The sequence below is a fragment of the Primulina tabacum genome, chromosome 4, assembly GCF_025594145.1.
Source record: "Primulina tabacum isolate GXHZ01 chromosome 4, ASM2559414v2, whole genome shotgun sequence".
Lineage (NCBI taxonomy): Eukaryota > Viridiplantae > Streptophyta > Magnoliopsida > Lamiales > Gesneriaceae > Primulina > Primulina tabacum.
The window spans coordinates 25115265-25187353 of record NC_134553.1 but is presented as its reverse complement, the minus strand read 5'-3'; the positions used below and the strand labels follow the sequence as shown (position 1 = coordinate 25187353).

Sequence of the window (72089 nt, the reverse complement as noted above, 5' to 3'; positions counted from 1 at the left end):
TTCTGACATCCTTCACTCCATACAAACTTAGCATTCTTCTTAGTCAGTGAAGTGAGTGGCATTGCAATCGAGGAAAACTCTTGAATAAATTTCCTGTAGTAGCCTACCAAGCCTAGAAAACTACAGATCTCTGACATATTCTTCTGCTCAACCCATTCCTTAAGTGCTACCACCTTAGCTAGATACACCTCAATGCCACTGCAAGATATTATATATCCCAAAAATGCTACTTTCTCCAACCAGAATTCACACTTGCTGAATTTTGCAAACAACTTGCGACTCAACAAGACCTGCAAAATTTTACCCAAATTCTGACTGTGCTCCTCATGGCTCTTCGAGTAGATAAAAATGTCGTCAATGAACACTAAGACGAACTGATCTAGGTCGGGCTGAAATAATCGATTCATGAGGTCCATAAAAATCACAGAAGCATTCGTCAGTCCAAATGGCATTACTAAGAACTCGTAGTGTCGATATCTTGTTCTGAAGGCTATCTTATGAACATCTGCATCTTTTACCTTCAGCTGATGATACCCTGATCGTACGTCTATCTTAGAGAACACTGTAGCTCCCTGCAACTGATCGAACAAATTCTCGATCCTTGGTAGTGAATACTTATTCTTGATTGTTACCTTGTTCCGTTCTTTGTAATCGATACACAACCTCATGCTCTAATCTTTATTTTTTACAAAGAGCACTGGTACGCCCCATGGTGAGAAACTAGGGCGGATGAATTCTTTATCTAAGAGCTCCTGGATCTGTTGTTTGAGCTCTAACATCTCAGCTGTAGCTAAACGGTACGGTGCCTTAGAGATTGGCACAGTGCCTGGAAAAAGGTCAATGGCAAACTCCACCTCTCCCTGGTGGAAGGCCTATGACGTCATCGGAAAAAACGTCAGTAAAATCTCTGACTACTAGTACATCAGATATCAACGAAGTGGGTACGTCAGGTGGGGAAATAATACTGGCCAAGAAAGCCTGACAGCCCTTATGAATAAGTCATTGTGCCTGCATGTAAGAGATCATGCGAGGGAAACTACTTCATCTATCCGGCTCAAAGAGAAATTGCTCCATGCTCAACGGTCTTACCAACACTGATTTTTCTGAATTTCAATAAGAACTATGTTCATCGTTAGTCAGTCCATTCCCAAGATAATGTCAAACTCTGGCATCGACAACACAATCAGATCGACATACACTAGGTGGCCCTGCAGTTCAAGATCAATATCTCTTACCACGCTAGTAGCTGATAACTCTTCCCCTGATGGGACTGTCACTGAGTAGTTTACGTCGAGTCCAATGGACTTGACATCCAAATGATTAGCGAACGTCTCTGAGATAAAAGAGTGAGTGGCCCTGGAATCTATCAAGGCCTTCGTGGCGACTCTCTTTATGAAGATATTTCCTGAGAGACGCTAGCACAACACACAAAACTTATATGCCAAAATACTAATTTGAACCTCATGCATAATTTAAAATCTATTCCAAGTCACCAAAAATACAGGACAACACACTAATAATCCCAAATCAAATTCGAAAAGTTCATAGCAAAAATAATACGGTGCTGAATTAAACAGGTTACCAGTCAGAATGGTTGTGTCTGGGTTTACCTCCTCAGCCTGCATGGCGAACACTCTCCCTTGGGTCGGCTGCCTCCACTGTGAGCAGTCCCTCAGCATATGATAACTGGATCCACACTAGAAGCATTTACCCGAGCCATATAAACACGGTCCCGCATGGTGGCGGTTGCACTTAGGACACATTGGGTACTCACCAGGCCTCTGAGAGGCCATCTTCTGTGGAATAAGACCCTTGCCTTACGGCGGTCCCTGAAACGACCTCTTCTCCTGCTGTCCCTGGACAGGCCTCTTAAAATGCTGTCGTTGCTGCTGTTGCTGCTGAGGTTCCTGATAGGGCCTCTTGCCCTGCCTGTCGTTCTCAATGTCTCTCTGATCCTGCTCTGCCACCAAGCCTCTCGACATGGCAGCAACATAGGTGATAGGACCAGCAACTCTAATATCATGGCGCAAGATCGGCCGCAACTCATAAATAAAATGCCTCAACTTCTCCCGGAAATCATTCGCAATTAGGGGCACAAAGTGACACCCCCTCTCAAATTTCCCGACAGAACATCTGCATCTTTTACCTTCAGCTGATGATACCCTGATCGTACGTCTATCTTAGAGAACACTGTAGCTCCCTGCAACTGATCGAACAAATTCTCGATCCTTGGTAGTGAATACTTATTCTTGATTGTTACCTTGTTCCGTTCTTTGTAATCGATACACAACCTCATGCTCTAATCTTTCTTTTTTACAAAGAGCACTGGTACGCCCCATGGTGAGAAACTAGGGCGGATGAATTCTTTATCTAGGAGCTCCTGGATCTGTTGTTTGAGCTCTAACATCTCAGCTGTAGCTAAACGGTACGGTGCCTTAGAGATTGGCACAGTGCCTGGCAAAAGGTCAATGGCAAACTCCACCTCTCCCTGGTGGAAGGCCTATGACGTCATCGGAAAAAACGTCAGTAAAATCTCTGACTACTAGTACATCAGATATCAACGGAGTGGGTACGTCAGGTGGGGAAATAATACTGGCCAAGAAAGCCTGACAGCCCTTATGAATAAGTCCTTGTGTCTGCATGTAAGAGATCATGCGAGGGAAACTACTTCATCTATCCGGCTCAAAGAGAAATTGCTCCATGCTCAACGGTCTTACCAACACTGATTTTTCTGAAATTCAATAAGAACTCTGTTCATCGTTAGTCAGTCCATTCCCATGATAATGTCAAACTCTGGCATCGACAACACAATCAGATCGACATACACTAGGTGGCCCTGCAGTTCAAGATCAATATCTCTTACCACGCTAGTAGCTGATAACTCTTCCCCTGATGGGACTGTCACTGAGTAGTTTACGTCGAGTCCAATGGACTGGACATCCAAATGATTAGCGAACGTCTCTGAGATAAAAGAGTGAGTGGCCCTGGAATCTATCAAGGCCTTCGTGGCGACTCTCTTTATGAAGATATTTCCTGAGAGACGCTAGCACAACACACAAAACTTATATGCCAAAATACTAATTTGAACCTCATGCATAATTTAAAATCTATTCCAAGTCACCAAAAATACAGGACAACACACTAATAATCCCAAATCAAATTCGAAAAGTTCATAGCAAAAATAATACGGTGCTGAATTAAACAGGTTACCAGTCAGAATGGTTGTGTCTGGGTTTACCTCCTCAGCCTGCATGGCGAACACTCTCCCTTGGGTCGGCTGCCTCCACTGTGAGCAGTCCCTCAGCATATGATCACTGGATCCACACTAGAAGCATTTACCCGAGCCATATAAACACGGTCCCGCATGGTGGCGGTTGCACTTAGGACACATTGGGTACTCACCAGGCCTCTGAGAGGCCTTCTTCTGTGGAATAAGACCCTTGCCTTACGGCGGTCCCTAAAACGACCTCTTCTCCTGCTGTCCCTGGAAAGGCCTCTTAAAATGCTGTCGTTGCTGCTGTTGCTGCTGAGGTTCCTGATAGGGCCTCTTGCCCTGCCTGTCGTTCTCAATGTCTCTCTGATCCTGCTCTGCCACCAAGCCTCTCGACATGGCAGCAACATAGGTGATAGGACCAGCAACTCTAATATCACGGCGCAAGATCGGCCGCAACCCATAAATAAAATGCCTCAACTTCTCCCGGAAATCATTCGCAATTAGGGGCACAAAGTGACACCCCCTCTCAAATTTCCCGACAAACTCTGCCACGCTGTTGTCTCCCTGTCACAACGTCATGAAATCCCTGCTCAGGCGGGAGCGTACTTCTTCATGAAGTACTTGGAATAGAAAACTTCTTTTAAACCATCCCACGTCAGGGTCTGGAAATTCACTGACACAGACGCGCTCTCCCACCACAGCCTAGCGTCTCCTATCAAAAGAAAAGTGGCACACCTGACCCTGTCTGCTTCCTGCTGCTCCATGAAAGATAAGATCACCTCGATGGACTTAATACACCCCTCAGCTATAATCGGGTCAGTAGTCCCCGAGAACTCCTTCGGATCCATCCTCCTGAACCTCTCATATACCGTCTCTTGTTTGGGCCTCGCCCCTGTATCCACTGTAGCATTGTTCCCCGCAAACTGTTCAAAGAACTGAGTCATCCCTGTAAGTATCTGAGCCTGCATATCTGGCGGTGGACGAGGAGGAGTGGCCCTCTCCCCATCCTGAGGCTCTCTATCCTCATCGCATGCTCCACACACAATCCTATGACTGGGAAGCATATTGTTCCAAAATTTACCCAACACGTAAACTCAACATGCATGAACATAATATCAAAATCATAAGATTCACGTAATTCCAACTTAAACATTCACATGCCGAAATCATAACTTGATGCTTACTACATGAAAGAATTTAAAACTTTTAAACTTACAGACTTGAAGTTTGACTTTATGAGCTTCTCGCAACCGGCAGTAGGAATAACCCTTTACAAAATCACCGTTCTGATATCAAATATGACGTACCGTACTTTTAAACTGCTTAAATTTTCGGAAAAATAAAAATTTTTTTAAATAATAGTAATCCTTCAAATTGCGATAAAGATAAACTGGTCGTCCAAAATATTTGAAATAAAAGCGATTACAAATATAGTTTGCAAAATAACTGGTTTAAAAAATGTAAAGCAATCTTGTGAAAATCAGAGTATTTGAATCAACATGCATAAATTTCTTAAAAACGTAGGCGGTCCTCGGGTAGCCTCCGCGCAGTCCGAGCCGGCTCATTGGTCCCCACCCCTCGTCTCCTCAAACTCGTCCTCACCTGCATCGATCAAGTCTAGTGAGTCTAAAGACTCAGCATGTATAAACTGGAAATAACAAGTAATACATAATAAAATCACATGCATTTTAAAGTAGAGCATATATACTTGAGCTTGAACGTACTTACATAAACATAGACGTGTCATCAAATCGTAAAACTTTTTATAATCATACTTGCATAAAACATACTTGGACATACATAACATCATCATTGTGCGTAGATATATGTTTCAAAGCAAGTGACTCATACATAAATGTGCCTGATCTGACAAAAACCACAGTACTGGGCTGGCAAGGATGTCCACTACCACGTACATGAGATCCCCATTCATGCTTTACCAGGTGGATTGATCCATGGTCATGCTTTACCGCTTTCCAATCCTGATCTAAACCCGGTCATGCTTTACCAGGGTGGAGAGGTCCCTGGCCACGTTCATCGGCTTCCAAACCCGTTAATAATTTGGTCACAAGACATTTAGCATACCTCAAAAACATAAAATATTTTCTTTTGCATGTCGAACATACTTACATGGCGTTGAGAGATTCGTTGGGCATCACTTGGGGGCCACTGCTGCACATACTAACACAATTTCATGCACTTAATTTCCATAACTTAGACGTAATAGTCGAGCTCAACACCGAAATGACAATTTACTTATGACGTTCTAAATCACTCGGGACTTGACCTCGTTTAATCATCGTACTAAACCATGACATCGAACCCCGAAACAATCACTATATGAAGTGTGAACATTTCCCCAAACATGGAAGACATGGACCTAAAATAGTGGTTTAAAAGTAATGGACAAGCGCCTAGGCGCTGGACAATGCCGCGCTGTGGCACTGCCTAGCGCCTAGGCGCTAGGAACTAGCGTCGTGGCGCTGGCAAGGCCGCAGGTCTAACGCTGCGACTCAACAAGGGCAGTTCTGCGCCGTGGCGCTCCCTGATGAGCGATGCGGCGCTAACCCTTCGCACAACCAACATAATGAACACATTTGATGCAATTTCAAAGCAACGCTAAAACGACTTGAACCGATGCAACGAGATTAATCCTAGGGCTATATGGCAATGATTTAAAGTCACACAAACTCCCCAAAAAAAATGACGCACAACATACAATGCAACAAAACCATAAACCCGAATATTTGACAACAAAACGCTTCCTACGATTTCTAATGCAACCAGGTGCCTAACGACACGAAACGAAGCACCAAAAATCGTCCAAACATCATACCCAATATGCGTAAACGGTTCCCAAAGATCACCCGACGGTTCCCAACGAAGCCTGCAACAAACAATTCTCATGAAAACGTCAAGAACACATTTTCATAAAATCACAGTTTGGGCAGTCCCACGAAAACAATCATAACTAACTCGTTTCTTGTCTAAAAATTACGAATTTACTATCAAATCGAAGGTATCAAAAATTCTATGTTTTGCATGTTGAAATTTTTTCCAAAAAATCAACCGAAAATGTACAGTACATGAAATGACAGAAACATCTGGTTTTGAGATGTATAAACTTTCAAGAATCATTTAAAAACATAATCGCTCATACTTTACACAACATACATGAATTTTTGCACATCATAAACATCAAAAGATATGCTATGACGATATCGATGCAGCAACAAAATAAAATAAATGCATTTGAGGAATATACTCACGAAACGACGATACCGAAGCGTAAAGATGCGAGGGTTGATCCAAGACGAATTGCAACGCGATATTTCTGCTAAAATCAACGTTTTTCTCCTGAAAGAAATCGAAGCGAGGGTGGCTGCTGGGGAAAAGCTTGGAACCCTAGCTAATCTTCTTAAAAAAAGTAAACAATGTGTGTGTGTGTAAAAAAAACCGATGGATGTGTGTGTGTTTAAGTGTTAACGTATGTGTGTGTTATAATAAGGGGTAATTATTTGCTTAATTAACAATTAAAAATGTTAATTAAAATGTTAACCCACACTAGCTTTACAAAAAATCCCCTAATTAAAATAAAATACACAATTGATAAACTTTAAAAGTTTACAAATCTTAAAAATCACCTAATAATTAAATTATGTTTTAAAATACTTAAAACTAGGGCTGGCAAAAAACCCGAAATTCCCGACCCTACCTGATTCCCATCCCATTCCCTTCCCGCAAATTTCCCAACCCGATTATGTCCCGACCCCCAGGTTCGGGATTTTTCCCGTCCCGATTTATTTCGGGAGAAGGGTAGGGTATATAATCTCCTCCCGACGGGATTCCCGTCCCGTCCCGACCCGAAAATATTATTAAATTTTATATTATTTTTAATTATTAATATAATTATAATTAACATTGTAACACCCCAATTAAAAACTAAGTATTCGTAAAATAAAATTTAGTGATATATTTATGTTAAATAATATAAGTCTAATTTTTAGACAATAATTTAAAAACAAATAAATCATGAATATGATTTGGTATTATCTTATAACTAATTATGAGTCCTTTTATAAGTATCATTAACAATTAAGTTAAATGAATATTTAATTTTGGGTTTGGGCTTGAATATCATCCCAAAATATATTTAAATTGAATAATAAACCATATAATTCACATTAATCTTTCACGCTGCACGCATCAGCGCCGTTGCAAGGCATAGAGAAAAAAACCCAAGAATCTTCCATCCCTATTTCGTAGTCACATGATCGTCCAGTTTTGATTTATCAATTAAGGTTAGTTATATTTTATGCTTGTACTGTTAGGTTGCAATTTTATTCAATAAAATATCATAATTTGAGGATCTGATGAGCAAATTAGACGAGTGTGATTTGGATTCGGTATAAGACATAGTCAATTGATGATTTTAGATAACTTCATACATGTTAGATGTCGGTTTAGCAAAATAGTAAATTTGTTATTTGTCTTACTATGCATAGGTTTTAATATAATAATTCAAAAGATTGGTTACAGTAGGAATAATGGCTTAATTTGATGAGTAATTTTTGTTTTGAATGGAAAATCCTTCTTTGACTTGCATAAGGAATCGGTGGAATTGTATAAATTTATTTAATAAACCATTAATAGTATTCTTCTGGAAAAGTTAATTCAAATATTTCTTGGAACTCTAATATTTAACGTTATGTCTAAATATATTGTGCTTTTATTATATTAATTAGTTGATATAATGGGCACTCTTTTAGTATTAATAAACCATTAATAGTATTCTTCTTTTACTATTATTTGGTAATTATATTTCTTATTATTGGAATATAATGTACTATGATTACTAATATTTGTCATTTGTTATTAATTAGGTGCACATGGATGAATCAAGTGGAAGTGGCATTGTTCCTTCCAGCGCTCAACCTCAAACACTATCTCCATCCAAAACACCAATCATTAATGAGGAAGTAATAGATATTGGAGCCAAAAGAAAAAAAGTAGCGAATGTGTAGTCACACGCTAAGAAAATTATAAGGAGAAATGACAAAATTGAGGTCATTGTTGTTGTTGCCGTTTGTAATTATTGCAAAACTGAAGTTCCTGCCCATAGCAAAACACATGGGAATAATGGCCTTGATGGGCATGTGAAGAAATGCAAAAAGAATCCTCATAACGCGGTGAAGTCAGATTCTTCTCAACCGATCTTAACACAATCGTCCATGAATAATGTTTTGACACCTCACATCTTTAGCCAAAAAAAACTTGAAGATAAGGTTTTTACATTTGTTGTTAAAGATGAAATGCCATTTAGGGTTGTGGAAGGGGTGGGGTTTGTAGAGATGATGAAGGAAGCTCAACCTCGATTCAAGATTTTCAACCGAAAGAAAATTGCAGCTCTTGTATGGGATTTATATTCAGCGGAGATGGCTAAGATAAAGAGTGTAATTGGTGATCAAAGGGTAAGTATAACTACTGATACTTGGACCTCGGTTCAGAATATGAACTATATGGTGATTACTCCTCATTTCTTGGACAATGATTGGAAGTTGCATAAGCGAATAATAAATTTTACCAAGATCACCTCTCACAAAGGAGATGACATTGGCAAAGTCTTAGAAACATGTTTAAGATTCTGGGAGATAGATAAAGTTTTCACTATAACAGTTGATAATGCTAGCACGAACGATAAAGCGGTAGAGTACATGAGAAAGAGGCTAAAGGAAATGGGCACTCTATTATTTGATGGTAAGTACTTGCATTTGAGATGTTGTTGTCATATTATAAATTTGATTGTCATGAGTGGATTGAAGTTTCTTAATGAGTCAGTTGAGTCCATTAGAAACTGTATGAAGTATATTCACTCCTCCGAGGCACGGTTGGACCAATTTAGGGAGTGTGCTATCCTATTGATGATGGATAAAATGTCGAATGTTCCAATGGATGTGCCTACTAGGTGTAATTCCACCTATACAATGCTTTCTGTTGCATACAAGTTTAAGAAAGTTTTTGATAGGATGACAGAGAATGCACAATTTGTTGAATACTTTGAAGAGATAGAAGGTTCAGAGAAAAAAAGAGTGGGACCTCCTACGAAAAAAGATTGGGAGAAGGTATAAGTCTTTGTGAATTTTCTCAAGAGGTTTCATGATACTACATTGCAACTTAGTGCTACCAAGAAAACTACATCACCCTTGATTTGGGAGGAAATAGTTGCAATAAGAACAATCATTGATGAGACATAGGCTTGTCAAATTGGGTCAGGCCCATCGGGCCGGCCCGCCCGCCATAAAAATTGAGCGGGTTGGGTTGATAAAATAGCAGTTTGTTTGGAGGCGAGTTGAGCCCGTTTGGGTTGCGGGCTGGCCCGTCAAATTAGGGTCGAATTTTATATTTTTAAATTTTATAATTTTAAGTTTTATATAAAAATTCCTATTTCTTCCTTATTTTTTCTCATGTGCCTAACTTCAATCAATCTGGTAAAATCTCTATGCTTCTATTTTTTTTTAAAATGTTATACTCTCCAGTCTCCTTCCTTTTTTTAATGTTTAACTCGAATTAATCCAAAATTATCGAAATAATATAGTAAATAAAGTAATTATGTGTATTGTTTAACACATAATATTTTCTGAAATTTACAACCGTCTGTTTTCTCGACTATGTGTTATCTTCCAATGTTTCTCACTTTTTAAGAAAATGTGGATGGTAAGAGCTAGGTGCCTTGTGCGGACAAACCCTTAAGATCGTTAATTTTTGTTTTCTTGTGATGACAAACCCTTAAGAAACTGGAGAAAGTGTATAATAAAAAAGATTTGGAATTCACATTTAAAGATTTCATTGTATTTACGGTTGGTGATATTACATGAGTTAATTTTTAGTAAATGTGTACGATGAAATCTTGTGTGAATTAGAATAAGCACTTTATTTTTTTATGGATTATGTTGATTGTTGTATGCTTTCAATGTCTTATTTCAATGTTTTTAAGTTTTTTATGAAACTATTTGACTGAAATATATTTTTCTTCTATGTTTATTTTAATATTGTTTAGTATTTTTTTAAAAAAAAATAATAAGCGGGTTGGCCTGCCTAACCCGCGGCCCAAGGTGGGTTGGGCTGGGTTGGCCATTTAGAGGCCCGTCAAAATGGCGGGCTGGCCGCCCCGCCCCGTCAGCCCGTTTTGACATGTATAATGAGACAATACTCGACACTACAGATCCTTCATTGCAAGAAGTTGGTAAGATAATGGAGAGTAAGTTCAAGAAGTATTGGGGTGATCTTGAGAAGGTGAACAAGTTTGTTTTCCTAGGTCACATTCTAGATCCTTGTTATAAACTTCAAATGATTGGGATCCATTTGGGAGATATGAAATTGGATGCTATTAAAATAAAATCCTTTGTCGATGGTTTAAAGAATTGTCTAATGGAGTTGTATAATGCATACAAAGGTAATTCTCCTTTAGATCATATTAACAGGATTGATGATGGTGATGTAGACAAAGATTTGATGAAAATGTATAAGAATGATCATGTTAAATTGAACTATCTAAAAATGGCTCAAGTAAGAAAAATTCAAAAGCAAACAAAAATAAGCAACGAAGTGGACAAGTACGTATCGGATCCTTTTGTGAAATGGAGCTCAAGCTTCGATATTTTGGAGTGGTGGAAAGGGAATACAACAGCATTTCCAATCTTTTCTAAGATTTCCAAGGATATTTTTTCAATCTCTTCATCTACTGTTGCTAGCGAGAATGCTTTTAGCCTTGGGAGGAGGGTTGTGGATCCATTTAGGGCATCGTTGCATCCCAAAATGGTGGAGGCACTAGTGTGTACTAGTGATTGGCTTAGAGGTGAAGAAATTAACTTATACAAGGAGCCAACATAATATGAATTCAACTTTTATAAGGATTGTGAAGAGGTTGTCAGAAGTAAGTCAATATTTAACTTGTTTAGTAATTTTTATGAGTACTTTGATTCTTTGTCTATAGTTATTTTCTGCATCAAAAGATAAATTGACTTTTACAAAATAAGTTAGTTTTAACATAATTGCATCTTTATTTTAGTCATTGACATTCATGGAGAGGAATGTGGCTCAGTAAGTTGGAGTTGGGTAAATTGGTGCTTGGTATCTGTTTATAGTTTTATGTAATTGTTGTATTTCTAGCTATCCCTTAGTTGGTTCGTCTTACTTTAGTTTTTTAATTGTAAATTTTAATCTTGTGATTATAGTTAGGGATGTAAATGAACCGAACTTTTCGCGAGCTTTTCGGATCTCGGCTCGTTAAAAAGCTCGTTCGGGCTCGTTCATTAAGCTTATCGAGCCGAGCCCGAGCCTTATTTTGGGCTCGACAATTTTGTAGAGCCGAGCTTGAGATTAATGATGTTCGGCTCGTTAGCTCGTGAACATGTTCGATAATAGGTTCGTGAGCTCAAAATTGAGCCCGGCTCGTTTAGCTGGCTCGTGAGCTCGAGCTCGAGCTCGGCTCGTTTAAGTGGTTCACGAGCTCGGGCTCGAGCTCGGCTCGTTTAGGTAGATCGTGAGCTCGAATTTGAGATAATTAATGAGTTATAATATTAAAATAATTATGTATGATAAATAATAATAAATTAAAATTTAAAAATTATATTAAAAATTATATTAAAAATTATAGTCGAATCCCCTAGAATCAGATCTTTCTCATATTAAATTCTTTACTTTATCTTAGTTGATTCATTGTATTTCGACAAGGCGTGATCACGCCCTGTTTGAACACATCTTCTGCCCTTTTTTATTATTATCATTTTTTAAGGTGCAAAATACAGAAGATGTATTTCGACAAGGCGTGATCACACCCTGTTTGAACACATCCTCTGCCCTTTTTTATTATTATCAATTTTTTTATAAAAAAAATAAAATAAGGAGAAAAATTTTTTGGTGCAAAACACAGAGGAGGTATTCGGCTAAGGCGTGATCACGCCCTACCCAAACACCTTTTCTGATATAACACAATACAAAAGGGGGTTTGATTTGGTAAATTCATTAAATCAGGTTGCAATCGCGTTTCTCCTCTCCTTTCCCTATTCTCGTATATCTTTCCCAAACTTCTTACAGGTGCTTCTTTGGTCGTCTCATCACCTCCGTCGATCTCCACCGCCGTTCGACCGGCAACACCGCCGCTCACCACCACTCTGCAATTCCTGCGACATCAGCGCCTCTTTCTCCAGCGCCCTTTGCACCTCCATCTCTCGCCCCAACCAGTCTACAGCGCCGCTTGCCCACCGCCGCTCGCGCACGGCGCGCCACCGCCGCTCGTCCAATACAGCTTCTCCAGCGCCGCCGCAAGCGCCACCTTCCCCAGTGCACAGATCTCCCCTTCGCACATCCATCCTTCGTTACAACCAGTCCGCCACTGCCGCTCGTCCACCGCACGCGCACCCTCGCCGACCTCCATCTCAGTTTCGCACAGCCACCTCGGAGCAGAAACGAGCTCGCTTAACGAGCTTCTTTAACGAGCCGAACCCGAGCCAGGCTCATTAAACAAGATAAACGAGCCATTAACGAGCCGAGCTCGAGCCGAGCCCGAGCTTCATAACTTCCGAACGAGCCGAGCCCGAGCTTCAAACCAAAGGCTCGTAACGAGCCCGAGCCGAGCAAATAGCTTAAAGAGCCGAGCCCGAGCCTGATACTGTTCGGCTCGGCTCGGCTCATTTACATTCCTAATTATAGTATATTTGTTTTTTTTGTAGGAATGCTCATGCCCACAACAAAGTAATGCATCTTCTTCAAGTGTAAACTCCAAAGACCCCATGATAGAAAAATAAATGGTTGACATAGTGATTTAATGTGACATTGGCTTCATATGTGAACTTTTTAATTTGGATTTGTTTTGAATAAACAAGAATTTATTTAAGCTCATATGTGAATGTCATCTTCTTTTTCACTTTGTTTCAATTTAATATCTAATGTCTATTCTGAAATTTCAATTTCAGTGTCGTTTTCTCCATTTAAACCGATTTTTCCACCGATGACTATGAAACAAACTTTCTTTCTTTTTATTTGATTCATTTTGGTTTGATTAGATACATGTGCAGTAATTGCAATATTCTGTTGAATATATTATTGTTCACAATATAATTGTACTCAAGGTTCCCACTGGCAACTATTTGCTAGTACGTACGAAGGAACATGACAGGGCAATCATTCATGAAGCTATGGAGCAACAAACAATAAGTGTAGCCAAGGTAATTTTTTAAACTACCATTCAGTAATGACTTTGAAGTCATTATCCCTTAGCTATTCATTTCAGCTCTTAATTCATGAAATAAATATGTTGCCTTGATCAACACAAGTGTACTTGCTATTTTGTTGTGTTACAGCATTAATTTTCCTATATTTGAGTATTTGACCACTGAATTATAGGTCTCGAGAGATTTTAAAAAAAATTCGGGATATCACATCCCTACCCGACGGGATCCCGAACATTCGGGTCCATACACTTGTCGGGTACGGGATCGGGGAAAAAAAAGATTCCCAATTTTATCGGGACGGGAATTGGGTATGATTGTAACGCCCCCGAAAATTTAAAGGTCCACGCGAACCACGGGCATTTGAATTATTAAATTTTCCTGTATTTTAATTAAATGTTTTAATTGCATGAATTAATTATGTTGTGCATATTTACATGTTTAAAATATATTTTTCTACATGTTGCATTAAAATGGTATTTTTAAGGAATGTTCAAGTGACGATCGAGGAACGGAGACCGAGGGCTGTAAATGTAAAATGTTTTTGTTAAATAATTATTCTTAATTATTTAAAATAAAGTTGATGGTTTTTAGTATTTTTGAAAATAAAGGGTTTTGAAGTGATTTTATACGCCGGAACGTAAATTTTATCGGTGTTGGTTTTTCAACTAAAATACGAACTTTTGGGCAACCCGGCTAGTAAATTCACATATTTAATTAAAGAAAAACTTTGTTATTATTTTATTAAATCTTAATTAAAGCTAATGGGCTTAAATTTTGTGGCTTAATAGGCCTAAAGCCTACTTAATAAATAAATTATTATATAAAGTATTAATTGATCACAAAACCCTACACTTGCTACTCAAACAATCGGCCACTCAATTTATTTTCTGAAAAACTCTCCCCCAACCCCACAAACCCATGGCACACACCAAAACAAGCAAAAGGGAAGTTTTGAAATTGAAGGAAAATTCACCCAAGGTTTCTCGTCGCCGTTCTTCGCTTCGTCAACGGATATTCGTGCGTTAAAAATGCAAAGGCACGCCATACATCTCCTTTTCTCATCCATGATATCATATTATTGTTTGAATTATTGTATGCATGAAGAACATGAAATATCTTTCATAATTTTCGGTATATTGCATATATACATGAAGAAACATGATTTTCGAACCCAATAATGTGTATATTGTTTGGTTAAGGGGCTGCCATGATTAGGTAAAGTTTAAGGGTGGTTTATACATGTTTTAAAGGGTCCTAAGTCACCCACACAGGCTGCACACGTACACAACAGAAAGCTGGAACCGAAATTGGGAAAAGGAAAGAATAGCGAGAGGTTGGTTTGTCTTCATGGGTTCAGTTGTGATGCATGGGGCTTAGGGGCTCGACCAAGTCTTGAGGAGGGCTATCTTGGGACGTGACTAGGTCCTAGGAAGAGGCCTAGCACGGCTAGGACTCGTGTACCAAGCTAGGGAAGAGTCCACGCTGCATAGGACTCTTCCCGTAAGATGATGGTGGTCGGCCGAGAGTTTCAGAGGAATGGCTCGGTTGATGGCTGGGCTAGGTGGTTTGGGTGATGGCTTGAGGTGGTTCAGAGTGGGGCAGGAAGTCTAGGGCTCGGTGCTGGCTGCTGCAAGGAGTCCCACGCTAGGTGGACTCTCGCGCACACATTGGGTCTCGCGCGCTAGTGCTGTGCGCCTGGCTGCTGCGTGGGTTCAGGGGCTCGGGACTGGTTGGATCGAGTCTGGGCATGGTCCGAGGATGGTCAGGGTTAGGTGGGTTCGGTGGTTAAGGGTTGGGAGAAGTCCTAGACTAGTTAGGAGTCCTTGTGTTCAAAGGAACTCACAAACACACACACGTACAGAACATGGTCGAGATTCAGGAAGGTTTTGATCGGGCTAGGGCTTGTTTTACGGGCTGGGCTTGCACAGTAGGGTCCCTAGATGGGTTGGCTAGGTTTTGGTTCAAGGCGGGTCGAGCGTGGCTCGAGAAAATTAGGAGATGGCTCGGAGTGTTCGATAAGGTGTCAAAAACAAAAATAATAAAGCTAAAATTAAAACCAAGGGTCCACGGGGGTGGATCAGGACTTGGAAGGGTAGAATAAATCTTAAAAATGTTATGTTTAAAATTTGGGATCAAAATAATGAGTTTTGGATTTATTCGGGATTTAATCGCCGCACGAAACGCTAATTAACGAGTTAATTGAAACGTCTAGTTTTAAGCTTTATAAAATTATGAAAATTTATATTTAAGCTTAAATAATTATTATAAGTCTAAGTTTAAAGTTTAGGAATTTTATAATAAAGTTTTGGATTTTTCTAGATTAAAACACCGTCAAAACGATTAATTAAGAATTAATTTAAAAAGCCTAGTTTTTAAGCTAAATAAAATTATGGAAATTTTAGTTTAGGCTTAAATAATTATTTGGGACATGTTAGAGTCAATGAATTCAAGAAAATGTCAAAAACGGGAAATTTTACGTCTAGGGGTAAAACGATCTTTTTACACCTAAAAATTAATAAACGTCATGGCAGTGCTCTGAATGCTGTTTTATGTGCTAATATGATTATTTTCTATATTTATGGATGTTTATGAAATTTTTTTATGTTAAAATGATATTTTAAATGTTTATGGGATCTTATATGTTAAAATGACATTTTAAATGTTTAGGGAATTTTATATGTTTATGATTTAATATGTCAAAATGTTATTGTAAATGTTTTGAGGTTAAAATGTCATTTTAAATGGTTATGAAATGTTCATGATTAAATTATGATTTTTAAATGTCTATGGGATTTTTATTATTTAAGGTTGACACTTAAAAGACATGTGCATGCTTGGTTTCAAAAATAAAAATATATGTTATACACGATATTATAAAGTGATGTGAATGAAAAAATGTTGAAGGAAGTGAAGTGATTGTGACTAATTCGTTAATGATGGCGATGTCGTGAGGGTTTTGGTCCCAGTGGGAGCCCGACGATCGTGTTTCCATTATTGCGAATATGAGGTTATGAGGATATGAGGTTTGAGGTAAGAATGATAATATCGTGAGGAAAGAAGGCCCCAGAGGAAGCCTATTTATGGGAGAAGGCTCCAGAGAGAGCCCCGACGATCGTATTTCTATTCGATCATGATAGGCCAGGGCCCAGTTGACCGGTGAGAGTGTTGCTGGTGTCCCCTGCCGCCCAGTACTGTGGTTACATGTAGATGGATCCATCGACTTTTGAGGTTTGAGGAAAATCACAATTAACGATCAGAATTCAACAAAGGAAAATGAAAAGAAAAATGTTTATGATCATGAAAAATGTTTATGTTATGCCATGTTGAGGAAAAAGGAAATGTTAAGGTTTATGTTATGCATGTCATGAAAATATTTATACTTAAAGTTGACGCATCATTATGAAAATGTTCCTATTTAAAGTTCATGCATCATAAAAGGTTCACGAAAATGTTCATGTTTGAAGTTTATGCATCTTCATGAAAATGATATTTTAAGTACAAATATTTTTCACTGTTATATGTTGACTGTATTACGTATTACTTGCTATAAAGATAATGGTGTGTTGAGTCTTTAGATTCACTAGGTGTGATGGATGCAGGTGAGTTTGAGGGAGGACTTGACGGATGATTTGAGTGGACTGAAGGCGCACACAACCCGAGGATCAGCGCTTCTACTTTTTCTGCTTTATGACTTTTGACTCATGCTTTATGATTAAAGATTTTTAAGATTATTTATTTATGCATTTGAGAGATTTTTTAGAGGTTTAGTATGGGCTATTCTTTTCAAATTATTGCTTTTTAGGTTTGGTAAAATATGCGACGATTTCATTTTATCACTATTGCACTTGGTTTTTAAAATGCTAGTTGGTTAATGTTTAATTTTAAAGGGTAAAATATTTTATAAAAATATTTTCATGTGAGAAAGGTACATGGCCGAAAATTGAGTGTTAAAAAAAAATTTCTAGTACTTTTAAAACAATAAAAAGGACAGGACGTTTCAATGATAGTTACGGGACGGGACGGATCCCTACCTGATCCCACCCCTACTTAAAGCTTAATAAATCAATTAAAATGCCACCTTCTCGACTTGAAATAAGATACCACATTTTACAAATCGCACAAATCATCGCCGGTCTCCTTTCCCTGATCCCACATCGAATAAACGTCTGGACATGAAACACAAGAAAACATTTTAACGTGCATCACATAAACATAAATAATTTTAAATAATACAAATTCATAAATTATGCATAGCTAAAATCATTTTAAACTTTAATAAATAATTAGACAATTTAAATAAATGCATGAGTTATACGTGTACTGATTTTGGGTTCCGATATTTCTGCAGAACTTTAGATTTAGGGTTTTGTTTTAAAAAAATCGATTTTCTATATATGTATTATTATTTGGCTGAATTTTGTATTCTTGTTCATTGATTATGTTTATTTTTTTACCTTACCATTGAGATTTTCTTAGAATTAGGGTTTCGATTATGACTATCTAAGAATTTTATAAAATTTCAATTTTTATGAAAAAATTGAGTAATAAATGAAATAAAGGCAAGCTGATATTGATTACAGTTTTTTTTAGGAGTATGTCTCTTGTGAAACGGTCTCACGAATCTTTATCTATGAGATGGGTCAATCCTAGCGATATTCATAATAAAAAGTAATACTCTTAGCATAAAAAGTAATATTTTTCATGGATGACCCAAATAAGATATCGGTCTCATAAAATACGACATGTGACACCGTTTAACACAAATTTTTGTCTTTTTTAGGGGTTTACGGATTGAGAATTGTTAGTTACTTACAACAATCCCTAAACTGACCTCGAAATATGAAGATTGAGTACTTTGGGTCTATTGCATCACAGTCACTGTATCTGAATATGAACTAATAAATTATGTTGGCCAGTTTATTTATTTATTTATTTATTTTATAAATTTAGTTATTATACACGCACTAGCACTTTTCGCATATTTTGTGTGTGTGTTGATTCTTATTTGTTTTTTTTTACAGTCTAAACAAAGATTTATAAGATTATTAGAAAAAAATGTAAAATAACTAATTGCAATTTTCAGCTATATTTTTTTGAAATATATCTATCTAAGTAAAATAATATTTATTTTTAGCATACTGACAAAATATTACATCATAGTTGATATTATATGTATCGATTTACATAAATAAACCACAATTAGAAGTGATAACTGATTTTGGATTTTTAAGAATATCTAAAACAGTAACATTTATCAGAATATGATATTTTTTACTATCTAAAAAACAAGTTATAGCACGAATAGTAAAATTTGATGCAATATCCCAAAAACTTGATGTTTTTAAAACATACATATAACTAGTACACCGACACACGCGTTGTGTGCTTGTATAATATTTTTTATAATTCATTTGATTTATATTTAAATGAAGATCAAAATATAATTAGAAAAAATAATGAGGGACTACAATGTAATTTTGATATATAAATTAAAAATAAATTAAAAAATAAAAGAATAAAAAAATAAGCTCAATAAAAATTGAACCTATAACCTAAACTCTAAGAAACAATGACTCTATCCGCTGAACTACATATAAGTTGCATTAAAATTTTAACATTTTATTAATATATATAATTATTAAAACAGACCATGACACCAAAGTTAGTTACTCTAAGTGTGTCAAACTTAATAAAATAATGTAGATAAATGCAAAAAGAATTGCAATTATTCATAGATATAGCATATAGCTAGATAATGATTAGATCAATCTTCTTAGGTCATCCGCAATAGTGGGTTATTATAACACCCACCAACACCCACCAACTCATCAAAAATCGTGGGGTCCACTGCCACATACTTAGTATAATAACATATATCTTTCACTCACATTTCTTTTAACATTAAAACTCATTATTTATGAGTCTCACATTCCACTCAATCATCTTAAAAAATTTTCATATTAAATAAATATGTTTTACAATATTTAAATCATTATTCTAATTTTTAAAAATAATCTTACATTTAAAAAAAAATTAATAATCTTACATTTTAAAAAAAAGGATTAATTTAAAATTTAAAAAAGTTAAAAAAATCCAAAAGAAACCTAAAAAATAAAAAAATACAAAAGAAAAAAATATTAATTTAAAAAGTTAAAAAAATTATAAAAAAATCCAAAAGAAACCTAAAAATATAAAAGATGATGCAATGTGTGAGGCCCATAAAAAATTAAAAAAATAAGAGAGCTGTTCATTCTTTTGAATGAAAGCCCTTCTCTCTTGTGAGTGGGTATTATAATGCCCACTCACAATGGAGAGATATTATAATGCCCAATATGGATGGCCTTAGACCATCTCCAATCATGGCACCACATTGGTGCCACACCATTGTGGTGCCATGATTTTTCACTCCAATCCAGCACCAAAACTGGCGTTGGATTGGAGCAGCTCTACAAGAGAGCTGCTCGACATGTGGCGCAGCACAATTTTTTTTTTTTTTTTAATTTTTAATTTGATTAATTTAATATAAGTGTTTAATATTTAATTAATTAATATTTTTTTGAAATTTTAATTATAAAATTTTTAATATTCTGATTAGAAATTAATTAAGTGTAAAAATAAAAAATAAAAAAAACACAGATTATCATTATATTATCAAATTATAAATAATTAACATAAAACATAAATATTAATATTGAAAAAAAAGGAATATTCTTGGAATATTCTATTGTAGTGTAAAATGTAGTGCAATGTGGTTGGAGATGATTTTAGTGTAACACCAATGTAGTGCAGTGGATTGGAGATGGCCTTAGGATCATAACACCCCAAAATATTACCTTGCTAATTTACAAAAATTATTAAATTATCACGTTGAGCAAGTAGAGACTGAGAAAAAATATTATCTAAAAAAATTATTAATTTATTGAATATTAATTTATAAATATTTTATTGTATATGTTTTTTTATATAAATTTTTTTTAGTTTTATGTCAACGGTGGCAAAATGAAATTAGCACATGTGACTTTGTCACAAAATAAACTGATCCTACTTGTGCTTTGGCGGGCCAGACGTTCATTTTGCCTTTCGATAAATCCGATTCAACAAATTCTATAATGAAAAAATTATAAATATTTGAAAATCGTCGTTAATTAGCGACAGCTTATTTTAAAACCGTCGCTAATTTTAGCGACGTATGTAGTAAATTGTCGCTAGTTAGCGATGGTTTTGTCAAAATCGCCGCTAAACTTAGCGACGGTTTATGCGACGCGACGGTTTTTCAAATCCGTCGCAATATGATAGCTACGACAATAGTTAAGAACAGTTGTTGTTGAACGCACTTTCAACAATACCACCAATTACAACAGTTTTTAACCATCTAATATCCATTGTCGTTTTGCATTTTTCTTGTAGTGTTTAATACATATGAATCGTAATTTGATCTTGAAACTCATTTGTAAATACTGTATATTCTAAATTCATTTCTAGTCGAATCAGCCGTATAAAAACAATGATAAAGGTCTCATGAGCTCGAGACTAAAATCTGTAATGTTGTGTACCGTGTTTCATAGTACGGACATATAGATGTCTAATCATACAGATGGGTCATCATACGATGATTGTACCGAACAATCCTCCTTTGGACTTTCCAAGTTGTTATCATTCATCGAGACGAAAAGTCAGTGGTTGTGATAGTACACCATTAGTCCTTATGACCCAGGACAGCGCTGAGGCTCTACATACAAGGATTGTACTTTGACTCGTTTACCAACTCCGCGAGGATCACAAGGTGGCAAGGTTGGGTGCAATTGCGACATGTGCAGGAGCCAGTGCATTGTAGTCGGGGATTCACCGCTAACCTATGAGTTTGGATATCCTATGTGATCTAACGAAACAGTAATACATGAAATCTCTGGTCATAGTGTGTTATGTACATTAGGGAAATGGTTCGCTAGTTGTACATGCGATGACATTATGAATACTTCATGATTGTATCACATAACCATCAAATTAATATGCAACCCTCGATGAACTCATGATTGAATATTCGATCGGGATATTTGAGACGAAGGGACCGTACTGTACGTTTATCATAACCAACTGGTTCTTGCAGGCTCTATCAATGATACGTGGGGCGATGCTACTAGATGATCTTACCATGATTCGATTGGTTTAATCAGAAAAATAATATCTGACATTCTCATGACCAAATATCGGTGCATGTAATGAGAAGAATTAGGGTAAGTCCGAATAAAGAAAAATGTCCTGAATTACAAAGAGTTGTGAATTCACGATTAGCTGTATCCCTGAACCATTGATGGTCACACAAGCACTTGATCATTTTTTCTCGTTGAGAGAATAAATTCAAGGAGTTGAATTTATGTAAAATTATGATATAGTAAATTCAAGAAGTTGATTTTATGATAATTAAATCTTGTGAAAATAAATTCAAGAAGTTGACTTTATGATATTTAAAATTTAGAGAGAATAAATTCAATAAGTTGAATTTATAAAATTTGAGAATTTAAATTATTAAACTCAAAAATTGAGTTTATTAAATTTTAAATTAAATATAGTGAAAAATATGTTTAATAGACTTGTAGGAGTATAAGTCCAACGTACTTAATGAATTTTGATTAATTAAACTAGTTACATTAGCGTAATTAATTAATCAAACCATTAACGTAAACTCTCGTGGGAATTTAATTGTACAATTGTAATTCACCAACTAATCATACATTTAATCAATCAAAAAATAAATAATATTATTTATCGATTATTATTCTACATCCTATTCGTATACTATAATGATCACAACATTATTCATTTTATTCAATTTAATCAACTCAACTAATCGAAACTGGATAGAATTATTTTTTTGATTAGTTTAGTCCAAATCAAAGTGGTAAGCATTTGAAAATCATTGACAATATTACGTAACCCAGCAATTTAAATTTCTTTCGGGTGGTAACTTTGTTTATTTTTTTTAATAGAATTAATTTTAATTATGTCCAAAAAAGGAAAAAGAAAAAAGAAAAAAAAAAAGAGACATTTGCTTACCAATTTCCTATCGCTTTCCAAACCTATTTTTCTAGAATTGGTCGATTTTAAAACGTAAATACTTGACCTTAATCTTGGTATTTTCGCCTTCTTTTATAATGCAAAAAACTGTCACCAATATAAATGCATCCAATAGATAAGTGACAACTAATTAGTAAGCACAAATGTGTGTATAATTAATGGACAACATATGACCGGATTATAGTACCTATAACAGGAAATGTTATATTTCCAACATTTCATTAATCTCTCCTTCATTATATTTCAAAATATATTATATTTTTATTTTATTTCATTCGATCATACGAGTCTATGCTCTTCGAATTCCAATATAATGCAATAATATATATTGAAACGAAATATTTTTTTATGTAATTAATGAATACATATATTATTTACCAAGTTTTTTCTAAATAAAATACAAAATAACATTTCCAAATGAAGATATAGACCATAGTAAACAACTTGAGAAAAATCTCACAAAAAATAAAAGCATGAAAATTAGAATCAATTAATTATTATATTGGCTCCCATATCCAATTTTGTCAAAGAAACTGTGGTTATTGTTATGACCAAAGAGGTCTTCCAATTTCTACCTGCATTTATTGTTTTGTGCATGGCATCAACTTTTTTTTTGTACTATGGATATTTCCTTGTAACTAATTGGTCTCGGTTGGTCTTCGGCCACTCATTCTTTGTCCAAGTCAATCTTCTTGTTTAATACATGTTGAAACTTCCAAAAATGTAAGAGACTTAATTTTTATGTATAATTTTTCAAAGTACTTTTACAGAAAAGTTGTTCAAATAACTTCTTAATTATTTTTAAATATAAAATCGATTTTTAAAATAGTTTTACAAACATCTTTTCAAATCTAAAAAGCAGTGTTCTAAAAGACGTCATCTAGGTTGTTAGCGGTCACACATTGCCCTTATTTTTAGAAAATCAGTGGATCTAGGTGGTGTTGAAAAAATAAGCGATTCAAAACATGCCTAGACGATTAATAAACTTCTTAGGCTGTTTGATTTATTTAAAAAATTAAATTTTAAAATATTATTAATTTTTTAAAAAATAATGGTTGAACAAATTTATGCATATATTGTTAAAATATATATGCACATAAAAAATATATGCACGTTAATAAGCATGATTCAAAATATATAAATTTTGACTAATTTTAGATACTATAAAATATTTTATATTTTTATAATTAATTAAAATATTTTAAAGGGCGTCTAAGTGGCCACTTAGGTACCTCGCCTACACACCGCCTAGCTCCCTTTGAAACCTTGTTTAAAAATATTTTTATTTAATAAATATTCAAACACATATTTATTATAAATTTTTTTTATAAAAAACTGTAAAAAAAACTTTTATAAAAACGTTTTATAAGTACTTTTTCAAACAAAATCTTATTATCCAAGTTCTTTTGCTTTTACTTATTCCTTTTTGAAATATTTTAACAATAAATCACCATCATTATATTTCTAAATATTAATAAAGTACAAATAAAAATAAATTAATATGGAAAATTAATATATAATATTAACATATAACAACAAGATTGAAATTAAGGAATGAAATTATATTTCATTTATTTCTCATTCTTTACAATACCTATAATAGGAAATATTACATTTCCATATTTCCATTAATCTCGTCGTTATATCACAAATTGGATTATATTCCTACTTTATTCCATTCAATCCTACCAATCTAAGCTTTTCGAGTTTCAAAATCAGTGTCGTACCTGAGATTTTCTTGGCATTCCTTAAAACCAGGAACGAATTTTCTCAAACAAACAACATATAAATTTTGTAATGTTTAAAAGCCATTATAATGTATGGCCAATTCTATCTTACACCAAGTGAGTTACACCCCATTGTTTTTTTTTACACGTGTCTTTTTTTAATTATTATTGTTATTGCATTTGACACTACTTTAACCATAATCAACCAAACTAATCATTAAACTAATTTCTTTCATGTATATAACATGTGTCATATTATTATTATTATTCTCAAATTTTAAAACTTAATATTTCATATTTAAAAATTACGTGAAATTTTTATTTGATAGTAATTTTACCTTTGAGATTTAAAATTTTCATTTCTATTATTCTTATTTTTGTGGTAGAATCATATAAAATGTCAAAATTCAATATTTTAAAATTTAATTATTATAACAAATTCTATGTTCTACCCGTTTATAAGTGCTAATAAAATTACTGTAGCTATTGTAAATGCTATGTTCTACCCATTTAATTAGTATAACAAATTCTGGTCCTAAACAACATTGTTATACTTAATTTAATTGTGGTGATGAGAGTAAAAATCAGTAGGTTGCTATAGCTATAATTAGAAAACAGTATAAAAACTTAATCTCTCGTATCACATTAACAAAAGCAGTACTCTTCAAGTACTCTAACGGCTTAGAAAATCAGAAGCAACACTTAGCTTTAAAAGCAGAACTTAGCTTAAGCAGAAGTAACTCAACGTTTTTACTTGATCGTTACAATCTTAAATGTTACTGTTACTTTACATAATACTAGCATTAATTGCACCATTAATGTTGTACAAAGACATTTAACGCTCCTTACCAATTTTGGTATGAAACAAGACTGATTACTCTGAAGCTTTTTGCAGGACTTTTTTAGGTATTAAAGCTGACTCTACTCAGGAGTATCAGAAGCTGTTTTTGATTATAGACGTTGGACTCAAAGTTTTCTATATATATAGAGGTCAATCATTTATAGAAAACAATGTTATTTTCTTTACCAACACAACGATTTTTCCAACGTGAGTTTTGAGCTTTCATCAACTACTTATCTTCAAGCTCAACATACAGAAAAGCAGCACACGCTTTATTATCCATATCCGATCTTCTGAGATCACTTTGTGCTGTTGTTGTTTCGAAAACCTCTTCAAGCTAAACACTTTACTATATCATTGAGAAGAGTTTGAAAACTGGAAAAGAGTCTTTTCCAGAACTTTTTTGTATTCGTTTTACTGAGTTGTGTAACTAAGAGTTTCAGTAGGCTAAGGGTATGTAAAGGCCCGTATTTCGTATTCATAATTTTGCGGAATTATTAAAATTTTTCTAAATGAATAATTAAATGAATAAATAACTTGTCCAATTTATAAAATAAACATGTAAATAGTTTTAACTTTAAAATAACAGCGGAAGCAAATATTGTTTTCAACCAACAATTTAAAAATAATTCAACGTAAACATCAACTTAAAAATAATCCAACGTATTAAACTGAGTTTGAATAATAAAAGGTGCATAAATTAAATCATGAGGTCCTCGGGTTTACTACTGCTGTCCCAAGATCGCTCACTGGTCTCCGTCCGCGGTCCCGACCTCGTCAATACCTACAACAATCAAGTCTAGTGAGTCTAAAGACTCAACATGTATATATCGTGAATAACAAGTAAATATATCATAAAATCGCATGCAACGTAAAAATAAAGTATCGTAAATCATACGATGAAAATCGTATCATGAATAATTATAACTACGTGCATATCTGAAAATCATACGTAAAAGCTTTGCTCAATAGAGCTCTGTCATATCATATCATAATTTTCTGGTAGAGATAATGTTTCTAAGCAAGTGGCCCATAACATAGCATAAGCGCCTGATCAGATTAAACCACAGTATACTGGGCGGTAGAGATCAATCACAGCCCTTGGACTGGATGTCCGTACCCATACATAATCATAAACCGGTCGTAAGTCACCGGGCGGAGAGGTCCTCGGTTGCGCCTACCGACTTCCAAACCTACAAGCATAAAGTGGCCACAAGACATATAGCATATATCTCAAAAATAAACATTTTGAATTTTTATGCACGTAATATAATTATAACCTTATTTTTACCGGATGAGTTGGATCGTTCCCAGGCTTGCTGCGACTTACTACTAATATGTGACACATGCAATAAATCTTAATTTGACAAAATTTTAGCAATAGAACCAAAAACGAGACGATTCGGACCAACAACTTGATTTTTAACCATGGCTTCGTACCAACCCGAACCAACATTAAACCGACGTTTAACCATGATTAAAAATACCCCAAACATACTGAAAAATATGCATAATAACTATAAAACACGAAAATGGGTGAAAGGAATCCAAAAACATAAAACACTCTTTCGAGAGTCATTTTGGCACCTTTCACCGTAAATTCTCGTACGACCTCTAAACTCGACCGAATCACGAACGGCCAAAAACATGACTTTCCTAACTCATTGAGGTACTGTCCAGTCCAAGGCCATGGGCTAAAAGCCAGCCAAGAACTCAAACCAACCTCATGAACCGAACAGCAAGTTGCTGTCAAATTTCAGCAGGAGCAGCTTTTGTATTTGAGGGGAAATTCTGAAATTTAATGACCAAGGGCTTGAACCACCACCCAAAGACTCTTACCAACATCCTAAGGCATGGCGTGGACCATGGCTAAGGGCTAGAAGCCAACCACAAGCCGATCCAATACCTAGGACAATGCACAGCTCAAACCGAGAGCACCTAGAAATTCTGTGCTGTAGTATTCGAATGAATTTGTTGTCTTATTTCGTTCCAGTGGCTGTATGGTCAACCATAGCTCGATCTAGACATGATGGAGTGTTGTATGAACCATGGCTATGGGCTACAAGCCAGCCACAGCCCATCCCAACACCTCAAAACCGAAGTTACTCACACAAACCAGAAACATAATTTTTTTCGAGTGATGCTTGTGTTGTTGCTTTAAAAATCTGATGGAACCATGAACCAAGCTTTGAAAGGACACCTTGGTCACGTCCTAGACATGATATGGAAGGGTTCTAACCGTGGCTACAGTCCCTAGGACAGCCATGATTTGAACACAACCATTAAACAACTCAATGACAGAAACCTTGACACAAAAACTGTACTCATGGAAATGTTGCTGCCACTTCTTTCTCCTGAGTGTATGGACCTAAACCAACGAACCAACGACACCCTAACACACTCTAAAACATTCCTAGAAGCAGCCATGTGTGCCTGGAAAACTAGCCACTCCCTGTAAGCAACAAAACACACCAAACCGTGAAGTTAAAAACCAAAAGAGCCAAGAAATTCTGTACAGATTTTTGCTTGGTAAGTTGCTGTCATTTTCATGTTGCTTGCTTGAATCCTGCTTATATAATGGTTTAAATATATCTATAGGACTTGATTGAAGAGCAAAGAAACAATATATACATGCCTGGAATTTGTTTTGAAGAAAAACAAATCAAAACAACAATACGACGCGACGGGATCGGAGTTGGCTTCCCTCTTGATCTCTTACTGATTTTCTGCTACATTCACGACCTAAGCTGCTGATCTTTCTGATATTTTCGAAACTTAAGGTTGTAGGAAGTGTAAGGGATGCAAGTGAATGATATGGGAGGTCTTAAAGGTGTAATAATATCCATTAAGTTGGGGGTTACAAGTCTAGGGGTTGAGGGAATTTGAAATACTTCTTCTTGCTCTTAACAGCCGATGCTTTGTTCTTATTTTACTGCATGTACACGCTGATTTGCTAGGTTAGTGGCTTGAGTAGGATTAAGGTGCATTATAGTATTTGAATTAATCATAATTGGTGACTTAAAGGTGGAGAATGAATACACCATAGAAGTGCAATTAGAGATGGTTTGACTTGAGGGTTCCCAACCTTTGAAATATTTTAAATGTTGGACTCAAAATTATTATTACTAATTTGTATGGTATTTTATTGTTTAAATCTTGTATTTTAATTGGTTAAAGTGTAGCACCCTCATTATATATTTTAGTGAATTTACACATTAAATTTAAGTTAGAATATTGCATGGCATTCATGACCTCAAATTTAAATATTCAAATGCTATGATTAATTTCTTGAATGTATTATACTTAGATTAATTTATCCCCATTTGTTTACATATTTTAATTTAAGCTTTAATTAAATATTAACCTAAAGAACAAATTTACCAACTTAGCTCTAATTAATTTATTAAATCCCAAGGACATTTTTTTTCTTTAAATTAAATTATTCCTTGACTTAGATTAAATTTAGGGATATTTTTCTTATTATTAATCTTATTTCTAATTTTCAAACTCCGGTCCGTCCTCGCGTATTTAATTGAAAAAATAAAACTAAACTTTTGCTTTTAAAATAAATAGTTATGATTTGTCAAATATCAAAATGAATTAGACCCTTCATATATATATATATATATATAAATCATTTTTAAATTTAAATAGTAATAATTATGCAGGGCTTATACGTAGTCTGATTTTCGGGTCGTTACAATCTTCCCCCCTTAAATTGAATTTCGTCCCCAAAATTCGTTAATCTTCGATAATCCAAAAGTTTAGATTCTTAATTCTATTATCCCAACAATCCACGCTACCGCTGCGCTACTCTGATAAAAATTAAGTCATAGGTCGTCCTTACGTTTTTTCAATCCTAATTAGATTGCCTACCAAAAATCTCATTTGCGAATCGCAACTTAAAACGACTTATAGTAACTTAGCTTTACTTTACTATGACCTCGAATTCTGACTTTTCTCATCGTTCCCAATATTAGAATTGGTGGTTCAAACTTATCATGTCTTACCTTCCTTATACTATACCCGTAATGTTCAACGACCTATTACATTAGCATTTACGCAGTCCAACTTAAAGACTCTTAGCACCAAAGGTTACTGATCAACTTCTATTCTCAGTGATACACTTAGAAGTTAAATCTTATCTCAGCTCCATAACAAAATTAGTCTAAGATCCTTGAATCGAATCTTTTTCTTACAGCCCAAACTTATATAACTTAACTATTTACGAGTATACCCCAAATATAAAATTGTTACAAATCTTAAATCTCAAATAACGTTAATCCATAAAATCCAACTATACAACATCGACCTTCTACCAATATTTTAAAACCCTTCAAGTCTCAATTATATGCTTAAACCATTTTCTTTCCAATTACAATATAGTTGAGGCCTAAGACTCTGGACTTTCCTCATTGAAACAAATGTCGCATTCTTAAGTATCATCAATGCTTAATTAAGTCTAGTGTATAAAACTTAATAAGTTATCTCATGTTAGCGATAAACTTACTCTAATAATTCAACTTCGCTCATATCAGCCATAGAGTTCTAAAATTCCCATATCAAGATTTCGGATTTCTTACTCAATTAAAATCTTAATGTTAGTTCATTGGTACTCTATGTTGAACGCCTCTAATTCTTTTTGTTTTTTTTTCACCCAAAACTTATGTATGAACACCTATCTTATAAATCTTGAAATTCAAGCTTATGCAACCCAAATAATATTAGATAGTATAACTCCAGCCCACATATCCGCTTAGTCCCAAATTTCTTAATGACTTTCAAAATTCCTCAAGATAAGGTGTCTAATTCAATTCTTACATGCGTCTATCGAGTAACCTAACCATCCATCATACTCAACTTTCTAGGAAAATCAAATTCCCCCAAAGGTATAATTCTAACTGTTAAGATCCTGGTTAAAACTTACGACACATCAAACTTAAATTCCCCAAAAAATTCGCTAACTCAATGTTTAATCTTATAACTTAGCTAACCGATAAATTTTTACTTTATCGTCACTTTAAATTCTTAATATGCCCCGACGTTATATCACCAACACTTAAATTTTCAAGCCCAAGATTTATTCATCCTACAATGTCCTTGATTGTCATTCCTTATAACATTATAATCCAGCTATTTCGAGGTTCTAATCATCTTTCCAAGCTTATATTACCGAAAATTCGTATCATTTAAACCTTTCAATTCTCATCAAAAGAATTTTTTTTTTAAATCCCGAAAATTCCACAATTACCCATGAGTTCTCAGTATTCCCAATTTCATTTTATAGATTTTCCGTATCATAAGGTTCAATAGCCTTAAAGTTTTTTAAACCCAAAATTAATTCTCATAACACGTCTTACATTTCTATAAATACTTAAAATCCCAAGTGTTCCTCAAAAGTTCGCATTTAATTCTTAAAATTTTGAAAATTGCAACATGACCCTTACAGTTCTCCAAATTTACATTTTGGCCCTACAACTCTTCGAAATTTGCATCATTGTCCCCATAAAATTTTCCATCTTTACCTCCATAAACTTTTAGATTCTCGAACTCGAAATTTAATCCCAAAATTTGGTAAATTCGTAAATAGTCCCATAGATTTTTTTTTCCACTTAGGTCCTCAAATTATTAGTTATTACAATTAGGTCCCTAAAATTCTCAATTCATGCAATTCCATCCTTAAATCTAACTAGGTAGAGCATGTATCCTAAATAAATTCTCATAATTAATCTTACATTTCCATAGCTACTTAAAATCCTCAAATTGTACATTTATAATCCTAAATATTGTCGTAGTCTTCGAATCGCTATTGCTTATATGAAATCCTCAAAAATTTACTCGACTAGCAACAAAGAACCATCAATAATTTCTTAGAATTTCTACAAGTCCCAAAAGCATTCATAATTTTCAAGATTAACTTATGACCCATAAGGAGGACATCAACACTATTGACCTAAAAATTAATATAGTCAAATCATTTTCAACATCTCCTAAAGCCCAATATTCGAATTCTTAGACATTTCCAATTCCAAACGTACCCAACATGCATAATTCTATAATTTTTTTTTAAACACTGAACAATTAAAATCTGAACGTAAAAATATTTCATGAAAACATGCTGTTAAAATAATTCATTCTTTAAATAAAATGCGTAAATGTAAAACTTACAGACCGAAGACGTGACTTCATGAGCTTCTCGAGAGCAGTAGTAGTACAACCCTTCACAAGATCATAGGCTCTGATACCAACTGTAAAGGCCCGTATTTCGTATTCATAATTTTGCGGAATTATTAAAATTTTTCTAAATGAATAATTAAATGAATAAATAATTTGTCCGATTTATAAAATAAACATGTAAATAATTTTAACTTTAAAATAACAGCGGAAGCAAATATTGTTTTCAACCAACAATTTAAAAATAATTCAACGTAAACATCAACTTAAAAATAATCCAACGTATTAAACTGAGTTTGAATAATAAAAGGTGCATAAATTAAATCATGAGGTCCTCGGGTTTACTACTGCTGTCCCAAGATCGCTCACTGGTCTCCGCCCGCGGTCCCGACCTCGTCAATACCTACAACAATCAAGTCTAGTGAGTCTAAAGACTCAACATGTATATATAATAACAAGTAAATATATCAAAAAATCGCATGCAACGTAAAAATAAAGTATCGTAAATCGTACGGTGAAAATCGTATCATGAATAATTATAACTACGTGCATATCTGAAAATCATACGTAAAAGCTTTGCTCAATAGAGCTCTGTCATATCATATCATAATTTTCTGGTAGAGATAATGTTTCTAAGCAAGTGGCCCATAACATAACATAAGCGCCTGATCAGATTAAGCCACAGTATACTGAACGGTAGAGATCAATCACAGCCCTTGGACTGGATGTCCGTACGCATACATAATTATAAACCGGTCGTAAGTCACCGGGCGGAGAGGTCCTCGGTTGCGCCTACCGACTTCCAAACCCATAAGCATAAAGTGGCCACAAGACATATAGCATATATCTCAAAAATAAACATTTTGAATTTTTATGCACGTAATATAATTATAACCTTATTTTTACCGGATGAGTTGGATCGTTCCCAGGCTTGCTGCGACTTACTACTAATATGTGACACATGCAATAAATCTTAATTTGACAAAATTTTAGCAATAGTACCAAAAACGAGACGATTCGGACCAACAACTTGATTTTTAACCATGGCTTCGTACCAACCCGAACCAACATTAAACCGACGTTTAACCATGATTAAAAATACCCCAAACATACTGAAAAATATGCATAATAACTGTAAAACACGAAAATGGGTGAAAGGAATCCAAAAACATAAAACACTCTTTCGAGAGTCATTTTGGCACCTTTCACCGTAAATTCTCATACGACCTCTAAACTCGACCGAATCACAAACGGCCAAAAACATGACTTTCTTAACTCATTGAGGTACTGTCCAGTCCAAGGAAATGGGCTAAAAGCCAGCCAAGAACTCAAACCAACCTCATGAACCGAACAGCAAGTTGCTGTCAAATTTCAGCAGGAGCAGCTTGTGTATTTGAGGGGAAATTCTGAAATTTAATGACCAAGGGCTTGAACCACCACCCAAAGACTCTTACCAACATCCTAAGGCATGGCTTGGACCATGGATAAGGGCTAGAAGCCAACCACAAGCCGAGCCAATACCTAGGACAATGCACAGCTCAAACCGAGAGCACCTAGAAATTCTGTGCTGTAGTATTCGAATGAATTTGTTGTCTTATTTCGTTCCAGTGGCTGTATGGTCAACCATAGCTCGATCTAGACATGATGGAGTGTTGTATGAACCATGGCTATGGGCTACAAGCCAGCCACAGCCCATCCCAACACCTCAAAACCGAAGTTACTCACACAAACCAGAAACATAATTTTTTTCGAGTGATGCTTGTGTTGTTGCTTTAAAAATCTGATGGAACCATGAACCAAGCTTTGAAAGGACACCTTGGTCACGTCCTAGACATGATATGGAAGGGTTCTAACCGTGGCTACAGTCCCTAGGACAGCCATGATTTGAACACAACCATTAAACAACTCAATGACAGAAACCTTGACACAAAAACTGTACTCATGGAAATGTTGCTGCCACTTCTTTCTCCTGAGTGTATGGACCTAAACCAACGAACCAACGACACCCTAACACACTCTAAAACATTCCTAGAAGCAGCCATGTGTGCCTGGAAAACTAGCCACTCCCTGTAAGCAACAAAACACACCAAACCGTGAAGTTAAAAACCAAAAGAGCCAAGAAATTCTGTACAGATTTTTGCTTGGTAAGTTGCTGTCATTTTCATGTTGCTTGCTTGAATCCTGCTTATATAATGGTTTAAATATATCTATAGGACTTGATTGAAGAGCAAAGAAACAATATATACATGCCTGGAATTTGTTTTGAAGAAAAACAAATCAAAACAACAATACGACGCGACGGGATCGGAGTTGGCTTCCCTCTTGATCTCTTACTGATTTTCTGCTACATTCACGACCTAAGCTGCTGATCTTTCTGATATTTTCGAAACTTAAGGTTGTAGGAAGTGTAAGGGATGCAAGTGAATGATATGGGAGGTCTTAAAGGTGTAATAATATCCATTAAGTTGGGGGTTACAAGTCTAGGGGTTGAGGGAATTTGAAATACTTCTTCTTGCTCTTAACAGCCGATGCTTTGTTCTTATTTTACTGCATGTACACGCTGATTTGCTAGGTTAGTGGCTTGAGTAGGATTAAGGTGCATTATAGTATTTGAATTAATCATAATTGGTGACTTAAAGGTGGAGAATGAATACACCATAGAAGTGCAATTAGAGATGGTTTGACTTGAGGGTTCCCAACCTTTGAAATATTTTAAATGTTGGACTCAAAATTATTATTACTAATTTGTATGGTATTTTATTGTTTAAATCTTGTATTTTAATTGGTTAAAGTGTAGCACCCTCATTATATATTTTAGTGAATTTACACATTAAATTTAAGTTAGAATATTGCATGGCATTCATGACCTCAAATTTAAATATTCAAATGCTATGATTAATTTCTTGAATGTATTATACTTAGATTAATTTATCCCCATTTGTTTACATATTTTAATTTAAGCTTTAATTAAATATTAACCTAAAGAACTTATTTACCAACTTAGCTCTAATTAATTTATTAAATCCCAAGGACATTCTTTTTCTTTAAATTAAATTATTCCTTGACTTAGATTAAATTTAGGGATATTTTTCTTATTATTAATCTTATTTCTAATTTTCAAACTCCGGTCCGTCCTCGCGTATTTAACTGAAAAAATAAAACTAAACTTTTGCTTTTAAAATAAATAGTTATGACTTGTCTAATATCAAAATGAATTAGACCCTTCATATATATATATATAAATCATTTTTAAATTTAAATAGTAATAATTATGCATGGCTTATACGTAGTCTGATTTTCGGGTCGTTACAGGGTAAGACCTGCTAAAGTAGGTGTGCACAAGTATTGTAATGTAATATATATCCAAAGTCTTTTAGTGATGTCTTCTGGAAACAGATGAATGAGAGATGTATAAGATTTTATCTATGAACTTCCAGAAACAACCACTGTTTAACTGCCTATTGTTTTTTATTTCTCATTGTACTCCATTGGATCGTTTCCGCACTTATTATTGTGATCTACTAGACTAACACTTGAACAAAATCAGCTACAATCTCTAACAGGATTCTAGCACCCTTTGCAAAATCATCTAACAAAGGAAAGAGTTTATTCACCCCCCTCTAAACTTCTTATCGATCCCCAACAATTGGTATCAGAACAGATTTTTCTTGTTCGAAATATTTACAACAGATATGACACATTTCAGCAAAGTAACCATGTTTTCAAAAGAAGATTTCAATTACTAGAAGATCCGTATGCAAGCTCATCTTGCAGCTCGAGACGATGACACGTGGTTTGTCATCACATATGGTCCACTGAAGATTTTAAAGCCTAACTCTGCTATTCCTGTTACTGAGGGAGCACCTCAGATGGTTGAGAAGACATAAGTGAACGGACTGGCGAGGATAAAAAGAAAGTCAATCTAGACAATGTTGCGAAGGACATTCTCTACAAAAGCTTGATAAGAAAACTTTCAGCAAGATCAAGATGTGTTCTACTGCAAAAGAGATTTGGGAAAAACTCATCCAAATCTGTGAAGGAAATGAACAGACAAAGGAGAATAAGTTGTCTGTAGCAATGCAGAAATTTGAAAATCTCAAAATGAAAGTTGGAGAAACTCTGAATGAATTTGATGAACGTTTCAGCAGCTTAGTCAATGAGCTAGTAGCTCTGGGAAAGAATATGGCAACAGAGAAATAGCACTCAAAGTTATGAGAGCTTTACCCAGAGAATGAGATGTAAAAACTATGGCTATGAGAGTATCTAAAGATCTGAACAAATTAGAACTACATGACTTGTTTGCAGACTTAAAATCCTATGAGTTTGAACTCGAAGTGAGAAGTGGAGAAGAGCCCTCATCAAATTTACCTACCAAGGCTCTTACTGGTACTGCTGCAGTTGTTCCAAATACATCACCTGCTAATGCCATTGAAAGCACATATGAAAAGACTGCTGAACAAATCAGCAACGATGCAATGTCTTTATTTGTGAAGAAATTTTCCAGATTCATGAAGAAGAATCATCGAACTTACCAGGGTCCTAACCGAAACTTTAAGTAGGATTCACCACGTGGTGACATGGCGTGTTTCAACTGTGGAAAAGTCGGGCATTTCATTGCTTATTGCCCTAAGCCAAAGAAGGATGATCAAAAGAAAAAGGAATACAGGAGGAATGACAAGAAATCCAGAAGAGACCGCAAAGAGATGATTGCAGATGAAAGCAAATCAAAATGGGCTGATTCTAGTTCTGATTCTTCTGACTCAGAAAGTCATTCCAGTGATAGCGATGTAGAAGAGATCAAATGTCTCATGGAAGATACTGAATCAACCTCGACATTTGGAGAGGTATTTGACTTTGACTCTAATGAATTTACACGAACTGATTTGGTTAATGCACTGCATGACATGGTAGAAGAGTACTCAAGACTTTCTCAATTATTCGAGAAAGTTAAAACTGAAAATCAAAACTTAAAGGATCAAATCAATAAGTTTACTTGCTTGCAAGAAAACAGCTGTGGTGATCTAAAAGTTGAGATAAGTAAGTTGAAGACTGAGAATGATAGAGTAAATACAGATTACCAAACAATGAGGTCTGAGAATCAGAAGCTATAGGTTCTGGTAAATGCATGGAAAACGTCTTCTGTTTCATTAGAGCAGATGCAAGAATTACAGAAGAAATCTGGACACAGGAGTGGTGTCGGATTCAGTATAATAATGAAAGCAATTTAGAAATAAGTACTAAGCCAAAACTGGATACAAGCAAAGGGAAATACATTCATTTTGTTAAATCCAGTGTGGTATATGAACCAGCACTAGTAGAAAAATCGTTTTTTACATCACGTATTCAATGAAGTAATAAGGTAGTTAAGTGCCGAAGTATATGGACGTGAAGTAATAGATGTACCTTTTACTTCACATAATAACCGAAGTTGTATGATTGAAAATACTGAAGTCTTTGGCCGGTTTTCGAACGAAAACCGGTCTAGAATTGGACCGGTGCCGAAGTAAAAAATGTGTTTTACTTCATCTATTATTGTAAGTAATGAAGTAATATATTATATATAACTTCGTCTTAATTATTATTTAGCGAAGTAGTTTATAATATTTAACTTCACAATTTACATTGAGTGACGAAGTAATTCATCTGAAAGACTTCGTAGTTATGAATTTTGGTGAGGTAATAGTTACAAACAACTTCATAATTTATCCTATTTGTTGAAGTAAATATAATCTATAACTTCAGCATTTATCCTATTTGTTGAAGTATTTTATATTATGTTACTTCACAATTTACATTCAGTGACGAAGTAAGTGGTTCAAAAGACTTCAATAATTTGTATTTTGGTGAAGTAATTGCGCAAAACAACTTCGCTTTTACAGAACAATATTGAAGTAAATTAATTCAATCACTTCGTCTGATTTCTTATTGAAGAAGTATTTAATATAAGTTACAGATCAACTTATATCGGCATTCACTCACCATAAGAAGAAGTGGATTATAATACAAAAATGCCTCATACAAAAATAAATCCCTCAGATCTGCACTCATTCTCATGACAGAATCTCATCCAATCTGCAATGTCATTCATAAAAAAACTCAATAGGAGCCAACTAGAAATGAAGTATATATCATGCAAAACTTTTGAGGTTTAGTCATCCAATCAAAATACATGCAACCAAGACATATACAAAGACATACTAGAGACATCGAATGCATGCATCAGCATGTGTACATTCATTTTAAGGTATAACACTGACCTTGAAACAAATGAATACCCATATGAGAAACAGCAATACCTGAACATAAAGTAAGATAAAAAATGACGCGATGGACAAAAAGATATATTATTCAAACTGAAGCTGTAATTCTATGTCATTGATGCAGTGATTTGAGCAACACAATAGTCAACCTTGCTTGAACTCAATCATCACAATATTTCACAATAATAATAATTTGGTAACACAAAAAATATTAAGTGAAAACTGATTAACTCTTACTGCATTAAAGAGAAATAATCGACTTGAATATGTTAGGTGCAAGATCTTCAAGTAAACTCAATTCAAAACTATCACTATCGATTACAAATTTAAAATTGTGCCAACCTGAAGTCAGTAGCATATCATGACATAAATCATGGAGAAAAGATGAAGAATCAGAAGCAGAAACCCCAGATGGAATAAATTACCATAATGACAAAAATTCAATTTGTTGAAATTCTTTCCAGCATAAAAATCCATTAATACCCACTTGGCCACACCAGAATCATTACAGTTTTAGTAAGTCTATGTTTCCAGCTTGACACTTCACACATGTATATCATTTCTAAAGAAACATAGAAAAAAAGTAATAAAATAATTAAAATTGTACACATGTCAATCAACCAAAACATAATGAGTAAAGCTCGAGGATTATAGACTTTGCCGCAATTTATAGAGAGTGAATTGTGTACAACTACGGTAAAAACTGAAGTAGGACAAAAGGTGTGTAACACCACGGTACCCCATGTTTGTTCGCTAGTGTGAGACCAAGGGCCCTACAAGGTGATTATGATTCCAAAGAGTTTAGAACAACAAAAGGCTGAACAAAAAAGTAATATATTGATAAAACTTCAAATGGCCATAGGACTCGTAACTTTTGACAATTTTGGAATTGTGAGATGTACAAGATGATAAAACTAAAAAGTGTAGTCGAATGACAATTTCCTACTTTATCAAACTAAAAAGTGAGAAAAATAAAAATCGTTAATCTCCCTCATTTTTCCTGTTAATGGTTCCCCTTTCTTCAAGCAACCCAGAAAAATATATGAAAAAAGTAAATGGACCTCAGAATATCCAAATGTACTCATCATAATACTCTTTCCCTCAATTATGAAAGATTGTTGATATACCCGGGAAATTAAAAATTCAAAGAAGGTTATAAATCAAAAGATCACTTGAGACCAGATTATATTTATAACTAACCCGATAAACCTGGTTATAGTGATACCTTGAATCTCCATAGCATAACAGGAGAAGGCATAATAGCTACACTTGGCAACGGTGAACTCATACCCTTCATTACATTTGACACTGTGGAATGTAAGAAATCTTCTTCAGCACTATTTCCCAGTTCATTTGTACCTGGCAGATAACATCATAACATAGTTAATATATGGAATAAATCAGTGAAAAAGGAGAAAAACCACGTCTAAAAGAAAGTGTAGGATAAATCTTCTCTCACCAACATCAAACACAACAGATCGGCTTCCAGACTTGCGTAATGCGGACTGTTGTTATGTACAAGATCTCCAAACATAGATGGAGGTGAGATTAAAAAGGCAGTTTTATACAATCAAATCCTTCCCAAAAACTACAACTGCGAGCAGAATAAACAGGAAAACATACATGACGTCGTATAAACAGATGGAGCTGACATGGGGCACATAAACACAATCCGATCCCTCAAACGGGTGACAGTTAGCAAGATTATTTGTGATTCAATACTTAAAATTTAACGAACGTTTTTCCCTGGGTTAAATTAGTTGAACTTTGGGTGGAAAAGCGCCAGCTAGAGATAATGAACAATCATAAAGGAATAATTTTCCAATGACACAAAACACTCAGATAGAATTCATCTTTCACAACTGGAACACGATTCCATAGTTTCATTTTCATTTTTAACCCTCAACACATGTAGTAAACTCAATGAGCACACATTATCAAGAAAATAAATCCATCAATTTTCAACCATATTTCCAGATCCGAGTCCCGAATCTTTCGTTAAAACCACCATAGAAGACATTCGCATTTTAACCAGCAAAGAACCTAAAGATCACCACGTAATCCGAGCACGAAGCTCGTGTAAAAACATTGGATACCATAGATGAGACGATGTGTGAACACAAAATGGTACTAAAGCAAGTAACGGATCAATTAAGCAGAAATTGAATGGAGAATCACGTAATGGAAGTGACAACGAAAACCAAAACGTAAAAACTAGTTAAAGAGAAAATCGTCACCAGCATCAGTTGAATCAAATCCCCCACCCCCAGCTCCGTTTTCAACTCTCGCTCTTTTCATCGGATCCACGTTATTCAAAAGCCTAGCGGCAATTTCTTGAGCCTTCTGTTTCGCCAACTCGATCTCGCTCATAGGAGGCGGAACGCTGTTATATAAGATGTAGGGGGGGCGGATGAGTCCGGGCCTGACGAAAACCTCGTAGCCCTACACGGTGCGGGTGAAGTCGAAGTCTGGTGATCTTCGTACTTGCGCTTGTTTGATTCTCCACCGGCTGACGAATAGTGCACATCATCCGCCATTTGAGTAGACACGGAGGAGCAAAAACACTAGATGGTGAATGGAGAGGAATAGATAGTGATTAGTGTGTGTGGACATATTTTTAATTAAACTTATCGGTTCATATTTTTACTTCAGTATGAACTTATTTTCCTTATTTTTTACTTCATCAACATTGATATGCCAAAGTAAAATATAATAAAAAAATATAGTGAAGCCCGTGTTTTTAAACATCCGAAGTAAAATATATTATTTTACTTCGCTTGTGTTATTACTGAAGTTATTGGTAATGTATTACTTCGTAATTTATTATTGCCGAAGTAACGCTTGCCGAAGTAAAATCCGATTTTTCTACTAGTGCAGTAGTACCAACTGTTCGAGTTGAAAGGTTTGTAGATCAGACGAACAGAAGGAAGCATTATGGTCTAAGTTATGTTGAACCTAAGGGAGAGCCCACCAGAGTTCTGGATCCAGTAGAGAATTCAACTCAGGAGGACAACCCTCTATGAAGGTTAGAAACAACCAGTACTATAATTCTAGACCTGTTCAGAAGAGATACAGACCAGACAACAAAAACAGAAGGGAAGAACAACATTCTAAGATGCATTCTGTTAGAAATTACAGACCTTCTGTCGCACACAACTCTGTGGATACCCAAAGTACAAGGTCACCTAGAATTATACAAATGTGGGTTCCTAAATGACTGATAAGGCTCGAACCCAAATAGATTGTGTACGAGTTACTAAAACTTGTGCTTGCAGGAACAGGAGAGGAAAGCTAAGATCAGCAGCTACACATGGTATCTGGACAGTGGATGTTCCAGACATATGACAGGACAAAAGAGTCTACTCTCAGAAATAATGAGTTGTACTAGACCAAAGATAACTTTTGGGGACAACTCAAAAGGTAAAACCGTGGGTAAGGGTAAGATTATCCATAGTAACATCATTATAAATGACGTGCTCTTGGTTGAAAATCTTTGTTATAATTTAAACAATATTAGTCAACTGTGTGATAATGGTTATTCAGTAGCTTTTCATAAGCACACATGTATAGTTAAAGATGTTGTTGAGTCTACTATATTAACGGGAAAAAGAGAAGGCAACACTTACAAAGTATCACGGAACATAGATCATGTTAATGTTCCTACATGTTTAGTTGCCTCCCTTAATGATAAACATTGTCTATGGCACAAGAGATTGAATCACCTGAACTTCAAGTCAATTAATTATCTAAAGAAGCAGAACATAATTGATGGTTTATGAAACGTCTGCTATTCGTTTTCTTAACTTGAACTAGAATTTTTTTTCCAAACCTCACTAAATCGGCCGAGATGCATAATCACATGCAGAAAATATTTTGGAACCATTTTAAAATAAACATCCAACTAACATTTAAAAATCCAAAGGAAAATATTTTAAAGCATAAAATCATCAAACGTTTTACCAACCTAAAAACTTTATTTGAAAAGTATAACCCATACTATAATCTCTCAAAAATCTCTTATATAACATAAATAAAAGTCGTAAAAATATCTTTAACATAACTCAAAATCATGAATCATAACTAGTGCGGAAAACTAGCGTCGGTCCTCGGGTTATGTGCACCTTTAGTCCAGCAAAGTCAACCATCAAGACCTCCATAATCATTATTATCATAATCACCTGTATCAATCACACCTAGTGACTTTAAAGACTCAATACACTATAATCTTGATAACAAGTAATATCTATACAGATCACATACAACAGTGAAAATAATTGTACTTAAAATATCGTTTTCATGAAGATGCATAAATCTTAAAACAATACCATTTTCATAAACATTTTCATGATGTATAAACTTTAAACAAAACGCTTTTCATCCCCAACAACACAAATGACAACCATTCAACATGCATGTCCCCACCAACTTGACATCATTTACTCAGCCATGCACCATCTTATTAACCACCAACCTTCACCACCTTCTCCACTCCCCCTAGCACAAAAATTCAGAGGTTTAGCAGCTCCCATTCTCGGCCGAAACAGCAACAATAGCAAGGTTTCTTCATTTCCGTTTTCGTGTCTCCCGGTCCGACGTATCATGTTGTTTATTGTAAAAACAACTTAAGGCATGTGTATTTTCTCCCTTTTTCTCATCAATCAAGTGTATTACATATTTTTAGTATGATATATGTGCATGGTTTTGGTTTTATAGCAAGAAACCACAAGAAAATATTTTTGAGAACCATAGGCCATTCTCGGCCATCCTGTGCATGTCACGTTCCTTGCTTGTTTCGTTGATTTACAGGTTGGTTCGGTTCCTAGGCTCCCAAGGCTGCTTATGGTCATGTCCTAGGGTGTGTTATGGTCAAGTTTGATCAAGGGTTCAAGCCCCAAAACCGTAATTTAAGTGCTCAAAACAGTAGGTAAGAAAAAAGTGTCCCATTTGGGGTTCATTTGCTGTAAATGGGTTGTGTAGGATAGTGTTCGAGCCATGGCTGGCCTAGGGCCGGTAGCCATGGCTAAGACCCTTCCCTAGAAATCCTAGGACGTGGTCAAGTCGGCCCTAAGTGGCTTGAGACATCTCCCAAATCGTTTGGACAGAAACAACTCAGGTTGGTCACGTATGACAGTAAGCTCTCGAGTGGTTCTTGTTTTGTTCTAAGGTGGTTGGTTGGTTCTTGGTTGTCCTAGGGCCCTTAGCCATGGAATAACCAATGCCTCAACATGTCAAGAAGGTGTTGTGACCACTGGTTTAAGCCATGGTGATAAACATAAAAATTGTACATTAATTAAATGTTTTATAATATAAATATATAGTTTTTGTTTTATTAAATGTTTAAATATTATATGTTTTACAATAAATTGTATAAAATATTAGTTGTTGTGTAATTACAAGTTTTTACTTTTTCTTACAGGTTCGATAAAACAAGAATAAACTTGGCATTGCAAATGGGATTAAGATGATTCTTGGACCTGTAAAAAGTTGATGTTAATATCTACAATATTGGTGTCAAGCATGAGATAAAAATCCTCTCACAGTTGGGATCCAATTAAGCAACAAATAAAGTTACCAAAGGAGTGGCAGTTTTACCATGCTCTAGTATTTTGACCATATCTCTCAAATTACTTGGTCAAATGATTTGAAAAAAATACCACAACTAGACAACTCAATTATCCACATGTTTTTTTTATGTGAAGAAGCAAATTCCAAGAAGAAGATTTTCAAAAGTGATGTGTAATATAATATAATATCTTGGAACACCAATGAAGACTTTTGTGTAAAAAAAATAATATTTTATTTGTGGTTGTCTCCCCAAATTTGGCTATAAATAGGGGTGCATTGTAATGTATTGAGATATCCCTCATTCTATGAACAAACCTTTGAGTTCATAATATTTCTCTCTATATTTTTCCTTTATTTCTTCATTTAAATATAATTAGTATGTTAATTTCATATTCAAAGTTTTACACTTTGAATAATGAATAGCTAACTTCCTAAAGTTGAGATGAAAAGGTGAAACTCTTGGCATGATAATAAGGTTACTAAAAGGTAAGAATCTATGTTTTATATTATTTAATCATTATTTATTGTTTATGTTAGATTTATTTCTTTAAGCATTTTTATACCCTACTTATAAGTGGGAGTTTTGATTTATTGTTGCTATATGTTACACTAAATTCTTGGAACCATTTAAATGTTAGTTTGGTGTTACCAACCATTTAAAGTGGATGATTTGATTTATTATATATGAATATATTATAATATTAAATTATTGGAACCATTTAAATGTTTGTTTGGTTTTACCAACCATTTAAAGTGGGAACCTTGATTTACTATATATAAATATATCATAATATTAATTTCTTGGTACCATTTAAATGTTAGTTTGGTTTTACCAACCATTTAAAGTGGGAACCTTGATTCAGTGTTTACAAATTTATATAGCACAATAAATACTTGACCACATTTATAAGTTTTGGTATATATTATATACTTATAAGATAATAATATATAACATAATATAAATATGATTATTTAATTTATTGGAACCATTTTATTAAGTGGATTTCAATAATGTTCGTTTATGTTAACTTTATTAAAATACCAAGAGTGGATCCTTTAATCTCAACTACTTAAATTAAAATTTGAACAATTAAAATTTACCCATTAAAGATTCAAACAATTAAAATTAAAAAGAAACAAAAAACAAAAACAAAACAAAAAGACATTGTATTGGACTTGTAATTACCTTAGCTTCCCTGTGGATACGATATTCGGACTCACAGAATTATACTACTTGTGGACAACCTGCTCTTGGGAGTGCAACAATCAAAGTCGCAACAAGTTTTTGGCACCGTTGCCGGGAAAGTATAATTTAATTTCAAGTCTATTTAATTTTGTTTATAGTTTATTTTTCTTTATTTAAATTTTTATTGCTTTTGTGTGTTTTTATTTTTTTTTGCATTTGCATTTGCATGAGCATTTGGTCACGTACACTTAGTGGTCGACTCATTCGAGATAACCCTTTATTTTTACAAAACATGGCTGAAGAACCCATCCAAGAAAATGAAGATGAAATTCAATCTCAACATGATCATGATAGACGAAGAACACTTAGAGATCACATGAATCCTACACGTACTAGTGCACCTTCATGTCTAGTTTTTCCCCCTGATGCATCTCATTTCAATTTTAAGCCTGGTATTATCCAACTTTTACCCAATTTTAATGGCTTAGATTCTGAAAATCCATACATGCATTTACGAGAGTTTGAAGAAGTGTGCAACACATATAATGATCTAAATTGTAGCATGAACACCATTCGACTTAAGCTTTTTCCTTTTTCTTTAAAAGATAAAGCTAAAACTTGGCTACAAAATCTTAGATCGGGATCCATTCGAACTTGGGATGAATTGCAACAACAATTTTTGAAAAAGTTTTTTCCATCTCATAGAACAAATTCTTTCAAAAGGCAAATCATTACTTTCACTCAAAAACAAGGAGAAACTTTTTATCAGTGTTGGGATAGATACAAAGAATTGCTTAATCTTTGTCCACATCATGGTTTTGAAATTTGGAGAGTTATTTCTCAATTTTATGAAGGCTTAACACCTAAAGATAGGCAAATGGTTGAATTTACGTGTAATGGAACATTTGAAGATAAAGATCCAAATGAGGCAATTGAGTATCTCGATTCATTAGCTGAAAATGCTCAAAATTGGGACACTATAGGTACAATCGAACCATCAAACAAGATTCAATCTCCTACATCTGGTGGAGGTATGTACACTCTCAAAGATGAACATGATCTTCAAGCTAGATTTACCTCTTTGGCAAGAAAAGTTGAGGCACTTGAATTGAAAAAGAATGGTCAATTAAAATCTGTTCAAGAAATTGTGTGTCACATCTATGATACAAGTGATCATTTTATAAAAGATTGTCCCACTTTGCCCTCTTTTAAAGAATGTCTCCATGAACAAGCCAATGTTTTGAACAATTTCAAAAGGCCAAATTTTGAACCATTTTCTCAAAATTACAATCCAGGTTGGCGAAATCATCCAAATTTTAGTTGGAGGAATGATAATGCTGCACAATTTTCACAACCACATTTCCAAAATCAACAAAATTTTCAAAATTATGCACCTTATGTTCCTCCACCTAAAAGAAATTTGGAAGATACATTGAATTCTTTCATTGCAAAGCAAGAGTCTATCAATACTCAAACTGCTCAAACCATGACATATTTGAAAGATACTCTTGCTAAATTTGCATCTGCACTTAATGTTCATGAAAAAGGTAAATTTCCTTCACAACCTCTGCCTAATCCCAAGGATCATCATTCACAAACTGGAACTTCTGGAACTCAATCGATGGATCAGGTAAAATCTGTTATTACCCTTCGAAGTGGTAAGGTTGTGGAAAAATCCATTCTTGAACCTTGTGAAGATGATGATAAATCAACTCCAAAGGATAAGGAAGTGGAACCCATAACTTGCGAAGAGGAGATTCAACAGACAGTGTCACCACCATTCCCTCATGCATTGAAAAATACAAAAAAATCAAATTTGAATTCTGATATATATGATATTTTTAAATAAGTAAAAGTTAATATTCCTTTATTAGATGCAATAAAACAGGTACCATCATATGCCAAATTTTTGAAAGACTTGTGCACTGTGAAAAGAAAATTGAATGTGAAAAAGAAAGCATTTTTAGCCGAACAAGTAAGTGCAATCATTCAAAATAATAATACGTTGAAATACAAAGACCCTGGTTGTCCTACTATTTCATGTATTATTGGAGAACGAAAGATTAAAAAAGCCTTGCTTGATCTTGGAGCTAGTGTGAATTTACTTCCATATTCAGTTTATCAAGAACTCAATCTAGGCGAGTTAAAATCAACTTCGGTAACACTTTTACTTGCCGATAGATCTGTTAAAGTGCCAAGAGATATGGTAGAAGACGTGTTGGTTCAAGTTGATAACTTTGTATATCCTAGTCGATTTCATAGTTTTAGATACACAACTTATCGAAGCTTGTAATGCAATTCCTGTAATTCTGGGTCGTCCATTTTTAGCAACTTCTAATGCTCTTATAAATTGCAGGAATGGAATAATGAAGTTGTCATTTGGTAACATGACCTTGGAGCTTAATGTTTTTAATCTTTGTAAGAAACCACATGACAAATGAGATGAAAGTGAAGATGAAAATCTTATTGAAACTCTTGTGGAAGAAAACATTCAAGAAGGGAGTATTCGTGATCAATTAGATATTTGTTCAATTGAAATTGTTAAAGAAAATATTGAAATTGATCTTGATAATTTTATCAGGTATCACTCGTTACCAGGATCAGAGAAAGAATTTGATGCAAAATATGAGAACAAAGACGAACCACCCATATTGGAGTTAAAACCCTTGCCAGAAGAATTGAAGTATGCATTTCTTGGAGAAGATGAAACATATCCGGTGGTAATTTCTTCCAAACTAGAAAGTGATCAAGAAGGTAAATTAGTTGATATGCTTAAAAGACATAAAAATGCAATTGGTTGGACACTAAAAGATCTCAAGGGCATTAATCCACTAATTTGCACACACAAAATTCATTTAGAAGAAAATGCTAAAACATCTCAACAACCACAAAGGAGATTAAATCCACACATGAAAGATGTTGTGAAAACTGAAGTTCTCAAACTACTTGATGTTGGGATTATCTACCCTATTTCTGATAGTAAGTGGGTAAGCCCAACACAAGTAGTTCCAAAAAAATCTGGCATCACAGTGATAAAAAATGAAAAAGGTGAATTGTTAACAAGTCGAGTCCCATCTAGTTGGCGGATGTGTATTGATTATAGAAAATTAAATGACGCCACTAGAAAAGATCATTTTCCATTACCATTTTTGGATCAAATTTTAGAAAGAGTAGCAGGTCATCCATACTACTGTTCTTTTGATGGATATTCAGGTTATTATCAAATTCCCATTGCACTCGAAGATCAAGAAAAAACTATATTCACATGTCCTTTTGGAACATTTGCATTCAGAAGGATGCCATTTGGTTTATGCAATGCCCCAGCAACATTTCAAAGATGTATGCTAAGCATTTTTTGCGACATGGTTGAAAATTGTTTGGAAATTTTCATTGATGATTTAACTGTCTTTGGGAATACATTTGATAATTGTCTTGAAAATTTGGAAAAAGTTTTAAAAAGATGCGAGGAAAAAGGTCTTATTTTAAATTGGGAAAAATGTCATTACATGATTACTTCTGGAATTGTTTTGGGACATGTCGTGTCATCTCATGGAATTGAAGTTGATAAAGCAAAAGTTGATGTCATTGCCAATTTACCCCCTCCAAAAACCATTAAAGAAATTCGCTCATTTTTGGGACATGCTGGATTTTATCGGAGGTTTATAAAGGACTTTAGTTTAATCTCTAAACCCATTTGTAACCTCTTAACAAAAGACACTGCATTTGAGTGGACTCAAGAATGTCAAAATGCTTTTGATAAAATTATTCGACATTTAACATCAGCTCCTATCATGCAACCTCCTGACTGGTCTTTACCATTTGAAATCATGTGCGATGCGAGTGATTATGCAGTCGGTGCAGTACTGGGTCAAAGAAGAAACAGTAAGCCTTATGTGATATATTATGCAAGTAGAACTTTAAACAATGCTCAAATAAATTACTCCACAACTGAAAAAGAACTACTTGCTGTAATATTTGCATTAGATAAATTTCGTTCTTATTTGATTGGATCAACGACTATTGTGTTTACTGATCATTCTGCTATTAGATATTTGTTGACCAAACAGGATGCAAAGCCACGACTGATACGATGGATTTTGTTACTCCAAGAATTTGACATTGTGATCAAAGATAAAAAAGGAACCGAGAATGTCGTAGCCGATCATTTATCGAGACTAGTAACAGGATCATCTTGTGAAATGACACCAATTAACGATAATTTTACTGATGAACATCTATTTTTAGTTACTACTACACCTTGGTTTGCTAACATAGTAAATTTTCTTGTGACAGGAAAAATGCCACCGCAATGGAGTTCCCAAGATAAAAGAAAATTTTTGAATGAGGTAAAAAACTTTTATTGGGATGATCCGTATCTGTTCAAGTATTGTCCAGATCAAATTTTTCGACGTTGCATATCCGACAATGAGGTAAGTAGTGTCATTAAATTTTGTCATTCAGAAGCATGCGGATGACATTTTTCTTCAAAGAAAACGGCTGCAAAAATCTTGCAGTGTGGATTTTATTGGCCCACTTTGTTTAAAGACACCCACGAAATCTGCAAGATCTGTGAAAATTGTCAATATTTGGGTGCGATTTCAAAAAGAAACATGATGCCTTTGAATCCTATCATTGAAATTGAAATCTTTGACTGTTGGGGAATTGATTTTATGGGACCTTTTCCATTGTCGTTTGGATACTTGTATATTTTAGTTGCAGTTGATTATGTTTCCAAATGGATAGAGGCAATTCCATGTTGAAAAAATGATCATAAAATCGTCATCAAATTTTTAAAAGAAAATATTTTAGTAGATTTGGAATTCCTCGAGCCATGATAAGTGATGGGGGAACTCACTTTGTTAATAAACCATTTGCTTCATTAATGAAAAAATATGGTATTACTCATAAAGTAACTACTCCTTATCATCCTCAAACAAATGGACAAGTTGAATTAGCTAATAGGGAGATAAAGCAAATTTTGGAAAAAACTGTTAACTCAAATAGAAAAGATTGGTCTCTGCGACTTAATGATGCACTTTGGGCATATCGAACAGCTTTTAAAACATCATTGAATATGTCTCTCTATAGGTTGGTTTATGGAAAACATTGTCATTTGCCTGTGGAATTGGAACATAAAGCTTATTGGGCGATCAAAACTTTAAATTCAAGCATGGATGATGCCAAAAAATTGCGTAAATTGCAACTTAATGAACTTGATGAACTCAGAAATGACGCGTATGAGAATTCAAGGATTTATAAAGCAAAAATCAAATCATTTCATGATAAAACAATTCTTAGAAAATCTTTTGAGATTGGTAAAAAAGTTTTGCTTTATAATTCTCGATTTCACATATTCCCAGGAAAATTACGATCAAGATGGACATGCCCATATGTTGTAAAGCATGTGTATACTTATGGAGCTGTGGATATTGAAAATCCTAAAAATGGTGATATTTTTAAAGTAAATGGACAAAGGCTTAAACCATTTTTAGAAAATGAAATCTTTCAAGAAGAGTTTATTTTCCTTTCTGATCCTTGATTTTTTTTGTTGCATTTAAGTTTGTTTGTTTTTATTTCAGGTTTTCTTAATATTTTTATTTTCCGGTTAAATGGCGGATAACGGTACTCCGTGACTCTCATAGTCGGTTAAATCAGTTTCCCACAATTGCTGATACAAAAATAAAAAAAAAATAATTTCTTTTCTTTTCAAAATGGATGAAATTCTCTCAAAAATTTGTAAATATTTTCCCTCTGTTTCTGAAAATGTTCTAAGAAAAATTTATGCAGGAAGGTGTGAAAGATTGAGATTGCTAATGCAAAAAGGAATTCCAGAAGATATTCGTCTTGTAATAGAAGCTAAGGTCCGATTAGGAGGAGAAGTTCCACAATCATTGCTCATTCGGTATTTGCCTGGATTAGGAAAAAGCACCTATGGGAAAAAACGAAGGGCCAAAAGTTTAGGGGTTTGTCATAAGTGTGCAAGATGGACTTGTGACAAACGATGCAGATCTTTGGGATGTGTTTCCAATAACAGAGAAGATAAAATTGGTTTCATTAAGAATGGGCTGAGTAAGGAGTCTTTAGATAACATCTTATTGACTCTTGAGACGCATTCTAGTGGATATGTGCATATTGAACTTCTCCGTTTATGGAAACAATTCCAAGATGAGCGTCATAGTCTTGGGAATCCGACTAAAAAAGACCCTGTTTGCCAATTTATAAGAAAATTGGATGGGAAACATATCCTCGACTCATAGAAGGCGTTGAAGCCGTTTCTGGACGTAAAACCAGAGGAAAGTTGTGAGCCACAATCACACTACTGTTTATATGCATGTGTGTCATTATTGTTTTTACTATTTATTCTGTTTACAGCTGTGACCTATAGTTTTGTCATGATAACATATTACTCCTATAAAATCTCTCATCTTTCTCTCTATTTTCACAGAAAAAAAAATAAAGTAAAAACATGGCTGGATCCCCTACACAAACATTGAAAAATATTTGTGTATTTTGTGGGTCGAGTCCTGGAAAAAATGAAGTGTTTGTAGAAGCAGCGAATAATCTTGGAAAGATATTGGCTGAGAGAAAAATTCACTTGGTATATGGGGGAGGTAATATTGGGTTAATGGGATCTGTTTCAACAATTGCTCATCTTGGAGGTAGTCAGGTTTTGGGTATTATTCCTACAGCTATAGCTGAAGGAAATATTACAGGTGTTACGATTAGGGAGGAATTAAAAGTTTCTTCTATGTATGAAAGAATCACTCAAATGATTGAAAATTCTGATGCTTTTATTGCACTACCAGGTGGTTTTGGTACATTAGAAGAAATTTTTCACACTGTTTCTTGGGCACAACTTAATATCCATAATAAACCTGTGGGCTTGTTGAATATCAATAATTATTTTGACAGTTTGTTGACATTTCTTGATAAAGCTGTGGAACAGAATTTCATTTCAGAAAATTCACGACAGATGCTCATCTGTGCTTCGACTGCCGACCAATTAATTGATGATTTGGAAGCTTTTGTTCATAAGTCTGATCCGATGATAACAAAGATCAATTGGTCGCAATCAAGTAGTAAGAAAAGGAAGTTGGATCATTGATTCAAAAGTCGTGGATTGGTTTGCGTTTGTTTCAGTTTGTTATCTTCAATAAAATTCCAGGTGATATCTCTTTCATTACGTACTCTTTATTAATAGTTATTTTGACATTAGGGAAAATGTCATATTATGATTGGGGGGAGAACAAACTTATAAAAAAAAATTTAAAAAAAAAATAAATAAAAAAAATAATATATATTATTTTAAAATAAAATCATGTTTATTGTTTGTATCTTAGTAATTTTTGCAAAAATTGTCATACATTACATGTTTGAAAGATTTAAATTAGAACATGCATTAATCTATTTAAGAATGTTTAAATTTTTATTTGAAAAAAAAAGTCAATTTTAATGTTCTGATCAATATAAAAATATGATTTATGAAATCTTTTTGAGATATTAACCATTGTGATAATATCAGGTATTAAAGTATATGGCCCAAGATATACCTTATAAGAGTGCCTATAATTTTAAACTCACACATATTTTGTGAGTGAGTGGAGAGGACTGAGAAAACAGCTTTCGAGCCTTTATTGATCATGAGAGAGACTATCTATTGTTTAGATCTTGAGTTCTTATTTTGAAGAAAAAAAAATGATATTTCCTGAAAAAAAAGGGAGAAAAATACAAAAAGAAAGATATTGAATATCTATGTAATTTTTAAGTTATATGCTACGACCCATATATCTCTCAAAAAAAAAAAAAGAGAGAGAGAAATTTATTGTACAAATTAAATAAATATGTGGTCAAGAAGCATAAACTTAGTCTGATTCCATGATGTTATGTAAAAAAAAAAATAAAATAAAAAAATATCAGGAAAAAATATATAATAAGAACAACAAGATTTTGAATCAATGGATTTTCTATCTTTTGATTAGTTTGGCTCGTTTGTCTGTTTGCATTCTGTAAACCATTTTTCTGAGCATTTATCTGTATTCCAACTCCATGAGAGAAATCGTTGCCATAAATTGAAACATTTATTAACCTGTGAGGATATGGAGTTGAGACTCTTACTAGGAATTTCTGAAGGCCGTGTACATTTATCTACCTGAAATAAGCTTTGAATTGATCATCTGAAATTATTTCATAAATTATAATTATGATGATCTTGATATAACTTTGACAGTTTTCAAATTTAATTTAAACACTTAGATAGTTTTGATTACATTTCTATTTAAATTAATCAATATGTTTTGTATTGCTATTAACGCTTAAATTGCTAGGGACTAGCAATAAGCTGGTTGGGAGGTGTGATAAACATAAAAATTGTACATTAATTAAATGTTTTATAATATAAATATATAGTTTTTGTTTTATTAAATGTTTAAATATTATATGTTTTATAATAAATTGTATATAATAAATTGTATAAAATATAAGTTGTTGTGTAATTACAAGATTTTACTATTTTTTACAGGTTCGATAAAACAAGAATAAATTTAGCGTTGCAAATGGGATTAAGATGATTCTTGGACCTGTAGAAAGTTGATGTTAATATCTACAATATTGGTGTAAAGCATGAGATAAAAATCCTCTCACAATTGGGATCAAATTAAGCAACAAATAAAGTTACCAAAGGAGTGGCAGTTTTACCATGCTCTAGTATTTTGACCATATCTCTCAAATTACTTGATCAAATAATTTGAAAAAAATACCACAACTAGACAACTCAATTATCCACATGTTTTTTTTTATGTGAAGAAGCAAATTCCAAGAAGAAGATTTTCAAAAGTGATGTGTAATATAATATAATATCTTGGAACACCAATGAAGACTTTTGTGTAAAAAAAATAATATTTTATTTGTGGTTGTCTCCCCAAATTTGGCTATAAATAGGGGTGCATTGTAATGTATTGAGATATCCCTCATTCTACGAACAAACCTTTGAGTTCATAATATTTCTCTCTATATTTTTCCTTTATTTCTTCATTTAAATATAATTAGCATGTTAATTTTATATTCAAAGTTTTACACTTTGAATAATGAATAGCTAACTTCCTAAAGTTGAGATGAAAAGGTGAAACTCTTGGCATGATAATAAGGTTACTAAAAGGTAAGAATCTATGTTTTATATTATTTAATCATTATTTATTGTTTATGTTATATTTATTTCTTTAAGCATTTTTATACCCTACTTATAAATGGGAGTTTTGATTTATTGTTGCAATATGTTACACTAAATTCTTGGAACCATTTAAATGTTAGTTTGGTGTTACCAACCATTTAAAGTGGATGCCTTGATTTATTATATATGAATATATTATAATATTAAATTCTTGGAACCATTTAAATGTTTGTTTGGTTTTACCAACTATTTAAAGTGGGAACCTTGATTTACTATATATAAATATATCATAATATTAATTTCTTGGTACCATTTAAATGTTAGTTTGGTTTTACCAACCATTTAAAGTGGGAACCTTGATTCAGTGTTTACAAATTTATATAGCACAATAAATACTTGACCACATTTATAAGTTTTGGTATATATTATATACTTATAAGATAATAATATATAACATAATATAAATATGATTATTTAATATATTGGAACCATTTTATTAAGTGGATTTCAATAATGTTCGTTAATGTTAACTTTATTAAAATTCCAAGAGTGGATCCTTTAATCTCAACTACTTAAATTAAAATTTGAACAATTAAATTTACCCATTAAAGATTCAAACAATTAAAATTAAAAAGAAACAAAAAACAAAAACAAAACAAAAAGACATTGTAGTGGACTTGTAATTACCTTAGCTTCCCTGTGGAAACGATATTCGGACTCACCGAATTATACTACTTGTGGACAACCTGCTCTTGGGAGTGCAACAATCAAAGTCGCAACACATGGTCAGTTTTTAATAGCCATTTTTACAGCAAGTGACAAGCTGCTTCAGTGTGTGTTCTCGACAGCAGTGAGCTTCGGCTCTTGAGTCTTGTTCTTTGTTCTTGGTTGGCCTATGGCCATTATCCCTGGTCTAAGACTTGCCCAAATGTGTTACGGAGGTCGTGTTTTTAGCTGTTTGTGATTTGGTTAAGTTTAGAAGTCGTACGAGAAATTACGGTGCGAAGTGCCAAAGTGACTATCGTAAGAGCGCCTCACGATTTTGGTTCCTTTGCACCTTAATTCACATTTCCAGTAAAAATTTGTTTAGTTACAGTAATTAAGTTTAAGCATATTTTGATCATGGCTAGATGTTGGTTCGGGTTGGTTCGGAGACATGGTTGAAATTAGAGTTCATGGTCTAGTTTGGCTTGGTTTTGATGCATGCATGGCCGTATCTCATCAATTTCATTGATTGTGGTTCGGACATATTTTATTGTTGTGCATTACATTCGATAACTTATTAAGTTGGTTCAGTACGGTTCGAGTATCAAGTCGTTCGGAAGTCCCTAAGTCACCGTACTTCATTCGGGTGCATTTTAGGTCAAATTAGGGTTCCATGAGTCCCATTATAATTTATGTCATAGCGAGCCTGGGAAACGATCCAACTAAGCCAAGCATAAGGGTTGTAAGTATATTTACGTGCAAAATATGAAAAAGCTTTATTTTTTAGATATGCGATCTGTCTTGTGGCCATTTATGTTATGGGTTTGGAAGCCGACGCACGCAGTCGGGGACCTCTCCAAGTAGTATGGGTTTGGAAGCCGTGATGCATGACCGGGGACCTCTCCACCCGGTGACTTATGACTGGTTTAGGATTATGTACGGGTATGGATATCCAGTCCAAGGGCTGTGGTGATCTCTACCGCCCAGTAAATTGTGGTTTAGTCTGATCAGGTGATTATGTTATGGGCCACTTGCTTTGACACATTATTTCTGCAGAAAATTACGATATGATATGATATGTTATGGCTCGTAGTGAGCAAAGCTTTTACAGTACGATTTTTATGTCGTGCACGTATCTATATTTACTCATGCTTATGTTATCACGTTACGATTCAGTTTACGATATTTTTACGTTGCATGCGATCTTATTACGTATTTATTTGTTATTCACGATATATGCATGATGGGTCTTTAGACTCACTAGACTTGATTGATGTAGGTACTGACGATGCACAGCCTGAGGGCGGGGACCAGTGAGTTAGCTCGGATCGACGGTAGTACGAACCCAAGGATCTCACGTTTAGTTATTCAGTTTTATGTTCAAACTCTTGTTATAACTTTTATGCATTTTTAAGTTATTGTTTAAAACATTATTCAGTTTCCGCTGCTATGTTTATGTTAAACCGTTGGGTTATTTTACGAAAGTTTTTATACGTTGCAAGTTTATTTATTTAAAGAGAAAATTTTTAATAATTCCGAAAAATTTTGAATACGAAATACGGGCCCTCACAGGTATTATGATCTAATGTTACTATTGTGTGTAGCAAATACAAGATGTTATATTGAGAACCTATTTCTAATCGCATGAGAAATTCGTCGCAACAAATCGATGGCCAATGTGGGCTATGTTTCGGCCCTATGTTGCAGCCCCATGGGCTGCCCGAAACACACCCCGAATTTTTTTTAAAAAAATTGTGCGCATGTTTCCCTGGAATCCGGCGACGGAGCTCCGGCAACGGCGATGACGACTAGGGTTTCCAAAAGTGTTTTGGAATATCGAAGTATCATGGGCCTTGAGTTCTTGGGTCATTAGATGGCTAACACAATTTGTGAATTTAAATGAGCCAAAATGTTTTTGGTGAAAAATGTCTTATTGAGCCCTTAAGTTTTAAATCGACAAAATTTTTATATAATTTTTCATAAAATAAATAATTTAAGTTAGGCTTTAATTATTTATAGTAAATTGTGATTTACAAGAAATTCGATTATGAATAAATTAATTAGAAAGTAAACAAATGAGTTTTTTTTACCTTGTTGATTTATTTTATAATCGTGCCGGTTAGTGATTGGATCAAGATATATAATGTTGGATCAATTGATTATTGTGATAATAATTGATGATGTATGATATGTGATATTATGAATGAAGGATGATCAAAATCCCAAGCCCAATTTTCTAGGTGTATGCTAGGATATTTTGTGTTGAATGATTGTAATAATTATCAATTTATAAGTGGACTTGGTTTATAGCCCGTTCCCATCCCATGAGATGTATCCCTATTTGCCATTGATATTTATATGTAAATAATAGTATAGTGGAAGATCAAGATTGAAAGATGGTGGACCTTGATGATTATGCAGATTGAAGACATGTAAATATTGGAGGCTTATGTAATTGTGCATTTGCATCCAATGCATTCCCTAGGATTGGACCTAGGCCCGTGTTTGGCTCACACGGGCCATTAGTTTTCGGGGCGATTGATCATCCTTGTTTAGTTTACTGTTTATAATATATGCATGATATATTATAAAAAATGAGTATGTGAATTATTATTATGATAATAACAAAGTTGCATGAATCCGGAAAACATACGATCAAACATGGCGAATTTTTAAACAAAATTAATGATGAGGACTTTAAAAATTAAAACCCTCATTTTGAATAAGATTCAAAATTAACATCAAGCCCGAAAAGGAGAATTATAAAGGTGTTTATGATTTACATGTCTTCCATCGACAATGGGTGCATGAAGAACGCTACCCATGCTCGGGGCTCGGTTCATATTATTGGGGGAGCCCTTGACACCGGAAAGCTGTGACATGGTGATGTTAACTACGTGGAACTCCCATGATTACGGCTCATATTATTGAGGGAACTCATGACGACCGTCCATTAAGGTTCAATATCGATGGGTAAGGCTTGACACGTTGAGATGAACGACGTTATATTATTGGGTCCTAATCAAACGTGAGACAAAAGTTTACGTAAAGGGTTGCATGGAGATGCAATTGGAAACTACCTTTTATAAATTATGATTTGCTGATATTATTCGGGATCATAATTTGCTAATTTGACCTTACGTACCTACTGAGGAAATGATTTTCCCGTTTTCTTTAGAGGGTAGTGAAAAATGTCAAAACAGTGTGAGCGAAAATTTATGAAGTAAAAGTCCATATTTTTATCTTACTAAATATTTTAAAATAGTCATGAACATTTATCTGTTTTTACTTTTCAGTACAATTTTGACAATTTCTTCGATTCGCAATCCTTTATCTGCAATACTCGACAAACACGTTTTTACTGGACCTAATTACCTCAACTTGCTAAGAAACCTGAAAATCGGCTTGAAATCGGAAAGGATAGCATATACACTTACAGAGTCGCCCCTTGTTGAGGCCTTGACTAGCTGCACTCCTGAGAAATTGCAGACTTACATGGATTGGTGTGACTATGACTTGCGAGCTAAGTGTTATATGCATGCTTCTATGAATTATGAGCTGCAGAGGCGTTTTGAGGATGCAAAGAGTGCTGCTGACATTCATTTGCATCTCAAGGAGCTCTTTGGTGAGCAGAATCAACCTCTTAGGCATGCTACCGTCAAGGAGCTGATCACTTTACGTATGTGAGATGGGGCCTCGGTCCATGAGCATGGACTAAAGATGATTGAGCTTGTGAACAAACTCGTTGGCATGGATCTTACGTTGCCTTCAGAGTTGACCACCGATGTGTTGCTCTTGTCACTGCCTAGCTTATTTGATCCATTTGTGGTGAATTTCAACATTAACAAGCTAGAGCCTACTTTGAGGAGTTCGTGAACATGCTTGTTACGTTTGAGTCCACCATCAAGATAGAGAAGTCGGTTATTTATGTGGGTTCTTCATCTGGTACGAAGACTGGTCCACCTGAAAAGGGAAAGAAGCGTTCTTTCCAACGTCCCAAGAAGAATGTGCCCTTGAAGAGGCAAGCTCCGAATCCCATTGTGGCATCCACACTAGTTAAGGCTGACAAGAATCCTGATGTATGTCATCACTGCAAGAAGTCTGGACATTGGAGGCGTAACTGTAGAAAATATCTTTTTTAGAAGAGTTCTGGAAACGGTATTTTCTTTAATGAAGTAAACATTTCAATTAACTCTACTTCTTGGTTATTGGATACTGGCTGTGGCTCACATCTCTGTTATGATTTGTAGGTGATGGGAAGAAGTAGGAGACTAAGGGAAAGTGAGACCTTCTTGAGGATGGGCAATGGGGCAAGAGTTGCTGCCAAGGCTATTGGAGATGTTTACTTGCTTTTGAACAATGATTTTAAGTTAATTTTAAGAGATGTTTTGTTTGTACCTTATTTGGTAAAAAAATTGTTTCCATTTCTATGTTTGATAAAGATAGATATTCTTGTTTTTTTAGCAAAGGTGTTTGCAACATTTACAAGAATGAATAGTTCAATTGGTACTGGGAGAACTTTAAAACGATATCTATAACTTAAAATTGAAAGATATTCCACTAAACAATTTCTCAGCAATAACAACAAGAACTAAGCGAAAAAATTTAGTTTAAATTCGGCACAATTATGACATGCTCGATTAAGACATATTTCCTAAGAAGGATTAACAAGTTAGTGGGAGTAGGCATGTTTGATATGTCTGATATTAATTCTATCCCGACTTGTGAATCCTGTCTGAAAGGAAAGATGACAAAAATTCCCTTTAAGGGCCATGTGGAGCGAGCCAAAGGGTTATTGGATTTGATCCATACCGATGTGTGCGGTCCGCTTAGCATCACCACTAAACATGGACATGCCTACTTCATCACCTTTATCGATGACTTTCCGAAATATGGGTATGTGTATTTGACGAAATACAAATCTGAAGCCTTTGAAAGGTTCAAAGAATTCAGAAGTGAAGAAGAGAAACAGTTGGAACGAAGCATCAAGTCACTTCGATGGATCGAGGTGGTGAGTACTTGAGTGCCGAGTTCCAAGAGTATCTTAGGGAGAATGGGATTCTCTCGCAGTGGACTCCGCTTGCTACACCGCAGTTGAATGATTTTTCGGAGCATCGTAACCGGACTTTGATGGACATGGTTTGGTCTATGATGGGGTTCACGGAGCTTGCCGCCATCCTTTTGGGGTATGCGCTTGAGATAACGGCACTGTTGTTGAACAATGTTCATTTAAATGCAGTTGATAAGACACCATATGAGATATGGATGGGTAAGCCTCCCAAATATTTTTATTTTAGAATATGGGGATACCCTGCTTATGTGAATCAGATAGTGGAAGATAAATTGGATAGTCGATCAATTTTATGTTACTTTGTGGGATATACAAGGAATTCAGTTGGATACTATTTTTATCATCCCCAAGAAACAAAGGTGTTTGTTTCCTAGAATGCAACCTTTTTGGAAAAGGAATTTCTATTGTATAGAAAAGGGGAAATGATAGAACTCGAAGAGGTTCGAGAGACACCCACAATTGAAGAACCCACACCCGAAGGGCCAAGAGAGGAGATACAAGCTCCTAGAAGATCCGAGAGAGTCTCGAGACCACCTATGAGGTATGGTCTGCTTCTTGAAGAGGGAAATGATGAGCCTAACCATGGATGTGATCCATTAACCTTCAAGGAAGCGTTATCTGATGCCGATTCATCCAAGTGGCTTGAAGCAATGGAATCTGAGATTAATTCCAAGCATTCGAACCTAGTGTGGAATCTTGTGGATCCACCTGAGGCAACTGTTACCATAGGGTGTAAATGGATTTACTAGAGGAAACTTTGGGCGGATGGGAAGGTATTGACCTTCAAGGCGCGATTGGTTGCAAAAGGATATACTCAAAGACAAAAAGTTGACTTTGAGGAAACCTTTTCTTCAGTTGCAATGTTCAAGTCTATAAGGATATTGCGGATCATAGCTGCATGATATGACAATGAGATATGACAGATGGATGTTAAGACAACCTTTCTTAATGGGAATATTAAGGAAGATATATACATGTCTCAACCTGAAGGATTTACATCTGTCAAAATTGAGCATATGGTATTCAAACTTCAGAAATCTATTTATGATCTAAATCAGGCATCTAGGAGTTAGAACCTCAGATTCGATAGTACAATCAAAGAGTTTGGTTTTACTAAGAATCCTGAGGAACCCTCTGTGTATAAGAAGGTCAGTGGGAGTGCTGTGACATTCCTGGTGCTTTATTTTGATTACATTCTACTCATTGGGAATGATGTAGAGATGTTTCAATCAACTACAATATGGTTAGCGAGTAAGTTTTTGATGCAAGACTTGGGTGAAGCATCTTTTGTATTGGAAATACAGATCTATAGAGATAGATCGAGAAGATTGCTTGGTCTCACCCAGTCCACATACATTGATACCATCGTTAAGCGGTTCTTGATGGATGAGTTCACAAGAGGACATTTACCAATGTGTCATGGCGTGTTCCTATCCAAGTCTATGTCTCCAAAGACTGATGTAGAGATAACGGCGATCACACGCATTCCGTATGCATTCGCAATTGGTAGTATCATGTATGGGATGATATCTTCACGTCTTGACTTGGCTTATGCACTAAGTGTAGTGTATATATATCAATCGAACCCTGGTCTTCCAAACTGAAAAGCTGTGAAAGACATCCTCAAGCATTTGAGAAATACCAATAAGTTGTTATTGGTCTAGGGGGGTGAAGAACTGAAATTGGAAGGCTATACGACTCTAGCTTCCAAAGCGATATCGATGACTCAAATTCAACCTCTGGGTTCGTATTCATGCTCAATGGTTATGCTGTCTTTTGGAAAAGTTCCAAGAAAGAAATTACTGCGGATTCCACCACTGAGGCAGAATACATTGCTGCATCAGCTGCAGCAAAGGAGGCTGTTTGGTTAAGGAATTTCGTCCAAGAGTTGGGCGTCATTTCTAATGGAGTTGCTCTAGTCCCGGTGTTTTGAGACAACACGGGAGCCATTTCTCAGGCGAAGGAGCCAAGGTCTCCAAACATGTATTGAGAAAGTACCAGCATCCTCCGAGGGATTGATGAAAGAGGAGAAGTGTCGATTGACAAAGTCGACTCTGCAGATAATGTTGCTGATCCATTAACTAAGCCTTTACCTGGACCATTGTTCGAGAAGCATCGTGAATGGATGGGTTTCAAGCATATGGGTAGTTGGCTCTAGTGCAAGTGAGAGATTGTTAGAGTAGGTGCCCGTCGAGCCAAGTGTTGGCCGAGGGTTTACATTGAAACTCTATGTATAAACAATCTTTATTTTAATAATATTTGAAATTATTGTTATGGAACATATTTATCTGTATACCCATGCTTGTTGTGTAGATAAAGTCCTTGAATATAAAAATAGCAGAAAGAATATGAGATACTCATATGATGAGTATCATGAAACTCATATTTGGAATACTGTATATTTTAAACAATTCCTAGTCGATTCGGCCGTCATTAAGAAGGATAAAAAGCCGCTTGAGTTTGAGACTAGTATCTACGATGTGAATACCATATTTCATTGGTAGGGGATATTGTGATGTCCGAGCATGCAAATAGGTGCTCCTTGTAGAGTGCACTGAACAGCCCTCCATAAAGGACATTCCAAGTGGTTCTCACTTATCGAGTGGAAACGTCCTAGTTTATGGTTATACACCATTAGTCCTTATGAATCGGGACAACATTGAGACCCTATATGTGAGCATTGCACTTTGACTCGTTTACCGACTCTCATGGTGTCATCATGTGGCAAGGTTGGGTGTTTTGTCGAAACATATATGAGTCGATGCATTATAGTAGGGCATTCACCTTTTACCTTCGGGTATGGATATCCTATGTGATCTCATGTGTGTGTAGTTTGAAATCTCTGATCAGAGTGTTGATGGTAATTATGAAAGGGGTTGCATAGCTTACACCATCGATGCAACTACGACATGACACATAGTATCGATTCGTTGACAGCTCTCGATATACCAATAGTTGTCGAATCGCTCGGGATATATGAGATGAAGAGACTATACTGTATTCTAACAATAATAGATTGGTTCTTGCATGCACTATCATTTGATAACTAGGGAATCATGTAACCGATGCTGCTAGGCGTTTAACATGATTGATTGGGTACGTCAGACTTGAATTCTGACGTTTTTATTATCAATGAGTTGATAAGTAAGAATGTAGCATTTGGGGTATGCTCATATAAGGACATGTTTAGTCCCGAATCACATTGAGATGCTAACCCACGATTAGTTGTATCATTGAACCATTGAGGGCCACACACGTACTAGCTTTCTAGATCCCGTTGAGAAGAAAAATAGTTCAATTTGTTGAACAGCTTATAAAGGAGTTTATAAACGCTAAAAAAATAGAAGTATGACTTCTATTAGAGGATTAGGGGCAATGTGACTTTTAATTTGTGGAAGTGTTCCTAAACTAAAAGTTGACCAAATAAATAATGTATTTGAAAATTGTGATTTTCATAAACATTATTATGGACTAAATTAAATTAATTCAAGTGTTGAATTAATTAAACACTAGTAAATATAGTAGAGTCCAAATAATTAAATTAATTCAAGTGATTAATTAATTAAATAACATTGGGCTTTGTAGATCCAAATTAGAAATAATTATTCAACTAGTGGGCTTTAGTAAAGTCAAGTAAAATTTAAATGGTCTCAAATGTGTTTGAGATATTTAAATAAAAGTCCATGGGTCTTCTAATTGTTACAAGCCCAAACAAATTGCATTCTTTGAAGGTGAAGGGTTGAAGGCAACTTTTGAGTTAATGACATGCAACTTTACACTTTAACTTTTTCCACAACCAAGAAAATTTCTCCCCCTTCTCTCCTAAAAGGTGTTTGCCAAAATTTCACACATTTTTCTTTTCAATTTTTCTTCTTCAATTGTTGAGGATAGCACAACCTTCTCAAAAGAAAAATCCTCTAATTTTTCTAGTGCAAAATAAGAGGGGATCTTCCTAATTGGTGGTGAGCTTGATTTTTGAGCAAGGAGTGCTCAAAGGAGGCTTCTAGATTTGTCTTCTTTCAAGAGCCAAGTTGTTTACAACTTGGTTGGAGCCTATCATCAATCCTTTGTGATTGATAAATAAAATACTAAATACATTATGAATGTCATTTTTGCGTTTATGTTATTTGCTACACAATATATGTAGGGGTGCTCATTTTTCTTTAAAAAAATTGTTTTGAAACTTCTGTTACATATCTGGGCACCGTAACCAATCCGCTTTCACTTAACCAGCGCTGCAGCGCTACTCTGTAAGCGCCTACGTCCTGGTCCAGGAATGAGGGAGCTTTAGGTTTAAGTGCTATTGCCTCGCTTGGTATTAATACGTCGTTATGTCCAAGCTTAGTAAGGGTTAGATTAGCCATTACGAAGTTTGGATAGGAAATGTTGCATTATGGTTTAAGCGAGGTCTGTGTCTTCCATTACTTGGGAAATGTTCATATTCCATATCAAGATTGTTTCGTGGTTCGATGTCATGGTCTAGTATGATGGTTAAAAATGGTCAAGTCCCGAGTGGTTTCGAAAGTCGTAAGTTATTTAATTACTTTGGTGGTGAGTAGGATTGGTACGGTTAAGTTATGAAATTTAAGTTGCTAGAATAATGTCTTAGTATGTTCAGGACTAGCCCAAGCGAGACCCAATGAAGCCCTCAACATTATGTAAGTATGTTTGACTTGCAAAAAGAAAATGTTTTATGTTTTTTAGGTATGCAAATTGTCTTGTGACCAATTATGAACGGGTTTGGAAGCCGGAGAACGTGTCCGGGGACCTCTTCACCCTGGTAAAGCATGACCAGGTTATCATCAGGATTGGAAGCAGTAAAGAATTACCAGGGACCAATCCACCCGATAAAGCATGACCGGGGATCTTATGTATGTGGGAGTGGACGTTCGATCGAAAGGTTGTGATAATCCTTGCTTGCCCAGTACCATGGTTTAGTCTGATTAGGTGCATTATGTTATGTGTCACTCGCTTTGAAACATATCTCTACGCAAAATGATGATGACTATGCATGTTTAAGTATATATGATGCAAGCACGTTTATGAAATGATGTACAATCTATGTTAAAGTAAATATATTCAGAGTTTAAGTATGTATGTGCTATTTTAAAATGCACGTGAATTTCTTATGTATTAATTGCTATTCTCAATTTATACATGTTGAGTCTTTAGACTCACTAGACTTGATCGATGCTGGTGAGGACGAGTATTAATAGGCGAGAGGCGGGGACCAGTGAGTTGGCTCGGACGGTGCGGAGGCCTAACCCGAGGACCGCTTAGAATTTTTATGCATGTTAAATTCATTTACTATGATTTTCGTGAAATTACTTCATGTTGTTCAAACAGTACTCGTTGCAAGCTCTTTTACATTTTAAATATTTAGACAAGAATTTTATTTGTATTTCATTTTGAGAGATTATTACATATTTAAGAAAATTTTTTATTTTTCACAAATTTTAAGTTGTTTTTAAGTACGGTATGTTACACTTGGTATCAGAGCAGTGTTTTTGTAAAAGGTTATGCCTACTGCCTGTTGCGAGAATCTCATGATGTCACGCCTCAAGTCTGGAAGTTTTACAGTTTTAAAATTCTTCTTTCTTGTAGTGAGCATCAAAGTCACGACTTCAGCATGTACATGTTTAAGTTCGAATTACGTTCACCTTATGATATGGGTATTATGTTCATGCATGTTGGTTTACGTGTTGGGTAAATGTTGGAACATTATGCCTTTTGGACGTATGATTGCACGTGGAGTAGGTGAAGAGGATTGAGAGGCTCAGGATGGGCAGAGGGCCACTCCTCCTCGCCCACCACCAGATATGTAGGCACAGATGCTTGTAGGGATGACCCAGTTCTTCGCACAGTTTGTGGGGAACAATGCTGGAGGAGATACAGGAGCAAGGCCCAGGCCAGAGGCAGTGTATGAGAGATTCAGAAGAATGGATCCGAAGGAGTTCACGGGGACTACTGACCCGATGATAGCGGAGGGATGAATTAAGTCCATCGAGGTAATATTCACTTTTATGGAGCTGTAGAATGTAGACAGAGTCAGATGTGCCACTTTTCTGTTGACAGGGGATGCAAGACTGTGGTGGGAGAGTACATCGGTGGCCGTGAATTTGAAGACCCTTACTTGGGAGGATTTCAAGGAGGTGTTTTACTCAAAGTACTTAACTGGGGAAGTACGCTCTCGATTGACTATGGAGTTCATGACTTTGAGAGAGGGAGACTGCAGGTTTGGCGAAGTTTGTGAGGAAGTTCGAACAAGGGTGCCACTTTGTGCCCTTGGTAGCCAACAATGTCAGGGAAAATTTAAGGCACTTCCTTGACGGTTTACGGCCGATCTTGCGCCGTGATGTTCGAGTGGCAGGTCCCACTACCTATGTTTTTGTATCTAGAGCCATGGCGCTGAACATGACCAGAAAGACATTGAGAATGACAGGTAGGACAAGAGGCCCTACAAGCGCCCTAGCAGCACCATTCCCAGCAGCACCAGTTTAAGAGACCTTTCTAGGGACAACAGGGAAAGAGGCCGTTTCAAGGACCGCCGAAACGCAAAGGTCCTATTCAGCAAAAGAAGGCTCCTCAGAAGCCCGGTGAGAACCCATCGTGCTCGAAATGCAACCGCCTACTTATGGGACAATGTTTATGGGGATTGGGAAAATGCTTCAAGTGTAGAACCAGTGATCACATGCTAAAGAACTGCCCGTAGTGGAGGCAACCAACCTAGGGAAGAGTGTTTGCCATGCATGCCGAAGAGGCGAAACCAGACACGACTCCACTGACTGGTAACCTATTTAATTTAGCACCATATTATTTTTGCCATACATGCTTCAAATTTTACTTGGGAATATTAGTATGTTGTTTTTCGTATTTTGGAGACTTGGATAGAGATTTCCAACTATGCATGAGGTTAAGATTAGTATTTTGGGGTATAATTTTATGTGTTGTGCTAACGTACCTCAAGAAAATATCTTAACAAAGAGAGTAGCCACGAATGCCTAGTTAGATGTCGGGGCCACTCACAATTTTATCTCAGAGACGTTCGCTAATCATTTGGAGGTCAAGTCCATTAGGCTCAACGTGAACTACTCTGTGACAGTCCCATCAGGGGAGGAGTTATTAGCTACTAGTGTGGTCAGAGATATCGATTTTGAAATATAGGGCCTCCTAGTTTACGCCGATCTGATTGTGTTTCCAATGCCAGAGTTTGATGTTATCTTTGGGATGGACTAGCTGATGAAGAACTTAGTTCTAATTGATTTTCAGAAAAGATAAGTGTTGGTAAGACAGTTGGGAGTGGAGCAATTTCGTTTTGAGCATGACAGGTGAAGAAGTTTCCCTCGCATGATCTCTTACATGCAAGCACAGAAACTTATACATAAGGGGTGTCAGGCATTCTTGTCCAGTATTATTTAAAAACCTGACGCTACAACCCCTTCGATATCTGACGTACCAGTTGTCAAAGATTTTCATGACTTTTTCCCAGATGACGTCATAGGCCTTCCACCTGAGAGCGAGGTGAAGTTCGCCATTGACCTTGTGCCAGGCACTGTGCCAACCTCTAAGAATTTATCCGCCCTATTTTTTCACCATGGAGCGCACAAGTGATCTTTGTAAAGAAGAAAGATGGAAGCATGAGGTTGTGTATCGATTACCGAGAATTGAACAAGGTAACGATCAAGAACAAATACACATTACCAAGGATCGAAGACTTATTCAATCAGTTGCAGGGAGCTACAGTGTTCTCTAAGATAGATCTACGTTCTGGGTATCATCAAGTGAAGGTAAAGGATGCAGATGTTCATAAGATAGCCTTCAGAACTCGATATGGGTACTACAAATTCTTAGTGATGCCATTTAGACTGAAGAATGCTCCAACGATTTTTATGGACCTAATGTATCGAGTATTTCAGCCCTACCTAGATCCGTTCTTCATAGTATTCATTGAAGACATTCTTATATACTCAAAGAGCCATGAGGAACACAGTCAGCATTTGGGTACAGTTTTGGATGTCTTTCAGAGTCGCAAGTTGTTTGCAAAATTCAGTAAGTGTGAATTCTGGTTGGAGAAATTAAAGTAGCATTTTTGGGGCATATTATATCTAGCAGTGGCATTGAGGTGGATCCAGCTAAAGTGGCGGCAGTAAAATAATGGGTTGAGCCGAAGAACACGTCAGAGATCTGTAGTTTCCTAGGCTTGGCAAGCTACTACAAGAAACTTATTCAGGGGTTTTCCTTGATTGCAGTGCCACTCACTTCATTGACTAAGAAAAAATCTAAATTTGTATGGAGTGAAGAATGTAAGAAGAGCTTAAAAATTTTGAAGCAATCTCTTATCACAACACAAGTTTTAGCCATGTCATTAGGGCAAGGAAATTTTGTGTTATACACCGATGCTACTAAGCTCAGTTTAGGCTTGGTATTGATGTAGCATGGTCGGGGAGCATACGCCTCCTGACAGTTGAAAGTTCATGAGAAGAACTACCTGACTCATGATCTCGAGTTAGCTGCCATTGTCTTTGCATTAAGATATGGAGACATTATTTGTACAGCGAGAAATGTCAGATATTCACTGATCACAAGAGTCTCAAGTACTTCTTCACGCAGAAAGAGCTGCACATGAGACAAAGACGGTGGTTTGAGTTAGTAAAAGACTACGATTGTGAAATTAGTTACCATCCAGGAAAAGCTAATGTTGTGGCAGATGCTTTGAGCAGGAAAGTAGCAGCCATAGGCACATATGTCATCATAGAGATCTCTTCAGTCAGAGATTCAGAGGTTTGGTCGAGAAGTTTATCCTAATGGCAGAGATCCCTAAGTTGTCTAGTCTGACAGTCCAGTATTCTTTGCTAGACCGAATCCGTAAAGATCAGCTTTCAGATGAACAGTTACAGAAATGGAGACTGAAGGATGAAGCCAAGGGTGCTGCACTCTACGCACTGTCCGATGGTATTGTGAGGTACAGAAGAAGGATGTGGGTGCCTAGTGTTGATTCGATCAGAGAGGATATTTTGATAGAGGCACATACATCTCCATATTCTATCCTTTCAGGGGGTACCGAGATGTACAAAGACTTACAGATGCTGTATTGGTGGCCAGGGATGAAATGGGACATACGCCGATTTGTATCTGAATGTCTCACTTGCCAGAAAGTGAAAGCAGAGCATCAGAGACCAGCAGTGATGCTTAAATTGCTCTATATTCCCGAGTGAAAATGGGAAAATATAACCATGAATTTTGTTGTTGGATTTTCGTGGTACGTCAGTCAAAGAATCTAACGCCATTTCGGTTATATTGGATCGAATTACTAAATTGGCACCCTTCTTACCGGTGAAGATTACTTTCTCCATGACTCAGTATGCAGAAGCTCTATATCGGGAGATAGTCCGATTGCACGGGATCCGATATTCAATTGTGTCTGAAAGGGACCCGATATTCACATCATCCTTTTGGAAGAGATTACATACAGCTATGGGGACGAAGTTGCTATTCAGTATAGTATTCCACCCTCAGACAGATGGCCAGTCTGAGCGAGTGATTCTGATATTGGAAGATTTGTTGCTAGCTTGTGTGATCGATTTTCATGCGAATTGAGAATAGGAACTACCTCTAAAGGATTTTACCTACAACAACAGTTTTCAATCATCTATAGGTATGGCTCCCTACGAAGCACTGTATGGAAGGACGTGCAGATCGCCGATTCATTGGGATGAAGTCGGTGAGAGATCAGAACTTGGCACATAGATTGTTCTGTAGACTACAGACGTAGTGGTCAAGATCCAAGACAGGATGAAGACCGCCCAGGGTCGGCAAAAGAGTTATGCTTACAAGATAAGAAGGGATCTCAACTTTCCTGTGGGAGATCACGTATTCCTGAAGATAGCACCCATGAAGGGTGTTATGAGTTTTGGGAAGAGAGGAAAGCTGAGTCCGAGATTCATTGGACCATTCAAAATTATTTACAGAGTTGGGACAGTTGCTTATCGTGTACCTCTACCTCCGAACTTGGCCTGAGTACACAATGTGTTCCACGTTTCGATGATGAGGAGGTATATGGCAAATCCTTCGTGTGTTTTGAGTTATGAGTCGTTGCAGCTTGCTCCACATATGTCATATGAAGAAAGACCTTGTCCGAATTCTAGACATACAGGAGCGGAGACTTCGGAACAAAGTGACCAAGTTGGTCAAAGTCCAGTGGCTGAATGAATCAGTGGAGAAGGCCACCTGGGAAGCCGAAGAAGATATGAGAAGTCGCTACCCGGAGTTGTTCGGAAATATTTAATTTCGAGGATGAAATTTATTTAAGTGGGGGAGGAATTGTAGAACCAAAAATCAGTACACGTAAACTCATGCATTTAATAATTATTAAATTATTTATTTAATTTTAAAATAATTTTTAACGATGCATGATTTATGATTTTCATTATTTTAAATTATTACATGTCTATTTGATGTACGTTAAAACGTTTTCTTGAGTTTTTTGTTTCAGGCGAATATTCGATACGAGATCCGAAAAAAGAGACCGGTGATGATTTATGTTATTTTATTTATGTGGTATTTTAATTCAAATCAAGAAAATTGATATTTTAAGTGATTTATGAAAATTTTAGCATTTTAAAACCTAACTATGTGGTATTTTAATTCATGTGCATGTGACTTAGTCTCCCCAACTCGATAATTCCGACCTTGAATCGACACCTCGAGACCCATCCTAGGATACTATATCATTGACTCAACCTATACAAATGCCCCAAAACAACTACGCATCAGAAGCACGCAACAAATCCATGAACACGATACTTGACGCCAAAACAATTCCTACGACTTCTAACTCAACCAAGTGCCTAACGACATGAAACGAAACACCAACAATCGTCCCAACTTCATTCTCGATATACCGAAACATATCAGCGATCACCCGTCGACCCCCAACGAAGCCTGCAACAATAAAACTTCAAGAACACATAAAGAACATATTTTTCCAAAAAATGCAGTTTGAGCAGTCCCACAAAAACGATCATAACACACTCAATTCTTATCCAAATATTTTGAATTATATATAAAATCGAAGGTATCAAAAAGTTATACATTTCATATGTTGAAAGTGTTTCTAGAATATTGACCAAAAAGTCGCAGTAATTAAAAAGACAGCAAAATCGAATTTTTAGATCCAAAAACCGTTTCAAAAGTGATCCAACCATATTTGCTCAAACTTTTACGTAACATACACATGGTTTTCATACAATAAACATCAAAATTATTACTATGAAAAGATTGATGCAGAAACGAAAGAATATACATGCCTTTTGATGATTTGAAATACCGAAACGATGATACCAAAGCGGGAACGGTGCGAGGATTGATCCGGGACGAACGTTGAATGATTTTCTTTTAAGAAAAGTAACAAAACTCACTGGAAATATACAGAGGATGGGGCGGCTGCACTCTTGCTAGAAGAACCCTAGGTTTGCTCTCAAAAATTAAAACCAAACAAATGGCATATTTGTGTGTGTGTCACGTTTGTGTCGTGTGTGTAAAAATGTGTGTGTGTGTGCGTGTGTTACTAATTAAAAATGAAGGTAATTAGGGGCTAATTAGCTTAATGAAATAATTGATGAGCAATTACATAATAATTAAAATATCAATTCTCCACTAAATTACTAGCATCCCTAATTTGTAATAAAAATGCACATGCCTTAAACTTTAATAGTTTAAAAATCATAAAATCACATAAAAATTAAAATAGGCTTTAAAAAAATTCTAAAACTTAATGAATCATTTAAAATAACCCATTCTTAACTTCAAATAAAATGCCACATCTTTAAAATTGCCAAAATCGTCGCCGGTCTCTTTTGCTCGATCCCGCATCGAATAATCGCCTGAAACATGAAACTCGAGAAAACATTTAACGTGCATCACATAAACATAAATAATTTAAAATAATGCTATTTATATAGGTCATGCATCGCTATAAATCATTTTAAACTTAAATAAATACTTTAACTATTAAATAAATGCATGATTATACGTGTACTGATTTTAGGCTCTAAAGTTCCTCCCCCACTTATATAAATTTCGTCATCGAAATTAAATCTTATCAAACAATTCCGGGTAGCGGCTTCTCATATCTGCCTCTGTCTCCCAAGTGGCCTCCTCCACTGCTTGATTCAGCCACTTGACTTTGACCAACTTGGTCACCTTGTTCCGAAGTCTCCGCTCCTGTCTGTCTATGATTTGGGCGGGTCTTTTTTCATATGACAGATCTGGAGCAAGCTGCAATGGCTCATAACTCAAAATGTGCGAGGGATTTGCTAGGTACTTTCTCAGCATCGAGACATGGAACACCCCGGCCAGGTTCGGCTGGAGGGCAACACGATAAGCTAGTGTCCAAACTATGTCAAAAATTTCAAACGGTCCAATAAACCTTGGACTAAGTTTACCTCTCTTCCCAAACCTCATAATACCCTTCATGGGTGCCATCTTTACTAAAAATGATCACCTACGGCAAACTCTAGATCCCTTCTTCTCTTGTCGGCATTACTCTTTTGACGACTCTGGGCAGTCTTCATACTGTCTCAGATCTTGACCACCACACCTATAGTCTGCTGAACAATCTCTGGTCCAAGTTCTGATCTCTCACCGAATTCATCCCAATGAATCGGTGATCTGCAATTCCTCCAATACAATGCCTCGTAGGGAGCCATACCAATAGATGATTGGAAACTGTTATTGTATGTAAAATTCACTAGAGGTAGTTTAGATTCCCAAGTCCCATGGAAATCGATAATACAGGCTCGCAATAAATCCTCCAAAATCTGAATCACTCGCTCACACTGGCCATCTGTCTGAGGGTGGAAAGATGTAGTGAAT

General features: G+C 35.4%; 2 long non-coding RNA genes, 1 other non-coding gene and 1 pseudogene across 3 annotated transcripts; 2 read left to right on the top strand and 2 right to left on the bottom strand.

Annotated features, from left to right (window-relative positions):
* The first annotated feature begins 10426 nt into the window (after positions 1-10426).
* Positions 10427-13047, top strand: LOC142541597 (uncharacterized). Its single transcript, XR_012819412.1, has 3 exons — positions 10427-11147; positions 11283-11329; positions 12946-13047. It is a non-coding gene; the product is annotated as an uncharacterized LOC142541597 (long non-coding RNA).
* A 24201-nt stretch (positions 13048-37248) lies between these two features.
* Positions 37249-39022, bottom strand: LOC142541595 (uncharacterized). The gene is made up of 3 exons (XR_012819411.1): positions 38983-39022; positions 38749-38882; positions 37249-37335 (listed from the first exon to the last, which is right to left on the bottom strand). It is a non-coding gene; the product is annotated as an uncharacterized LOC142541595 (long non-coding RNA).
* A 5962-nt stretch (positions 39023-44984) lies between these two features.
* LOC142544037 (small nucleolar RNA R71) lies at positions 44985-45093 on the bottom strand. Its single transcript, XR_012820006.1, has one exon. It is a non-coding gene; the product is annotated as a small nucleolar RNA R71 (small nucleolar RNA).
* Positions 45094-45895: 802 nt separating this feature from the next.
* LOC142541927 (uncharacterized) lies at positions 45896-58412 on the top strand (annotated as a pseudogene).
* The last annotated feature ends 13677 nt before the right edge of the window (positions 58413-72089 follow it).